This window comes from Equus przewalskii, chromosome 1, assembly GCF_037783145.1.
Source record: "Equus przewalskii isolate Varuska chromosome 1, EquPr2, whole genome shotgun sequence".
Classification (NCBI taxonomy): Eukaryota; Metazoa; Chordata; class Mammalia; order Perissodactyla; family Equidae; genus Equus; species Equus przewalskii.
The window spans coordinates 155,394,551-155,466,639 of NC_091831.1; the positions used below are offsets into that span (position 1 = coordinate 155,394,551).

A 72,089-nucleotide genomic window follows, 5' to 3' on the forward strand; every position below is an offset into this window, starting at 1 on the left:
GTCTAGATGATCTTAAGATGGCAATGACTTTTTAGATACAACTCCAAAGGCACAATCCATGAAAGAAATTATTGATAAGCTAGAATTCATGAAAATTAAAAACCTTTGCTCTGTGAAAGACAAAGGCAAGAGAATAAGAAGACTAGCCACACTTGGAGAAAATATTTGCAAAAGACGTATCCAATAAAGGACTGCTATCCAATAAACACAAAGAACTCTTAAAATTCAACACAAAGAAAACAAACAACCTGATTAAAAAACAGGCAAAAGACCAGAACAAAAACCTCACTAAAAATATGTACAGATGAGGGGGCTGGCCCCGTGGCCGAGTGGTTAAGTTCGCGCGCTCCGCTGCAGGCGGCCCAGTGTTTCGTCGGTTCGAATCCTGGGCGCGGACATGGCACTGCTCGTCAGACCACGCTGAGGCAGCGTCCCACATGCCACAACTAGAGGAACCCACAACGAAGAATACACAACTATGTACCGGGGAGCTTTGGGGAGAAAAAGGAAAAAATAAAATCTTTAAAAAAAAAAAAAAAAAAAAAAAAAAAAAAATATGTACAGATGACAAATAAGCTTATGAAAGATGTTTAACATCATACATCAATAGGGAATTAAAATTAAAATAATGAGATATCATTATATGCCTATTAGAGTGACTAAATCTAGAACATTGATAACATCAAATGCTGACAAAGATGTGGAGCAATGGGAACTCTGGTTCATTGCTGACGGGAATGCAAAATGGTACAGACAATTTGGAAGACAGTTTGGCATTTTCTTACAAAACTAAACAAACTCTTACCATATAATCCAGTAACTATGTTCCTTGATATTTACTCAAATGCATTGAAAACCTACGTTCACACAAAAACCTGCACACAGATGTTTTACAGTAACTTTATTCATAACTGCCAAAACTTGGAAGCAGCTAAGATGACCTTCAGTAGAGGATAAATAAACTGTGGTACATCCGTAAAATGAAATATCATTCAGTGTTAGAAAGGAATAAGCTGTCAAGCCATGAAAAGGCATGGAGAAAACAAATGCATATTAATAAGTGAAAGAGGCCAATCTGATAAGGCTGCAAACTGTATGATTCCAAGTATCCGACATTCTGGAAAAGGCAAAACTATGGAGACAGCAAAAAGATCAGTGATTGCTAGGGGCTAGGGACATGGGAGGGATGCACATGTGGAGCAGAGAGGGTATTAGGGCAGTGTCTCTATCTGTATGATACTATAATGTTATCATATATTTATCTAAAGGCATAGAATGTACAACACCAACAGAGAACCCTAATGTAAACTATGGACTTTGAATTATAATGATGTGCCAATGCAGGTTCACTGATGGTAACAAATCTTCCACTGCTGTGTGAGATGTGGATTGTGGAGGAAGTTGTGTGTAGTGGGCAGCAGGAGGTAAATGGGAACTCTCCGCACATTCCAATCAGTTTTACTGTGAACCTAAAACTACTCTAAAAATAAAGTCTATTCTTTTAATTAAACAAATAGAAGAATGGAAAAATATATACCATACTAACACAAATCAGAAGAAATCTTCAGTGGCTATTTTAATATCAGATGAAATATATTTCAGAGCAAAGAATCTTACCAGGGATAAAGAATGCCATTTCAGGGGCCAGCCTCAAGGCCGAGTGGTTAAGTTTGCGGGCTCCGCTTCAGTGGCCCAGGGTTTCACCAGTCTGCGATCCTGGGCGCGAACATGGCACTGCTCATCAGGCCATGCTGAGGCTCACATTGCACAACAGAAGGATCTACAACTAGAATATACAACTATGTACCGGGTGGCTTCGAGGAGAAGAAGAAGCAGAAAAAAAGAAGATTGGCAACAGATGCTAGTTCAGGTGCCAATATTTAAAAAAAAAAATAGAATACCGTTTCATGTTGAGAACGACGTCAATTATCAGAACATAGAAATTTAAGTACTTACGTCCCTAATAACAGAGGTTTAAAATATATGAAGCAAAAATTGATAGAGCTGCTAGAAGAAATAAACAAAAATTATAATTAGAGACTTAAATGCCTCTCTTTCGATAATTGATAGAACACGTAGACAAAAATTCACCAGAGATGTACTGAAGAATGCGGTGGACCAATTTGCCATAACTGACATTTATAGACCATTTTGACCAAAAACATCAGAATACCCATTATTTTGAAATGCACACAGAACATTTACTAAGTTAGGCCATATTCTGAGCCATAAAATAAGTCCTAATAAATTTTAAAGGGTTCACGCCATACAGAGATTTCTACACAAATGGTCATAGCAGCTTTATTTATGATAGCCCAAAACTGGAAACAGCTCACATGCCCCTCAGCAGATGAATTGATTAATAAATCGTGGCATACACGTCAATGAAATACAATTCAGCAATAAGAAGGAATGCACTATTGATACAAAATTATAACTATCAAAGTAAGTATGCTGAGTGAAGGAAGTCAGACCAAAAAAGACCAGATACTACATGATTCAACTTATACAAAACTCTAAAAAATGCAAACTATTGTATAGAAACAGAAAGCAGATTAGCAGTCATCTGGGGAGGGAGGATGTGTGGAGGGAAGGGAAAGGAGGATTATCGAGGAACACAAGGGAGCTTTTGGGGACTAATGGATAATGGATATGTTCACTATTTTTATTGTGATGATGTTTTCATGGTTGAATACATATGTCAAAATTTATCAAATTCTACACTTTAAATATGTGCAGTTTGTTGTATGTTAATTACACCACAGGAAAATTATTTTAAAAATCTAAAAGGTCAAAATAAATGTATTTTAAACTAACATCGATATCTTTTTTAAAAAAAACTAAAGATATCTTAATAATTTGACAGCCAGTTCAGAACTGTCAGGAACTCAGAGTAATCATAGATAATACTGAAACAGATCAGTCAGGCGACCAAGATTACCTGGCTATTTAGATAGCGTTAGGCATACAGTAGGGCACTCCATCCATATCAGAGTTTTCTGTTGGTCGTCCTGTATCACATGGGTCAGGATATGATTTCTCATGCAACTGAAAATAAAATCTAATTGAATTTGAGGATACATATCTAGTTAGAGATTAAGATTGCATAAGACAGGGCTGGCCAGGTGGTGCAGTGGTTAAGTTCACGCGTTCCACTTCTTGGCGGCCCGGGTTTGCCGGTTCGGATCCCGGGTGTGGACATGGCACCGCTTGGCAAAAGCCATGTTGTGGAAGGTGTCCCATGTATAAAGTAGAGGAAGATGGGCATGGATGTTAGCTCAGGGCCAGGCTTCCTTAGCAAAAAGAGGTGGACTGCCAGTAGTTAGCTCAGGGCGAATCTTCCTCAAAACCAACAAACAAAAAGATTGCGTAAGACATCTACTTACTACTTACAGATTAAATGAAAAGTAATTTAAAACTTCACTAATGTGTATCCATAGCTGCTGTATATGTGATTTTTCTTGTCTCCCTGTTCTGATTTCCGAAATATGCAAAAGTTATCACCCTTGACAAAAAAGTCCCCAAGAGATGTCCAGTGTAAACAATTTTCATGATTCTTGTTCTGCCCAGAACATAGAATAAAAAAATTTCACCCAAGGGGATCTTTCCAGTGCTGAATATATATCAGTCTGAAAGAAAGATTTTCCACAGAGACTGTCTCCACCCAACAATGGATGTTATCTCATACCTCAGAGAGAAGAGGGAAAAATAATCTGGTCTTAGAGAAAATTTGTGTTTAGTAAGTTATATCATGCTTTCTGTGACTCTCCAAATAATTTTAAAAATATTTCTATGTATCTGTTTCCTGCATGCCCACTTGCTTGAAGTAGAGTATGGTTTGTTTAGCTTCTGATCTTTAAAAAGGATAATTCATGGGTTTTCTCCTCCTATCCTATTCCTACTGGGATTTCTATGTTCTCTTTATCAGTGGTGTACATGCCACCATAATGCAGTACCTCAGAGGTGCTCTCAGGTTTGCTTTGGGAGATCACAGTTCTTTGACAGCTACTTGGTATTAGTAACTTCCACCTATCTGGCTCAAATTGTCCTTGTCATTTAAGAAGATAAAGATTTTCATATCAGATAGAGTATTACAGGCTAAGATAAATTTTAACATAAAATTAGAAGTAAAAAGTGTTATAGATCCAATGAGAAGTGATATAGAACTCAATTACTACAGAAATAGGATTAAAATCATAACCAGAGAAAACAGGAAGGCAACTCGAGCTAGTGGAAGGAACTAGGACTACCTCCCTGAGCGCCTCGCCCAGTGTGTATCTCAGGCAATTGGTGAAATTCTCTGAGCCCAAGTTTCTCCTTGTAGAAATAAAAGTCACAGATTTAGGGTTATTATTATTAAAAAATCTTAATGGAAGGGCATTTCATCTAAAAGGGGATGAAAAACGTGTTGCTATATTTTAATACTTCTAAAAGAGTAGCACAATGTGTCTCCTTTCCCTAGTTTTTCACATTCGCTAATCTCAAAGTTATCATTACCCACTTTTGTGAAAATTCTCTTTGAATTCCAAAGGTAAGAATCCCAAAGGTGCTTTAATAGAATGCCCTATTGCCTCTTGTAGCTCTTCTTAAAATATTAATACGCCTCTTGGACAAAAGTAGAAGTGAAAGATGAAAAAATTGTTAAGCTACTGGAAAGCTAGCAGCATGTCTGGTACTTTTTTTGCATCTGTACATCCTATAGGATTGCTAAACTTATGCTCGTTAATTTAGAGAAAATGTAAGGTTAGTAATTTAAAGAAAAACAATTCTATATATTTTGCTTACAGATGCTAAATTCACTAAGATTATGGCTAGTAAGCTTTGGAAATTGTACTGCTTTAAGTTGCATTTTAGTGAATAAAGAAGGGAAACTACTAATATTTATGAAACATGCGCTGAATACCAGAAAAATTTGTGTACTTTCTGCATATTTTCTTTTTTTTCTTCTTTCTTTTTTGGTGAGGAAGATTGCCCTGACCTAACATCTGTGCCAAACGTCCTCTATTTTGTATGTGGGATGCCGCAACAGCACGGCTTGATGAGCCGTGTGAAGGTTTGTGCTGGGATCCAAACCGGTGAACCTCGGGCCGCCAAAGCAGGGTGCGCAAACTTAACCGCTAAGCTACCAGGCCAGCCCCTCTGTATATTTTCTGATCTATCTTCACAAAAAGTCTATTAGACCAAATGCTGTCTTTTTACAGAGGAGGAAATGAAAACAGAATAGATTTAAAGGTCAAAAGGTCAACAAGTAATAGAGTTAGATTTCAGACCAGATCTGACTAGTTAAAAAGTTCATGGTTATTCTACTAATTGTCCTAAATATGGGATTAATATTAAGTAATATAATTAATCCACCAATATTATAAAATATTAACAATTTCAAAACTGATGAAAAACATTATGATTTTTTATTGGTAAATTGTTTCCTAGAAATATACATATTCATCTTTTAGCAGATTCCTGTCTCAAACACAGTTGAAATCCTGCTTTTGCTATTAGCTATTGTCTATGTCATTTATCCCAACAGATACAGAACTAGTTATTGAAAACTAGTCCTGGAAAGGTTTGTTTTGACAAAAATTAACTTTCAAGGTAAGGTCAAATTGTTCAAGTTTCTCAGGGGACATAAGTCTATTGGGTATAATATCAGGATATTCTCTTCAGAAATTAAACAAATCTGTATTATGGAGGGTATGTTTATTTGTAAGTTGTGAGACTATTGTCACATGTCTCTTTTTCCACAGCAAATGTGTGCTTTACCTAATTTCTTTAGGAAGACCTTTCTTTCCATCTTTAATCTATGCTGCTGAGTTCTCAGCATAAGGGAAGGAGAAACTAGTGCTCATGATGAGGTGATTGTTTTCGTTGTTCACCTGCTTTCCTTGGCACCACCCTTGGGATTTCAAAGAGGAAAAGAGGATGAGACACAGAAAAAATAAAACAAAGCTAAGAGAAAGAAATAAAAAAGAGGGAAGTAAAACAGGCAACTATCTTTCTGCCGTCTGGCTTTAGAGAAATTCTCAGTTTACTTGAGGATGAATATAAACAATATCATTAGTATATTTAGAGGTAAATAATTGGCAATCTCTACAGTTTTAACTTCATGTTCACTCAGCACTAATAGTCAAAGGTGTGCTTCGCTTATACATGTCTGTAAAAATATATATTTATACTTTTATGGCAATATTTCAAAAGCTAGGGATTTCCTAGCATCAACTGATATAATTGAAGGTAAACATCTTGTATTGATAAGCTTGACTCATAAGGAGTTTCTGTTCAGAGTTCAAGTCAGAATCTGAGTTCAAGTTATCTTCCACTTTGGTTAATCCTTTTGTCACATAACTCTCCACTGACATTTTTTCCTAATACATTTAGTTTACTTAATAAATTCCATTTAATTGCGATCTTAATCAGTGGCAAATTATGTGGTTGATTTTATATCAAATTATCATGCCCAGGTATTTATTATATGGCTTTCTATATAGCTTCTTTCCTAAAGGTTGTCTCAACATATATTTTGGAGTAATAAGCTGAAAATTTAGTTTTATGATGTCTTATAAAAGATGTTCAGATGAGGCTTCAAGGAATCATTATGTATAATACAGAGAAACTATAATTTTATGCTTTATCATTTGCTCTGGATTTCAATATCTATTCTCCATTATTTTCCTAAGTAGATGACTTAAATTTTAGTGATTTAGTGTAACGGTTGTTGGTGGTGTCTCACCCAGATTCTTTTTATTGAAGTGGTAGACCAATCCTAGTTTCCAGGTGACACTATAATCTTTTCTCAGGCTTTCCTTTTGCTGTCCTGCTTTCCTCACTCCCTTCTTGAGAAAATACTGTCTCAACTAAGTATTTGCATAAGAATCCCATCCCAGACTCTGCTTCTTGGGAAATTAATCTTAGGCATTTAGCTTCTCTTTGGGGCATAATACCATGAATATTTTTACCAAGATTTGTCTTCCCAGTTATACTTTTCTCTTTCGGATATAGATGCTAATTTTCAATGAAATGCAAATTTCAATGAAATAGAATTTCAACCAAATTCTAAAAATTAAATACCCTTTCCCATCCCACTAACTGGTAATCTATCCTTCTCTCTAGATTATTTTTGAGGACATACTGAATAAAATGGATAAAGGAAATCTGTCTGTGGTGTCGGAATTTATGCTTCTGGGACTTTGCCACTCGTGGAATATGCAGGTCTTATTCTTAATGATATTTTTTATGCTTTACCTGATCATCATATCTGGAAATATTTTCATCACGATCTTAATCATCACTGACCCTCAACTCCATTCCCCCATGTACTTCTTGTTGGCTAACCTGTCCTTTATCGATATGTGGCTTTCTTCAGTCACTACGCCTAAGATGCTCACAGACTTTCTCAGGGAAAACAAGACTATTTCCTTTGGAGGCTGCATGTGTCAGATCTTCTTTGTGCATATTTTTGGAGGGAGTGAGATGGGGCTATTGGTGGTAATGGCCTACGACCGCTATGTGGCCATCTGCAAGCCACTCCACTATTCAACCATTATGAGCCTGGAAAAATGCATTGGGCTGGTGGCGACTTCCTGGACCATTGGCTTTGTGCATGCCATGAGTCAAATGATTGTGATTATGCAGTTGCCTTTCTGTGGCCCCAGGGAACTTGACAGCTTCTTCTGTGATATACCACTGGTAATCAAGCTTGCCTGCATGGATTCCTATAACTTGGGAATATTAATGAATGCTGATAGTGGGGTTCTGGCTATGACCTGCTTTGTGTTGTTGCTGATATCGTACACATACATTCTTCTCATTGTCCACCAAAGCTCTAAAACAGGTGCGTCTAAGGCCCTCTCCACCTGTGCTGCCCACATAACAGTGGTGGTGCTCTTCTTTGGGCCCTGCATCTTCATCTATGTGTGGCCACTCAGTATCACATGGGTAGACAAGTTTCTTGCTGTATTTTACTCTGTTATTACACCTCTCCTAAATCCAGCCATTTATACTTTGAGAAATAAAGACATAAAAAGTGCTATGAAGAGATTCAGAAGCTACTACATGCACTCCAAGGGAAATAGTTAATGCCCAGAAACCTCACTGTAAGCACTTCAAATTGAGAATACATTGACCTTGTAAAATAGGTTGAAAATTCTACATATTCAGTTTATATCTAGATGTTATGCCTGTCTCCAAGTGCAGGAATAGGGTTAATATAATTCAAGGAATTTCAGCATTTATTAATCAACCAGTAGAACATTATGAAATATTTCTCTAAACTTAATGTCCCTCTTTTATGAGAGAATTATCTAATCAGTCTCCCTATGCCTTTAACTATGTTAAATGAGAACCTGAAGTTCATTCAACAGAGTTACACATCCATCCTGATGGATAGCATCTTAATAAACTTTTCTTGAATTTCCTTTTATGTCCATTTAGAAAGTATTTCTATAACATTGCCTCTTTCCCTCAAACCTTTCACTTAACCTCTTTTCAAGAGGCAACTGAATTATTATTTTTTCTTTAACTTAGCTTCCTACCCAAATACTTAAGGGAAGTAGCAGGGGAACAAGAGAGAGAAGGAAATAACAGTGGTAAGGTACACAGGGAGCAAGTGTGAAGGTTACTCTGTGTTTGGTTTCCATTAACTTAGTAAAAGTAAAAATAAAAGGTAAAGCCTAATGATATTTCTCTTGGTTATCTCTATCTCAAGGACTAATATTTATGCTTTAAGTTATTATTAACAGTTTGTGTAAGTCCTGACATGTCAAGGGCTATGCCTTACTTCGTTAATTCTTGAAACTGCGGTACCTAGTACAGTGGTTAATATACAACAAACACTCAACAAATATATTTTAATGAATACATAGAGGCCAATTTTTCCATTCAAATACTCATAACATCATATATGAAGGATAGTTTAGCTAGATAGAGTATTCTTGCCTGGTAGTTTTTGTCTTTCAGTATTTTGAATATGTTATTCCATTCTCTCCTATCCTATAATGATTCTGCTGAGAAATACACTGAGAGCCTGATAGGGGTTCCTTTGTAGGTTATTTTCTTCTGCCTTGCTGTCCTTAATATTTTTTCTTTGCCACTTTTTGTCAATTTTAATATTATATGCTTTGGAGAAAGTCTTTTTGCACTCATGCAATTAGGAGTTCTGTTGGTTTCATATACTTGTAAGTCCAGTTGCTTCCCCAGTTTTGGGGACTTCTCAGCTATTATTTCTTTGAACAAGCTCTGTGCTCCTTTCGGAATACCTATAATCCTCATATTATTTTTCCTAATTGAGTTGGATATTTCTTGAAAAATTTCTTTATTTTTTAAAGTCTTAGTTCTCTCTCCTCCTCTACCTGAAGCATTTATATATTTCTCTTCTCTAAGTCACTAATTCCCTCTTACATAACATCAGTTGTATTGTTTATGCTTTCTAGATTATTTTTTATCTCATTAATTGTGTTCTTCATATCCAGAATTTCTGGGTTTTTTAAAGAGCTTCAATATCTTTGGTGAGGTATTCAGTCTGTTCATTCATTTTATTCCTGAGCTCACTGAATTGTCTTTCTGAGTTTTCTTGTAACTCACTGAGTTTCTTCATGATAATTATTTTGAATTCTCTGTCACTTAGATGGTAAGTTCCTGTGACTTCAGGATTTGTTTCTGGAGACTTGTCATTTTCCTTCTGCTCTGAAGTGTTACTGTAGTTCCTCATGGTTGATGAATTGATCCTTTGCTGGCACACTTGTGGTAGTATTAGGTCACAGATTCCATCTGCCACTGTTGGGGGTGGGGGAGTAGGAACTGTGCTTTTTGAACCCAACCCGCCTGCTGGATGCTGTGCAGGTAAGGTTGCTCTGTGTTTGCGCAGGTTGGCTGCAGTTGCTCTGCAGGTTGTGCTCACATGGGCAGGGTCTCTGCACTGGGCAGTGGGTTGTGCACTGTAAGAGGGACCTCTGTTCTCTGCAGGTGGGTCACTCTCCCATAGGTAGGGCCCATTGCGCTCTTCAGGGGACCGGCTGAGCTGCTGTGCTAGGTGGAAGGGGCACTTATGCAGGGGCTGAGCTACCACTCAGTGGACCCTTGGGTTGCTGTGCACTGCAGGCAGAGTGCCTTCTGAACAGCCAGGGCACCTTCTTACCTGCACCGTGCTCACTGGGCAAGAGCCTTCGCACATGCTAAGCTGCCACCACTTGGTGTAGAGCATTCCCTTCGGTGGGGCCGCTGCAGCACAGTGTGCTCTCCCACAGGCAGGGCGATCACTTCAAAAGCAGTCATGTGGGCTGGCCTGCACCTGCCTCCTCTACGGTTGTGCCAACCACTGTGTGAGGATCCACGACTTGGCTCACTGCCACTGGTGAGGGGGAGTGATAACCTCATCTATTTCCATTGCCTCCCAGGGCTCCAGTCCACCCACCTTCAGATGCATGGCTGTGTGGATCTCTCAGACATCCTGTTGCTTTGTGCAGGAAATTCTCTGCTGGTTAATGAATGTCTATTTAGTTATACTTAGAGGGGAGAGACAAATGGAATAACTCACTCCTCCGTGATGCTGACATCACCAAGATGATCCAGATTTCTGCAGAATATATCATGAAAAATGGATGAATTTTGTGGTTTATGAATTGTATCTCTATAATAAAGATTATAAAGATATAACTATAAATATATTTATATGTAGCCTTTTAAATACTTTCAAGTTTGTTAACTCTACAGGTGGATGTATACCTTCAAGTTAATAAATACTAGTATAAGGATGCCTCCATGAGACAATCACAGATAGTTTGCTTATTATATTAACATCAAAACTGCTCTCAATGTAATACTGAAAAGAAATATTTGCAAAGTAAAGATATCCATGGTCCTCCTACTTGATTCCACATAGTAATGCAGAGCTAGATTGTTTGATTATTTTCTAAATCATGACTGCTGTGATTATTCAGAGGAAAAAAGTCCCCTTCACTCAGATTCCTTATACTCCTTTCTTTTCCTTCCTTCTCTTCTCATCTTTTATGACTCTGTGCTGGTCATGTTATATTTGGAATATCAAACTTAGGGCATAGAATCTGAAGTTCACTCAAGGACAGTAAGGAAACTTAGAATCGTATTATGTGAGGAACCCTTGAAAGAGTTCAGAATTTGTTTAGCCTAAAGTAAAAAAGGAATGTGGAATATATTGATGGAAATGGAAAGTATTATAACCAAGATCTTCTCCTCTAACTCCTATGCAGTGGTGCAAAGTTTCTGATCAGGGAGAGAGACAGGCTTTAAAGACAGAAGGTCATGCAGCTCTGTCTGAGGTGGTTGATTTCATTTGGAACACAGCATGGAGAATTCCATAACTAAGGACATTGTCAAAAAACATGGATTTCTCAGTACAGAGCAGTTAATAGAGTGTTGGAATTTCCATCATAATGGTAGCTACAAGCAAAACAGCAGAGAAGCCAGAAATTTGTCAGAGAGAACTAGCCAAGAAGAACACTCCTGAGATTACAGTCAACCTTGAAAGCATCTCCCAAGCCACACATAGTTCCAATGAAGAGTGAAGGTTGATGAGAACAGAGATATAAGCACAGCCTTTGAACAAACACTGCCTGAAAATTAGGCTGCTCTTATCTAGGAGAAATTCCTAGGAATTCAGCATTTTAAAAAAATTACACTCATCTTTAGAAGTGTGAAAGATTGTGTGCACGTTTAATTCCAACCATGCCCCCATTCCTTATTAAACAATGTCCTTAATTTCACAAATTAAATTGTAATTCTCCAACCTACAAAATTAAATTTTGTGTCTAATTTCAGAAAGATTACATCTTAACTACAATAAGCAAGATATTATATAAGAGCTGCCATAGGATTATTCCAGTTCTCAGACTATAGCTTGAAATAAACATTTAAAGATCTGAACTTGTTATTCCTTTCTGTAAGCATTCAGACAAATCCATCACACATCACACTCCTTATAAGCATCATTAGTAACAAAATGGTCAAGTACAATAGTTGCTTGCTTCAGTTGCTAGTTTAGTATAACCAACACAATTAATTATTCATGATGCCACTGCTTGCTGGTAATGGAATTCCTCGCATCCCATTTCATATCGGCAAGGAGTTCAGCACTGTGTTCATTCCCAAGCACAAGACAAAGCCAGTTCCAAAACCTCATATTTAAGGATCTGTTTCCTGGGAGAAATTGTGTTACAAATTTCTGAATTAGGAGACAGAAACTGTACTTTTTATTTTAATAAAATAATATTATTTAGAGATGGTTAACTCTAACAACTGGAATCTGAAGAACTAAAGAACTGTGAAGAACTGAAAATGATAAACTTTTAAAAACATTAACGGATCATTAAAAAAGCAACTGAAAAAACAAAGTACCAGGTCTGGGGCTGGAGGTATAAGGGGAAGAGTTTGACATTATTAAAACTAATAGAAGCTTAGAGAAGGAGCCCATGGGCTTGAAATTCAGACCTTTGAAAAGAAGGCAGTCATTGATGCTAGTATTTTTGAGAAGAAGCATAACTTCTCTAAATCAGTTTATGTAAAATACTACCTCATTCTCATAATATGTTAAGGATAAAATGCATAATTTTTGCAAAATGCTTAGCAGTGTCTTACACATAATCAACACATACTATAAAAGCTTGCAAAGGCTATCCATTATCATCAGGATAAAATTCAAAATGTGATGTTTTCCAAGATCTAAGACCTTGCATAATATGGTTTCTGTCTGCCAGCCACATCTCATACCACCATCCTTCTCATTTTCTGTTTCCCCAGGCCATGAATGAAAAAAAAAATCCAAATGATATCATTCTAGAAATATATATTATATTCCCAGGGAACAGATTTATTTATTATTTACTGTTCTTTTATTTATTTATTGTAGGCAATGGTTTCTTTAAATGACACCAAAACCACAATCAAAAAAAGAAAAAATAGATAAATTGTATTTCATCAAAACCAAAATCTTTTGTATGTCAAAGGAAACAAGCAAGAAAGTGAAAATAAAACCTACGGAAAAGAGAAAATATCTGTAAATCATATATCTAATAAAGGTCTTATAGTGGGTTGACCGGTGGCCTCAAACAGATATATCTACATCATAACTCCTGAAACTGTTAATGTGACCTTGTTTGGAAAATGGGTCTTTGTAAATGTAATAAGAATCTTGAGATGACATCATCCTGGAGAATTGGGGTGGACCCTAAATCCAATAACAAGTGTCCTAATGAGAGACAGAAGAAAAGATAAGATTACAGAGGAGAAGTTCACATAAAGATGGAAGTAGGCATTGCAGCTATGCAATTACAAGCCAAGTAACACCTGGAGCCATCAGAAGCTGGAAGTGGCAAGGAGGGATTCTTCCCTAAAGCTTAGGAAGGAACACAGCCCTGCCAACACATAGAATTCAGATTTCTAGCCTCCAAAACTGTGAGAGAATAAATCTCTGTTATTTTAAACCATCAAATGTGTGGTAATTTGTTATGGCAACTCTGGAAAACTAATACAGGTCTAGTATGCAAAATATATAAAGAAATCTTAACTCTCAACAATAAAAAGACAACCAACTTAACTTAAGAATGAACAACTGATTTTAATAGACATTTTTCTCAAGAAAATATACAAGTTGACAACAAAGAAGCACGTGAAAAGATTTTCAACATTAACAGTCATTAGGGGGATGCAAATCAAAACCACAATGAGATATCACTTAATGCCCACCTAGACCAACCATAATAAAGAATAATAAAAGGAGACACAATGACAAGTGTTGGTGAGGAGGTGGAGAAATTGAATTGCTCATACACTTCTGGTAGGAACACAAATGGTGCAACCACTTTGGAAAACAGTTTGACAGTTACTCAAAATGTTAAACATAAAGTTACCATGTGACCCAGTAGTTCTACTCAAAAGAATTGAAAACAGGTGTTCAAATAAAAACTTATGCACAAATTTTTTGGAGATGTGCTATTCACAGTAGCCAACAGGCAGAGACAACCCAAATGTCCATCGACCCATGAATGGATAAACAAAATGTGGTATATCCATATGACAGAAATTATTCAGCCACAGGAAAGGAATGAAATTTTGACACATGCTACAATATGAATAAAGTTTGAAAACATGCTAAGTGAAAGAAGCCAGACACATAAAAGGCCACATATTATCAAATCCATAGAGACAGAAAGTGAATGTGCCAGGGTGCCAGGGGATGAGAGGAGAAAGAAATTGGGATCAACTGCTAACAGGCATGAGATTTCTTTTTTTTTTTAAGATTTTATTTTTTTCCTTTTTCTCCCCAAAGCCCCCCAGTACATAGTTGTATATTCTTAGTTGTGGGTCCTTCTAGTTGTGGCATGTGAGATGCTGCCTCAGCATGACTGGATGAGCAGTGCCATGTCCGTGCCCAGGATTCGAACCGATGAAACACTGGGCCACCTGGAGCAGAGTGAGCGAACTTAACCACTCGGCCACGGGGCCGGCCCCTGAGATTTCTTTTGAGTGATGGAAATGTTATGAAAAATAGAAAAGGCAAATAAGAAGTCCTGCATGACCAAAAGTTAAAAAGGTCCAGCAATACAAATTTACATACCACAGACTAATTTTCTCTATTTATTCATTTTGTTGTTACATAAAAGGAAAAGTTAAAATTAAGTGGGTTAGAAATGTTAAAAGAAGATTTCAGTTGATTTCCAGTGGTACAATTTTTAAAAATTTTCACTATCAGGCACAAGGTGCTTTTAAACATTCATTTATTCAATAAGCTCTCGCTGAATCCCTGCTGAAATTACCCAATTACACACCAGACACTGAGTCAAGTTCAGGCTTAAAACTCTCACCTACCTTCAGGAAGTGTTCTCCTTCATGAAGGAACTAGATACTAAACAACCAATTGCTGGTGTGTGAAGTTACATGTACACCTGAAAAAGTGAATTCTATTACTGAGGTACAAAATCCGATATATATCCGTATAACCAGAATATCTAGCTCACTATGATTATATTATTTAATTTTTTTTTTTTTTTCTGAAGAAGATTTGCCTTGAGCTAACATCTGTGCCAATCTTCCTCTATTTTGTTTTTGGGTCACTGCCCCAGCATGGTCACCAACAAATGGTGTAGGTCTTTGCCTGGGAACCAAACTCAGGCTGCTGAAGCAGACCATGCTGTACTTAAACACTGGGCCAAGGGCTGGCCCATAAAAATTTTTATTTTCACTTATTGTATTTTCCACTTGACCTGTCAGATTGAATACGGTCTGTCAATGCCTGTTAACAGATCTGTCCTATTTTAGTTATTGTTTTGCTTTGTTTTGTGTTATTATTAACACATCTATCACAATATTGTTTTTTAATTTTTTAAAATTTATTTTTGTATTGCTTTGTCATAAAATTTTATCACTTGTTTCAGTGTCTATCTTTCTGTAATGTGCTTAGTTTTTTCACTTAAAAAAATTGGACTTCCATGTTTTGAGTTTATTAATTTTTTTGACTCCTACCTGTTGCTGATGGGAAAATAACACATTTTTCTACTCTTTTGTTTTTCTATCCTTTCTCCATTAAAATTGTTAAATTTATCAGAGTTAACAGTTACTATTATTTCATGAGTATCCTCACTTTTGTTTAAGTTCTAAATCTATAATACAATATATTAAATTCTAAGTAACAGGATTGTTGAAGGGTCCCCACATAGACCTTAATTGCATGAGGTCATCTAGATTTCTTCAGGAAGTGCGTATACACACATTTCACAAAAGTTTGCATACTTAAAACTATTTTTCTTTAATCCTGATATACTTGAAGGATAGATTGGCAGTATAAGACATTTTTATCTCACATTGTATTTCCTTGAGCCTTTTAAAAATGTGATTCCATTGTTGTCTTTATTTGTATGCTATCATGAAGAAGATGCCAACCTGATTTTCTTTCTTATTTAGGTTACTGGGGTTTTTTGATATGAGACTCAGAAGATACTATATTTTAGCTATCTAATAATTTTACTGAGATATGTCTTAGAATTAACCATTTGGGGCCAGTTTTCCCAAGTTCACTACAAGGTGTTTCATTTATGTAGATTCCAGTCTTTTATTTCTGAAACACTAATAAAAGCTTGAAATATTAATTTTACCATAATGCCTCATTTTCAAATTATACAAATGTTGAATATCATTTGCCTGGTTCTATATAACCTTCTCTCCAAAACTCTTTCACTTATGCCTCTAATTAGGTTTCATTTCCTGGTTCTTTTCTTCTGTATTCTTTGTATCCTTCACTGTAATTTTGTCCATTCTATTCTCCTTTGCATACTTAGTAATTTATTTTTCATTTCTGAAATGACATTGTTCAAATTTTGTGCTGGGTTTAAGTTGGCTCTTATTTTTTATTTCCATATTTTTTATCATTTTCATCAGAGATTTTGAATTTATGACTCAGATGTTCTGTCATATCTTGAATTGCAAGTCTAATGAAATTTCATTTATGATGGAATATTATTATATGATTTTCACTGCCTCAGGGCTGGAATCAGTATCAACTTAGGTTCACATTCCTAAGGGTTAGGGTTGGGGTTTATGGCTGCAATCAGTGTCAACTTATGTCCAGGTTCCTTAGGGTTAGGGAACAGAACAGAAACAGATTTTAATAAAAAGTTAAACTGATATTCCAGGTTGTCCCACAGAAAAATTTTTTTGTAAAATTTTCAAAATGGGGAATTTTGCCTAAAATGATTTAAGATTAATACATTTAGCTTCAGAAAAAAATATTTAACCTTAAAACCAGAAGATACATAGCATTATTTTTATTTTCAAATATGAAATGAGGAGGCACCATGGAAGATATTTTATTCTGCATAACTCAGATTACAAATGAGGAATACTATATGAAATATATAGGGAAGAAAATTCCAGATTCCATCTCAGTTTAAAAATACAATTTAAAAATACAATTTCAACAAAGCATTCCAAAAGATATTGTGTTCCTTTGTGTGGTTTGAGCTCCCTGTAAGTCTAAAAGCACAGGCTTGATGCTTGAACAGAGAGTGGTGTCCAGTGCTGCATTGGATCCATTGCAAGATTACATCTGAATTTTCTCTCTTTAATTCAACATTTTTTCAATCCTAGCCCAGGTCTCTTTGACTGAATGTTACTAACCAATTAATATCGTTTTACTGTCAGCACACATTTGAAGGGAATAGTTAAAAGTAAAGCTGAAGGAAAAAGACATAATCTTGCCCTCTTAATGACCACATCCTAAAACAGTAACAAAAATACTAATAATTGTTTAGCTATTTATTTGTTCTTTTTATTGTTTTATGCATATGTGAATATCAGACAATATTTAATCTTAAAAATAAATTAAATTTCTTTTAAAAATATATTTATATAGCTAAGCACATGCTTTAACATAAGTAACAGAGTAAAGGAAGGAAAAGAAGATACAGCAAACTTGAATCAACATGGAAAGTGATCTAGCATTGCCTGGCCAAAAATACTTGTGACAAAACCAATCATTCTCTTTACACGAGAATTTTTCAAACCAGTTATAGAGGAAAATATCAATATACACTGGTAGATCTGGAAATATAGGACTCTTGTCTTTAAATCATAAAAAAAATTAAGAGGTTCTATGGACTATTCAAAATATAGGTCACACAATGTGTATTTCCTATATTTTAAAAACTTAAAACTATATAAAATATCCTATAGATAAATAATTAAATCTAGGATCTAATTATTGGTCATTAACATAGAATAAACTAAGGTTTTCTGAGCTGTTGAACTAATAACAATAAATTGTCTCAAGATAGTATAATATTTTAAACATTTATGTTTACAGTAGTGCTTACAGAAGGCATCACAGTTTCCTCATTGCCATCTTCATAGCCTTGTCCCTCAGTGTATAGATGTCAGGATTGAGGATGGGTAAAATCATAAGGTCCAAAATGGCAAGAAATTTATCCACTGACACTGTGGGATATGGCCACATGTAAACAACGATGTATGGTCCAAAGACAAAACCACCACAGTGATGTGAGTTGACAGAGTATAGAGGACCTTGGACAAACCACCTGAGGAGCATGTCCACACCGTGACCAGGAGGAAAATATAGAAGATAATCATCAAGAAAAAGGTGCCTGTGGAAATGAACCTGTCGTTGGCAGTAACCATGAATCTCATACTATAGGTGTCTATGCAGGCAAATTTAATAGATTGTGGAAGACGACAGCTATCTATTTCATTATGACCACAAAAATGCAAATGGACAACAAAAGCTAACTGGACCACACAATGAATGAGGCCAATACTTCAGACACCAGATAGAAGTAAAATGCACATCTGTGGGCTCATGACAGTCAGATAGTGGAGAGGCTTACAAATAGCTACATATTGGTCCAACGCCATGGTGATGACCAGCACCATCTGAGATCCACTCAGGACATGAAGGATAAATATCTGGATGACACATCCCTGGAAGGATATGCTTTTGTGCCCAGAGTACAGGTCAGAAGCCATCTTAGGAACTGTTAAGGTAGGTAGATACTGATCAATAAATAGAGATTGGCTAAAAAAAAGTACATGGGGGAATGTAAATGAGGATCAGAGGTCACTGCAAACACAGCAAGGTTTCAAACACTGTAGACAAGGCAAGGAGGAAATGCTGCACTGGTCTAGAGGTTGAAAGTCCCAGGAACACAAATTCAGACACTTCAAGTTAATTTGCTTCATACATTGGCTTTGTGTAGTGATAACTAAAACCAAAGCCAAAATAATAACTAAGGATTTTTCTAAAAATTAATATTTAAAGACATAGACTTAAACTTTTACTAAAACTGATTTTAAGAAGACATGTTTATTAACAACCATAAAAGCCATTTTAAAAAATTGAAAAATTCATGCATTTATCCATTCAGCTAATATGCCTAATGAGCATAACTAATATTCTTAATGAGCATCTACCATATGCCTGGACCTATGTCAAGTTCTGATGTAAAACACTGATCCTGACTTCAGGAGGTTATAGGCTAATGGTGGATTTAGACAGTAAACACCTTTAAATATACATACAACTCTGATTATTGTTTTGAAGGAAAAGAACAGAGTGCTTGGAGAACAATGTCACTCATCACAGTGGTTATGCTTGTTCTGATTCTGCTAAATAGAGAGTTACTACTGAAGAGTAAATGGAGTAGTCCAGACTTTGAAAATGCCACATATATTTAATGAATTCTGATTGCCCAAAACATATAGCGTAATTATTCTGCTTATTAATTTCACAGATACTGATTACACATTACCCATCTTCTTTTGCTGTTTAGATTATAAGAGGTAAATTAGACAGCATAATAAAGACACATGTCTTTGAGCATCTAGCTGGGGGAAACCAAAAATCTCGTTATGTATTAATATAATAAATAAGTACATTCTTATATTAGAGCTAATCAGTGCAGTGGAAAAAAGTTAAAAATAGGGTAGAATAAGATGATGGTGAGAGTGTAGTTTCAGGATGGCTGCAGTATTAAATTGAATGGCCAGCATAAGGAGGATACCATTGAGAAGGTAATAGTTACACAAAGACTTGAAGGAAGTGAAGGAATTACACATAAGGAAAAGTAGGAGAATCGTGTCCCAGATAGAAAGACAACTATTGCAAAGGCCATCAGGTGGAAGTATGACTGTCATGCTCTAAAATAGCAAGAAATTTAAGGTGGACAGAGTAATAGAGCAGTAGTCATCAATGTGCTCCTTAAAGATATTACCATCTGGACCATCTCAGGGGGAAAAAAAAAAATATATATATATATATATTAGTATAAAATATATACTATTGCCTCACAATAACAAATACATAGTGAAATTTTCAAAATGAGGAATTTTTCCTAAAAGGATTTAAGATTCAATATGTTTATCCTCAGAAGGAATATCTTTCCACATTTTCTTTCCAAACACTAAGCGCCATTCCTAAAGTGTGAAGAGAACACTTTAAAATTGTGTCATTACTTTTGAACAAGAAAGGAGGTATGTTTTAAATAAAATTTCTCTTAATTTCTCTAAAAGCAACCATTACCATTGAATGAAAGATATTTAACCATAAGCTGATTTTGAATAAATTAGAATTTAAAGTACTCTTCTTTATTGTATGTATTCAAAAGCAAACAAGACTCCTCCAAATATACATAAAACTGTGCACATATAATTATGTAATTGCATGTAAAGGAAACTGAAGCAATAACCACTAAAATGTGCACAGGTTTTTTTTCTGGTGGAGAAAATAATAAGAAAGGGCTGATAGTGACAGACTATCATATTTCCCTCTCAAACCTATAAAGTGTTGAAATCTTAATCAATAATACTGAATTTACATAATACTTTGTAAATGAAAGTAAAAGTATGCTTCCTTTATTGTATTATTTAGAAGAATATTAATAATGCTAATTTTTACTCAATGAGCATTGCTCAAGTAACAACAGAAAATTTTGAAACTTTCAAATGTTTCCCTATTCTCCATTAAAGCTCCACAAAACTAGCAGTTGAAGGCTGCCTGATCTGTCACAGGCACACTTGGCACACGTCGGTGACTAGCTCATCTTCCTCTGTTGATCATCCTCTTCCCATTTACCCAAGTCATTTGCTTCTGCTGGGACTAGAAATGGCAACTTAGTTCTGAAATAATGTTCTTTTTTCTTTTTTAAAAAAAGTGAACCAAAGAAATGTTTTAAAACTGTGCTTAGGTGCCAGCCTGGTGGCATAGTTGTTAAGTTTGTGGGCTCTGCTTTGGTGGCCCAGGATTCATGGGCTTGGATCCTGGGTGTGGACCTAACACCACTCGTCAAACCATGCTGTGGCAGCGTCCCACATAAAATAGAGGAAGATTGGCACAGATATTAGCTCAGGGCCAATCTTTCCCCCTGCCACACACACACACACACACAAAACAAATAAAACTGTGCTTAACTTCCATCATTGGAACTTTTATAACTGTACTCACCAGGTCTGTCTTTGACTTTGACAAAAGGCACACTTTCATATATTCTCAATTCAGAGAAACTCAGAAATTAAGGAGTCCGAAAGGAACATTGCATAGCTAGCTTGAAAGTTTCCTACTCCAGAGGCTACCCTCTGCAGTGAACATATGCCTCATACTCTCCCTTAAACACTAGTCACAAAGAAACAGATTATTTGTTTTGCTGCATTATGATTTTATTTCAGATTCTAGCTAGAATATGGACAATGCTTTATCCATGGAAAAAAATATGATCAAATATGGTGTCTCTCCAGTAAGAAGATATAGCCTATACTGTGTACATTCTTAGCTTCTCTCTTAATTCCTTTCCACTATCACATTTAAGAGAATTTCACAATGTTTTAATACCATATTTCCATACATACTAATCGGGGTCGTTTGGAATTGCTGCATAGCTTCGAGAAATATCAAGGGATTCTTCTCACAGCCACATCTTGGGACTTCTGGATTCCCTACCCTTCAAAAAGAATGCCTTCCATTCTGTCTCACAGCTCCCTAATGCCCTGGTTGAGGAAGTATTCACGTTCTCACAGTGCCACAACCATCAGGGTCTATAGTTTTCCTGGGTTAAGAGACTTTTCCAGGCAGAGATGTGTAACTGTAATTAACAGAAACACCCAAACATGGAGAAAATTGATTGTCAATGATTTAGCTCAGGAAGAAACAAAATATGGAGGCAAATCTCTCAAAAGCTCTAACAGTCGACAGTTACCAAGTAAATATAATTAGGCTCTTGGAACTGAACAGAAAGAGATGCAGAATGATGTATGACAGAAGGACTGGAGTCAGAGACATTGTGTGTGCATCCCAGTCATGCTATTTCTCAGCACTGAGACTTCTAACAGGTTAAACTGAGAGTTGACCTGAGAATAATAAGACCTATTTCATGGGGTTATTGTGAAGATTAAGTTAGACAAGGTGAGCGAAATTTTCTAACACACGAAGGTTTTCAGAGAGAGAGAGTTAGGGAGGCAGAGAGAGAGACGGAGGGAATTAGTTTTCACATGACCCTGAAATTAACAGCTTAAAAAAAAGGAGAATTGTCTTATTTCCTGTTTTTTTTTGTTTTTTCCCCTAAGTTTTGATTCTCTTTGGTGAGGTCTACTTTAAGTCATTCGATTTTACAGTTATACTCTTGGAATCTGGAGATTTACCTCTCTTGCCTAGGACATGCTTGAAAATTAACTATAACAGTATTATTAATATGGCTATTATATAATTATTTAAGTAGTAGTATTCTATCTTTCACAACTCAGCTAAAATAATATTAACAACTTCTGTATAACCTACAGGATCTGGAGTCTATTTCATTTTCATCTCAGTGCCCAGAAGTGATCAGAATATGCAGCAAGAACATATTCAATAAATTCTTGTTGACTATATGAGAAAAAATTAAAAGCTCCTCCTACATCTAGTATTTTCTAATTCTATTCTTATTTTCATCCACGATATCTGATAACTCTAGTGGATTTAAAACAACATCAACAACAACTTTAATTATAGACAACAGTGAGGGTAAACCCAGACTAAATTAGAGGAAAACCTGAAGTGATTAGTGCCAAGAGCAATAATAGAATTACTGAAGATACAGAGAATATTTTTCATACAACTCTTGGCCATTTATATTTCTTTTTATGTTTATTACCTTTTAATAGGACATGTATTCTTCGAGTTTTATTACTTTTTCTTGATTCATAGAAATCCCATTTATTCTCAACCAGACTAAATCCTTCTCTAAACTAACATTCTTTCCAGAAGCTAACGCTAATAGATCCTTTATTAACTGTGTTGCTTCAGCAGTAAAATGTATATGATTGTTATTATGGTTATGAAACAGTGATTAAAAGAGTTTAGCATAGCTCTGAGTTATATAGAAAATGAAAAAAAGCTATATAGCTGGTTCTCAAACTTAACAGAGGGCTACGAACACTAGTTATCAGGAATTGGTAATGGCTGTTGGAGACAACTGACCCATTGCGGCAAAGCCCTTGAGATCGAGAAATTTATAAGAAGAAGGTGGAGGAGGAGGAAGTGAAGGGGAAAAAAAAAGAAACAGAAGGAAAGAGAAGGAGAAGGGAAACTGGGAGAAGAGAGGGAAAAAACAAAAAGGGAGAGAAAGAGAGTATAAATGTATTTCGCAGCTTAGTAGGATTGTTAGATTTTTTAAGTAATTAAATTCAATAGCAAAAATGACTGGTTTAAAGGCAAAGTTTCTCTAACTTGTTGATAAGAAATCTGATTAGTTTGTATGTGCCATTTACTCTGCTCTCACAAAAGAATGTCTTCTCCAAAGATTCTCAGGGAGAACATACCATATTTAAAAAATCATGTCTTCTCAGGCTAAGGCATACGAGTCTAATTGGAAATGGTTTCCTATGGACATGTTGGAGACGGAGGGATTTACGTAACTAAAAATGTATAGCCAGAGTCTCAGGTCCCAAGGACCTTCTCATTTGTAACACAAAAAATCTTTTTCTCATGTAACTTGATGCATAGTCTCTCTACCAGAATTAAACACAGACTTTGGATCATTTTAATCCATGCAGAGATTCCCATATTTTAGTTTCTCAGAAGCCATCTTGTTTTGAATCAGAAACAACACAGATTGTGGGTTCTATGTTCCTAGATCATGTCTGGCAAAGAGCTTTCAAACACATTTTAGAGTTAAATATTCATGACTAAACCTCAGGATTCACTGTGGCTGAGGTAGACCTCAGGCTTTGAGCACTTTCTTACAGGTTTCGTAAGCTTTGAGAATCATGAACAAAAAATATTTCTTCCTGATGCTGACAATTTATTTTTTCTTTATTCCTGGAACATTTATTCTTTCACTGATTGTCAACCACCTTCTCCTTGATCAGTTTATCAACTCTTGTACTTAGTTAACTATGTTTGTGGGTGAAAAAGCTTTGTCATTTTGTCAAGATTAGTGTTAATATCTCTTTTTAACTGATTATTGATTCATTAATTTATTCATTAACAAAATAATATTAATCTTCAATAATATACTAAATATTGTTTCAGTCTTTCAAATTTACATATAGAAACTATTTTTCTACCATACTGCCCCTAAATAATAAAATGTCACATAAAAAACATGCTATTTTACCTCAGGTCCACAGAATTGAATTACTCATGGTTTCTGATTCATAGCATACTCTCACCATTTTTCCATGCCCATTTTGTGTTTTTGTTTGTTTATTTAATAATAAAATTATACCCATGCAAACATGACCTAATGCAGGGTCTAAGCAATTGATAATAACATACAACTGCTTATGTGCTCATCCTCATGCTGACCCCTGGCCTCCCACCACTTGAGCTTACTCACATCTTACATCTTCTCTTTCTGGACATAGTTTTATCATTTATACAAGTTCCTGCAATGTATACTGTCATTTTTCTATCGCTTTTCATCTTATTAAAATTATGCCGAGTGGATCCATTTTGGACTTTTCTCCCCCCTTCATTTTTATATCTTACTAAGATGACTTTATATCATATAGTTGTACTTTATTTGTTATGGTTCTGAATAATATTCCATTGTCCCGTTTATGGGTAATATTGTAAATTTCTCCTCATATATATATATATATATATACATATATATATATATACACAAGAGTTTATCTTGGGTATGTAAATGAAAGTGAAATTACTGGGCTATAGAATGCTTGAATATTGAACTTTACAAGATAAAGGAAAACTTTTCCCCAAGGTGATTACATCAGTGTAGATTTCTATCAGCAATGTATAAGAAATCCTCTTGGTTCACATATTATTTATTCAGAAAATCTAATTTTTCATGTCTTTTCTTCAGATGAATTTAGAACAAATTGGACTAAATAGAAGTAAACCAGTCTGCACTGTCTGAATTTATTATTCTTGGGCATTGTAATTCATGGGTGCTCCAGGCCTTCCTCCTACTGATATTTTTTTCTCTTTATTGGATCACTTTTTTAGGCAATATCTTCATTGAGCTAATCATTGCTGGCCTTCATCTCTACTCTCCTATGTGCATCCTGTTAGGGAAACTTTCCTTCATTGACTTCTGCTTTTCCTCAGCCACTACACCTAAAATGATCATAGACTTCCTCAAGGAAAACAAGACCATCTCCTTTGGAGGCTGCATGTGTCAGATTTTCCTTGGACATTTCTTTGGAGCAGGTGAGATGGTGCTGCTTGTATCAATGGCCTACAACCGATATGTGGCCAAGTCACTCCATGACTCCAGTATCATGAACAGATAAATCTGCATTGAGTTAGTGATGACATCATGGATCACTGGCTTTGTGCATTCAATAAGGCAATGAGCTGTGATTATAAAGCTGCCCTTTTGTGGATCCAGGGAACTGGATAGCTTTTTCTGTGATATAACATTGGTCATCAAGCTAGCCTGCATGGACAGCTATATTCTAGAAATGTTGATAAATGCTAATAGTGGAGTACTGGCAACCATCTGCTTCATTCTGTTGCTGATCTCTTCCTCTTATATTCTGTTTACAGTCTGCTTTCACTCTAAGGATGGGGCATCCAAGGCTCTCTCCCTCTGCACAGCCCACATTGCAGTGGTGGTGTTATTCTTTGCGGCTTGCATTTTCACTCATCTGTGGCCACTCAGCATCACCTGGGTGGACAATTTTCTTGCTGTATTTTATGCAGTCATTACACCTCTCCAAAATCCAGCCATTTACACTCTAAGAAACAAAGAGATTAGAAATGCTGTGAAGAGACTACAATGTTAGCATATGGATTTCTGTGGGTATTTTAAGATCTCACATTATCAGAATGTCCAGTTGACACTGCCTAAATTAGCCACACCTGTCTGGTTACTTGGGACTGGAAAATGTTCTCCAATTCACATATGGAAATCATTTGTATCTTCAGATATAAATTTTGTGTCAATTCTATTATATTACACAATCATTTATTGATCATTGAATTCAAAATGATTTCCTGTCTGGGAAATTTGGCCAGTCTTTATGATTATGATTTTGGTTGTGCTCAAGGATGGCTTGAAATTAATAACAATGTTCTTACTATTTATATTCATGCTGCTACTTCAACAACCAGCACCACATTCTGAAATTTTCTATTATGCTAAGCATTTCTTTGAGCAAAGCATTTCATATAGATCTTCTCTAAGTTTTTGCCAATAAGTCAGTCCTTTGAATATTGCTATCTTTATTTTTACAAATGGACAAATTAGTCTATCAATTAGTTAAGGTTCTAGCTATCTTATCTGGATAAACAGCATAAAGATAATCATTAAGTATTCCCCATCACACTCAGAAAAAAACCTGATTACGGTTATAATCTGGAGAGAGTGTTGTTCCTTTAACATTATGTTTGAGCTATTTGTGAAACAGTGTAATTGTCTTTAGAAGATATATGTTAAATACAAAGAAAATGTACTAACAAATTTTGGAGATTTTGCTTCTTCTCTTTCTATTTATAAACGGGTTGGGGATTCATTATCTATACCAGACAAAAATAGGGGAAAAGTGGTATGAAGGTAGGTCAAAAAGTCAAGTTTTAGAATAAGTTACCATTTACTTCACCACAGTGTGCAGATGGCCCGCAAGCAATTAGATTATGTACAACGTTTGTGAATTGTTCATGACTATATATAACAAAATTTACTTAAAAATTCTTCCTACTCCATGCCTCAAAAATGTATACAAGGTTACATCCCCTTGTCTGAAATCCGTGGAGCCAGATGTACTTCAAATTTCATATTACTTTTTAGAGATAACATGGTCCTGTGTACTTTGTAACATTCTCAATAGAAAGTCTGAGGCATAAACCCTTAAATAAAATAATTACTATTTTTCTCTGTGTGTCTCTCTCTCTATATATATGTAGACCTATATATACACATAGATATATAAATCAGAGATATACATATATACATATGTTCTAATTCTTTATTCTTTTATATCTCTGTACATCAGTTAGGCTAATGTATATTGACTTGTCTTTGAACTCACTGATATTTTCTTCTGCTGTGTCCAGTCTGTTTTTAAGCCTGCTTAAATTCATAATTTCGTATATTTGTTTTTTAGTTCTAAAATATCATTTGGTTCTTTATTAGATATTCCATTTCTCTGATGAAATTCTTCATTTTTTTCCATTTTTTCAACTTTTTAATGTCTTTTTTAAATATATGAGTTATTTTATATTCTTTAGTAATTTCAACAACTGAGCCATCTGTGGTCTGCTTCTTTTAACTATTTTCCTCTTAATTATGAATCACATATCCCTGTTTCTCTGCATATTCCGTAATTATTTTATGTATGTTAGACATTGTGTGTAAAAGATCATATAGCTCTGACTTGATATGTTCCTCCAGAAACTATTTACCTTCTCCTTCATGCAGCATAAAGATTCAAGTGTTATCACCTCAATCCAATCAAGTGCTGAGGCTATTTGAATTTAGACTGTAGTTTCTATAAGACTCAATACACTTCTGGTTTGTGCCCATTCTTTAGATATATCCCTTCCAGTTTTGTTTATGATTATAGCTCTTCTCTTTCTCCTCAGCCTGAGCGATTTCAGGTGATTCAGTTTTGCCCTTCAGAATTTTTGAGATTAGAACTTTAGTCGTCTTCTCTCTTCTCCTGCTAGCTTCATAAATGTGGCAAATTCCTCAAGCAGAAATCTGGCTTCATATTTGTCCCTTTTAATTTAATGTACCTAAGAAGAATTCACTATGAATACAAATATTAAGCAACAAAATAATCATAAGCAGGAAAAATATAAAATATTACTTATTGTATAATCTAGAGAGAATTTTGTATTACGTATACTCAGGACATAGAGTCCTTTCACAATTTAGCAATGAATTTGGCTCAATCCCCTAGTTATCAAAGCAAAATATAAGTAAATTAGCTTCACAATTTCTACAGATTATTCACACACACACACACACACACACACAAACACATCCTTGGGCCCCATGCCTCAAGCAAGGAAAGAGTTATACAAGACAAGTTACTAGAGCAAAATTGTCAGCAAACAATTTGGACAGAGTTGTTGTTGGATAATAATAATACCAGCCATGAAATGACGAGACCAACATCTATTTAATACTTAAAGAAAATTCATTGAGTGATTAAGTCATAGACATTAAGTCATAATTTCAAAAATTCGGCAAAAAGTGACATATGTATATATAAATTTCCCTGCCATGGCCATCTGGTTATGTCTTGAGTCCAATGGAATTGAGACAAGCAAAGGTGAGACTAGTAGCCACAGGCCAAATACAAGAAACATGCTATCTTTGAGGTTCTTTTTCTTGTTCTCCCTCCCACCATATGGCAATCTTCCCTTATGAAACTATCTTATCTATTTTCTGTCTACTCCAGTTCTCCCATTCTGTTCTTTTTTTTTTCCCAGGTTTTAAATCCTCTCTCATACATTTTTTGTCTTTCAAAAAATATAAAAATATAGTTCCATCAAAAGTTTGAGTATATTAGCTCTAAGATATTTAATAAGTTGAATAAATTGAATTCAATGGATTAATTGAATTTAGACAGTCTGATGTCTGAGGTCAGATTTTCAGTTTGAAATCTATGCTCTTCAACAACTCCCCATAAACATTTCCTGGAACTTTGTATTATTTGTCAAACAAACTTGTTAAATAGAGAATTATCTTGATAATTCAATGTAACCTTGTAATCAGTGATCTATTCTGAATATTATAAAATGATGATTTCATAAAAAACAGCCCAAAATTTTGCATAATTATTTAAGCATTAGTGTCGCTTGAAGCAGTTTGAAAATAAATGCACAAAGTAACTTGTACTCTTGTGAGTTATTTAGGAGATCTTCCTCAAACTCAAGAGTTGAATACTCAGTCTCCTCATTGCCATCTTCATGTCCTTGTTCCTCAGTGTATAGATGATAGGATTGAGGATGGGTGTAATCATAAAGTCCAAAATGGCAAGAAATTTATCCACTGGCACTGTGGGAAATGGCCACATGTAAGCAAAGATGCATGGTCCAAAGAACAAAACCACCACAGTGATATGAGCCAAAAGAGTAGAAAGGGCCTTGGATAAACCCCCCGAAGAGTGTTTCCCTACAGTGACCAGCATAAAGATATAGGAGATAATCAATAAGAAGAAGGTGCCCATGGAAATGAACCCACTGTTGGCAGTAACCATGAATTCCATTCTGTGAATGTCTGTGCAGGCAAGTTTGATAAACCGTGGAAGGTCACAGTAAAAGCTATCTATCTCATTAGGACCACAAAAAGGCAAATGAACAGCAAAAGCTGACTGGGCAACTGAGTGAGTGAGGCCAATAGCCCAGGCACCAGACAGAAGCAAAATGCACATCTGTGGACTCATTATCGTCAGGTAGTGGAGGGGCTTACATATGGCCACATATCGGTCCACGGCCATGGTGATGAGCAGTACCATCTCAGATCCACCCAGGACATGAAGGACAAATATCTGGATTACACACCCCTGGAAGGATATGGTTTTGTGCCCAGAATACAGGTCACAAATCATCTTAGGAACCGTTACGGTAGAAAAACACAAATCAATAAATGAGAGATTGGCTAAAAGGAAATACATGGGGGAATGTAAACGAGGATCAAAGACCACTGTAAACACAACAGAGAGGTTTCTCAGAACATTTGTGACATAAAACACCGTAGAGAAGGCGAGGAGGAGATGCTGCACTGGTCTAGAGGCAGAAAGTCCCAGGAACACAAATTCAGTCACCGGAGAGTAATTTGTTTTATTCATTGACTTTGTGTTACCTGAAAGGAACAAATTAAGATAGTTATAATGTGATATACCAGAGGTATTGAAAAAAGCAGATATCATTGGGTTTCAAGTTCCGATGTTAAAGAAAAATCTTCACCCACGGTCACAAAATTCCCTTGAAAAAGTCATACAATAGTTTACTTCTTTAACAAATGTTCATTGAGTAGTTACCACAAAGACCTCTGTGTACTTGGCATCGTGCCACATTCTGGGATAAAACACACACTCTGTGTTTATGTAGTTTGTAGTCTAGTTTGAAGCTAAGTACTAAATAACTAATCACATAGCTGGACAATTATAATGGTGTTAAGTTATTTGAAGAAAAGAACAAAGTGTTATGAGAACTATAAGAGCTCATTGCAGCGTTGTCTACCCTGGTCTGGAAGAAGATGTTCGTGCTAAGACCTAAATGATTAATAGGAGTTAAATAAGTGAGTAAGAATAGGAAGAGTGATCTACCCAAATGAATGGCATAGGAAATCTCTGAAGCATGAAGAAACAGAACAGGTTGTAATAAATCAAAGAAGACCAGGAAGGGTCTGACCAAGGCAGAATTCTAAAGAGTGTGTAAAGAATTTGGCCTATATCTTAGAAGTGATAGAAAGCTATTGAGGCAGAACAGTGAAATATCACGTTAGTGCTTTAAAAAGTTTACAATAGATGTGAAGTGAAGAATGCAGTAGCAGGATCTGGAGGGGAGAAAGAGAGACAAATTATGAATCTGTCTCTGGACCATATCAAATCAGCATAGAAAAGATGAATTTGTGAATAAATGGTGTTGACACAGCTTACCAAACTCGGCAAAGGTAATTGAATTCCTTACCTTACAACAGTAACTAAAATGAGCTTTTAATGCCTATTTAAATAAAAAGAAAAGAAACAAAAACATAGAAGAAAATATAGGCTTACTTTTAGATAATTTTTTGTGTGAGAAAAAAGTCTTCCTAAGCATGTCCCCACATGAGCAAATCATGCAGAAAAAAATGACACCTTCAGATTCAAAAATTTAAATATTCCATATAATTTTTTAAAAATAAAAAACAAGTGTGGCAAAATAGATGTTAAATATAATGATAAACCAAATTTAAAATGAAAAACGCATAAACTCTTGGATAAAATAAGAAATATAAATAGCCAACATATGAAGAACAGCGAACTCACTAGCAATTAAGGAAATGTAAATAAATCAATACGGAGTTGCTCTTATGTTTGTAGAAAAGTGTTAGGGTTAAAAATAAGTGAATAATATGAGTGACGCTGTGAGAAAACAGACTCTCTCATACTCTGTAATTCGGAGTACAAATTCATACACCTTCTCCAGAACACAATTTCAAAATATATTTCAAATATTTAAAAATTGCCTTATTACTAAGACTTTCATTGTGGGAATTTTTTAAAAGTAATAAGAGCAGATAAGCTAAAATATTTAGATATTGCAGCAAGTGCTGCACAATTATTTATAAGAAGAAAAAAATTTGGAAATAACCTAGACCCAAACAATGAGGAATTTAATTACAGTACAATAGTACATCCAACTGGGAAAAGCACTCAACCTTATATATAGAAAAATATCATGAAAATGTTTATACTGAGCTTTTAATAAAAAGAGCAGCTTACAAGAGAAAAAGTATAGAAAACAAGTTTAAAAAAATTAAGTCTAGAAAATGGAAATAGCCACAACTGGAAGGACCCACAACTAAGAATATACAACTATGTACCGGGGGGCTCTGGGGAGAAAAAGGAAAAAATAAAATCTTAAAAAAAAAAGAAAATAGAAGTAAAGGATAAGCAACAGATTGTTGATCTCTGGACGTATATGTATTTATTAATTTGAGCCATAGGAAAGTGGTATTACAATAGATCAAAAATAGTCAAATATCAGTTTCACGGGGTTCCAACTAAATATTAATTTATTTTTTTCTTATGATATTTTCTAAACTATTTTCCCTTTTCATAACCAAACATAATTAATATTTATTCCACACCTGAATTGAATGCCATGGATTCCTGCTTTTACTGCCACCATCAAGCTTTCCTTCAGTTTGCCCCATACCATTGACTACCATTTTTTCTCATGTCATCACTTCTCCCTATGCTACTCTACATCATGCCCAGGCTCCAGCTTGGGCACAACCCTGCACAATATAAGCAAGTGGGAGCACTATAGATACTCTATAGCCAAGAATATACCTGAGGGCAGCCAGGCTAGGAGTAATGGGCATCCTGAGGTTATGGATGTGGAGTGAGTACTGTTTCCAAAAGAAAACATTATAGGGGGGATACTAGGAAATCCTGACAGAAGGGCACTGGATGGAGAATTTTATAGCCAATAACTGGCAAAAATAGAGCAGAACTGAACCAGAGAAAATGGGACAGTTATTGAGGTGAATGACAATGGATGTGAGTTGCAAGGAGTAACCAGCTGTTTTTACATTTTGACCAAGTAATGTGTGGATTTTTAAAAGATGCATATTCTGAAATGTAGAACGTATATTCAATATGATCACAATTATAGAAGATGAAGAAACAATTGCTTTAAAGATTCAGAGATAATACAGTAAAAGGAAATTACTAATCATTTTCTCTGAGTAGTGAAAATAAATGGGTGATTTTGTTGCTTTTTCTTACTTTATTTTCTAAAATTAAGTATTTTTTATTTAAATATCAGTAGACTTCATTTGTTAGTGCAATGGGAAAAAAAGAAGCAATATTGTCATCAGGCAAGAATACAGACAATTTATGCTAAAATATGTTAGCGCACTAACTCCATAATGGGGAGTTCCAATTAAAAAGGAAAAGAAAAATACACAAACAAATAACCCACAATTGAAACAATACAGATGACAGTTAAACTAATTTAAAGATATTTCAACCTCAGCAATCACTAAGAAAATGCAATTTTAAAAGAAGAGCTTTGTTTTGTTTTGTTGTCTTCTCCTTTGTCTTTTGGCCAAGACCAAAAAAGAGAGAGAAAGAGAAAAGTAGAAATTAATCCCAGTGTGTTCAAAGGAGTCCTTATAATAGGAATTCTTATGCATGATTGGTGAGAGTGGGAATTAGTATTGTTTATTAGAATTTAAAATGTTCAAATCTAGGCAATAACAAAGGTCCCTGAGGCCCCTTACCCTGAACAGAGGGTTAAATTCATGGAGAAAATATCATAACCAAAAGGAAATCCCACAGCTTACCTGCACAGTGCTGGTATATATACTTATATGTTTAGTACACTGTTACCCAGTAGCAATAGCAAAGAATAACCCAAATAGAAATTAATACAGAATCTTTTAATCAAATTATAGTGCAGCTATACAATGAAATACTATGTAGCTATTAAAAATAATGGTACAGCTCTACGTAAATTGAGACCTAAAGTAAAAAATCTTACAGAATAGAATCAGTAGTATGATTCTGTGTGTTTGCACATAAAACATCTTAAAGAATGAATGTTTCACTTTTAAGAATTATTAATGTAGTAAAATGTGATTGATTATACATGACGTTAACTCCTAAAATCCTTGTTTCTGCATTTTGGATGCCTTTTACAAATAATCAACATTTATTAATAAAAACCATGGAATTTTCAAAACACAAAAGTGAAAATTCAAGATGCACAGCATGTTAAATTAAGAAATACAACACAAATATTGGAAAAAATGAAATAAAATTTTACTAGTAAGTGATCAACTCTTTTCTCATCAAAAATGAAAATTATCAGTGTAACAAAAATTCTCAGCAAGGGCTCCATCTTGAGGTGTAATTTTTATTGCTTTAGATTTTAAACAGTATCTTCTTCTGGAGAGGTTGTGTGGTATTTGTATTAGTTGATACATTTCTGGATTGTTTAAGCATGGAGATATTCAAAAAAAAAGAAGAAAAGGGAGGGAAGTGACAGAGGTAGAATAAAAAAACAGGAGAGAAGAAAACTAGAAGTAAGCAATTGAGGGAGTTAAAGAAAGGGGAGAAGGCAGTCTCTGTGAGAGTCATCTGATTACAGCCCTGCCTAAACTTCAGGAATTTTCACTCCTTCACAAAAGTTTACAGACTCCTTTGAATATATCCTCTGTCTGTCCCCAGCCTCATATCTTCATTCTCCCCTACCCCCACCAAGTACTCTCCAATTTTATTAAACTACTTTGATAACCCCATTTTTGTTTGTTAATATTAGTTTGCCCGCCTGCTTGCTTGCTTCTCACGACTGAACTGATATGTGCATGCTCTGAGTTCTGCTGACTGTTTCTTACTTGTGAGTACAATTCGTACAACACTTCCTCAAAGACAGCTTCCTCTTTCTTCCTGCTACAATTGAACTTTTTCCTTTATGCTCTCATGTTATGTTGTGCAATCAAATTCACAATTTTATGATGTTATGAATTGACATTTGACTATCCTGTATGTCACTCCTACCATACCTTTGAGTTCTCTAAGGACAGATAGTATCTTATTAACAAATTCTGGCCCATTGTAAGTGTTCAATAAATGTTTATGAATGCATGGATAGATGGATGAATGGTCTGATGATAACAGTTTCTTGGTATGTAATATTTTATCATACGTTTTTGATCCTGCCCATAGAAAGGCTAATTACATTGTTGATCAAAAAATGTTTTAAGCATCTGACAGGGTGATTTAGTCCCTCACAACCTGCCTGTCACTTTATCATAAGCCAAGAAAGTGAATTGAACAAGTTTAAGGGAGGTTCACTCAAAGGATAATGTGAATCCAAATTGACTTTTGAAGCACACAGGTGTATCTTACGTTAATTAATTTTAATAAAAAAGAATTGATAGGAGAGGGTTTAACTGGCACCATATCTCATAGAATAACACGCAACGGCAAGCTAGAAAAGATAGAGTCCAACAAGTGTACAGCCCTGTTGAAACACTACCTGTGCTAAGGAGGCTGCCCTCAGGGTCCACTGTCTAAATCCATGTCTTTGAGAGCTTGGGATGCACAGGCAGTGGGGCTGGTTCTTCATCGTGGGTGTTGACATTCCCTCTAGGCACCCCAGAGTCCAGATGAGTTCTACTTTATTATTTATTGACTAAATATTTATATAACTAAATATTTTGTCCTAATTTTTCTCTTAGGACACGTACTACATTATGTTTCAGATTCCTCCACAACAACTTTAATTCCTATTTGCCCATTCATCTCTGAATCCTCAGTTCAGGAAACTTCCCAGCCCTCACATCCTAAAGCACTTCTCACTGTCACTCAGAGCTACATTACTTGCTTCTAATGAACCCTTTGATTCTCATTAAATGAAGCAGGAGCTAGAAACAGCAGCAACAGAAGCTATGAGTGTTGTTGGCAGTGTACAAGCAGTGACGTGGTGATATCCCTCACTCATCAATATGCTATGTGCTTTCCTTCATCTTTTAAATCATCTCTAACCTGAACTGTGATTCACCTTCCATGTCCTTCTATTGATACCTACAATTATCTCAATGCATGGTTCTCTTGTAAATTATTTCTATTGGCTATTTCTACATGTGAAAATTGTCTCTCCCCAATAAAAAATGAAATAGTCAAAAAGTAAATAGAAAATTGTCACTATCAAGCTGTTTTACACTATTTGTCACTTTCTTTCTACTGATCTTGATTAGTTCAAAATAATCAAAATATTTACGAAGGTATACACAACATTTTTGTCTTTCTCTAATTCCTCAGATGAGTCTTTCCTTGATTATTATTCCTTTATCTTTTTAACATAGGTTATAGATAATTGAAACAAATATAATATTTTTCAACTCTGCACTCCTGCCAAAATTTCTGAAACTAACTTTGGTGTGCTTATATTAACTGGTATTCATGACATTTGACCAACTGAAGCAGTCTCTTGGAAAATTATTCTTTTAAATGTTGTTTTACTTATTTATTTTATATCCCCCTTCCAAAAACTGGTAGTCATTGTAGAATATATTCTTAGAATTTTTATCTGATGACTTTATTTGTATCTTTGTAGAAGTCTTTGTAAAGAAATTCCTTTTGAATACCTTCCTTACCACTAAAAAGTCTATGATCTATCGAGTAATATCCAAATATATTGTTCATTCACCTGAAGAAATGGTACAAGTATGACCTATTTATCAACATCTATAACATCTGTCCAATGCAAAAAATCAAACTCTGAAAAGTCTGTAGTAAATTTACACGTTGAATTTATGTTTTTGACAAGAGGAACCAAAGTTCCTGTTCATTCCTCCAACTAATTATGTGAGAACAAGAAGGAATAAAGCACAATGTTACAAAGGAGCACGGTGTGATCCTGGCAGTGAGGAATCAGAATCACTGAAAGCCTCTCTCATTTCTGCTTTCTCCACCTTCACTGGTTAACTCCACTCTCCCTGGCCCTGACTTGTGTCCAGCAAGATTCTGTGACCCACCAGACAAGTTTTGATGCCTTCTACAAGCCAACCCTTCTGTTAAAGCATAGATATTTCTCTAACAATTTTTAATCCACTAATTTGTGAACTTCGAAGGACTTTCTCTACATCTGAATAATGAAGCTTCTAAGCCACTGAAGTATAATTAACACATCTAAAAGGTATACTTCCGTTATGTGAGACTCATGCCCACGACACATTTTTATTTCCAGAGGAATGTTCACTAAACCTGACATGACTGGTGGAATATTACCCCGCTTCCCAACTCCTACACCTGGTCATCCACAAGCATGAAACCCAGAATACCTCTAGGGTCACATAGATTTTCCCATAGTTTCAAGGACAATATAGTATCAAATCTGAAGTAGAAAATTCAGTGCACTGTGAAATATGCTTGAATAAATATGAACAACCAGCAGGAGTCAGCTGACTCAAAAGTAAGGGAAGTGGAAGGAAAAACAGCTTTAGTCTTAATGAGTTTTTCAAAAACCTTCAAGGCACAGTCCAAAGCAGTGCACCTAATAATCAACTGTCCAAGTTGTTCTACTTCCTTCTGGAAAATGCTATGATCCAGAAACAAAAAACTCTTCCCATAAATCAGGGTATAATCCAGACATATAGAACAACCTATGTAGCCTGAAACAAAAGTTTTAATTATTTTCCCCTGATAAACGTTAGCACCCAAGATGTAGTCAGCAAATGTTGAATTGAAAAAGAGAGAGAAAATCTTTGTAATTCGAAAATTTCAGCAGACTATCAACTTTAATTTTATCTTATATACTTACCTGAACAAAAAAATGGAGGAAAAAAACAGATCTCAGAAAGCAGTATCTTCAGATAATTCTGTATTGTTTTAAAATCTTTCCATTTTGATGCTCTGTGGTTATTATTGGGACATAGCTATGGTGAGTTACAGCTGCTCCTGCACAAACGTCAGCTCTCAGAGACCACTTTATGCTTTCATGACTTCACAGTGTTCAGTTCATTTATCTCGGGAATTCCACCTTGGAATCCCCACGGCCTGAAGAAAAATGGAATATTAGAAGTTTGGTCCACAATAAAATAAAATTAAAGGAAAACAAAGAAATATTTATGCAACCAAGTATACCTGAGGAATTCTTTAAAGGAGAATCAATATTTCCAGGCAGTAGAATGTCTATAAGTTATCTCTAAAACTAATATCAGTGAACCAGGCATAGCTATTAACACATTAAATAAGCATGGTTTAAAATTCTCCTGTGAAGCGTATTCACAATGAAAAAACTTAAGTGAGAAACCATGCACCTGCATTCCCATTTTAATGAAGTCTCGGGTAAAATAAGTGTCTTGACTAATGTCACCCTGCTGATTGTAGAGTCAAGACTCAAATCCAGATCTGTCTGATTTCAGAGACCATGTAATTCGACACTATACTGTGCTGTCTCCCTATTATGTCATTGTTGTCGCACATTAACGGGGGTTGGCAGGATTATGTACTTTTTAAATTTCATAATCAATGTGACAAATATCTCATGCCACATTTATAGCAAGACTGTGAGATAAAAGTGTGATATTCTTTTGTCTTAGATTAAAAATGAGAATTTATAGACGTGATTCACTTAAGGTTGGTAGCAGGGCAGAGGCAAGAATTCACATAATCCTAGGATTCTCTCTGAATGCCAGACATACTAAATGCCTGGAATGTTGCTCAGAAAAGAAAACTAAACAAATACAAAATTCAGTCTCATACACAATCATGGGCATTCAAAACTATAATAAAAAATTTTTTAAGACATGTTTTCAGCTGAAATAAATATGCAAACTTAGTTGTTGTTAATGAAATTGCCATTAATCATTTCCTGTTTACTAAATATTATGCCAAGTTCTTCATGAAGCCTAATCTGGGGATCTTAAAAGTAGCTGAGAAATTTTGTGAGTTAATTGTTTAAAAATCTCAGAGGCACAGAGAGGATACAAAGCTAAGTGTGATTTTTAAAATCATGCTTATTCAAAGTAAAGGACCAAATGAGTAATTGATAATAGAAATTAGTTCCTAAAAAATTATCGAAATCTGTCTAAAAATTTTAATTGTAATTAAATTGTGATGAATGAAAGAACAGAGTGCACATATACCAGCTTTCAAGAAACTGTTATTATGGCTAGGGAGAGATCTTTCTGTCTGGAAGAATTAAAGTGAAAACAAACAATCATATGACAGAATTGCCATAGGGTACATTTGTATTAGGTAATTTGTAAAGTATTTTCACAGAGATGGGTTTGTGAGTCATTAACATAACTTCTTTTAAAATCTAATTTGGAATGTACATTAAATGATAAAAAAGTAGTCGAAAAGTAAAATAATTATTCATTATCGGTTATTGTTGAGCTACAAAATACATCTCAACAATCACTGATTTAAATAATTACTTTAATTGTCAAATTAAGTTAATTGGCACAGTCTCATAATCCACCCATTCAATTCTACAAGAAACAAAGGAGAAGTGGAAAGCCTAGTCAATAAACTAATTATTTGATTTCCATGATATTAAACAGATATTTTGACTCAGTTGGTACTGGATTGTGGAAGCAGCCCTAAACATGGGGCTCCATGCAGGCCTGTGCCTTTCAGAGCGAGAAATGTCACAGGGATGATTACTACCAAGAGTGATCAATGTGGGACTGGGCAACATGCGTTCATTCTTTTAGTCATTAATGTTTATTGACTATTTTCTGGTTGTTTACAAGAACAAAATGCTTTTGAATGTTAAAATCTTATACCTGACCTTGGAAGAATATTCACTATGTAGGCCAAACCTCTACTTTCATGATTTGAGGTCTTGACAATTTTGCCTGCTCAAAATTCTATTGGCTATTGAACTGAAAAGATGTCTGAAATTTCTTCTTTACATTATAATGGGCAGAATTGCAAGTTAAGATGCAAATGTATTACTTTAAAATATTTTTGTATATCTACCTAGTTTATTCAATATGAACACATATATGGTAAAAGAATTTCAAGAAGTACGAATGAGTGTTAAATTGCTCTCTCTTTCCCCAGCTTCTGAAAAGTAATCACTGTTAAATATTTTGTTTCGAATCTTTTGAAAAAGTTTTCTATGCATATATAGTATATCCCTTTTGAAATACAAAAGGAATCACACTATATATACTGTGGAATGTATTTTAAGAAATTTTTGGGAAATTGGGGAAACCAGAGAAGTGAAACATCAGTCTCTGAAATTCCTACAAAGCATGATGTGAAACACTGCGTGCTTGAATGGGCTTCCAAATCAGAGTGGACCCATGGTAAAGGCATAAACAAATTTTAAATGTAAAGTCTACAGAGGAAAGATTAAAGCCCAACCAAACTGTATTCCAAGTAGCTATGCAGAAATAGACATAGAGGCTTAAGTGAAAGATTGCCCATAATGCAGCTGTAAACTTTGAAAGACAGGAACACCAATTATCAAGAAAGACAGAAATAAAGTTACACCATATCTTCCTACAAGGCCTGCAGACATTTCTCCTTCTCCAGATCAAAGAACCGTTGTTTCACTTGGATGGATGGTTCACACACTTCAGGAACCTCTTTGTGGATGTGCTGTGCTTACCTGATACTTGGTTTGTTAATATTTTTTTCCTAGGGTAATTGGTCTGTTTAATTAAAAAAAATAATTTCTAAAGTTAGCTTTGGAAATAAATATTTTCCTTGAAATGAATCGATTTTATTTTGTACTTCAAGTTCATTTTTGAAAAAATACATATAAAATTCTTTTAAATTTCTTGTGTGCCTGTGGTGATTTTTTCATCCCCAATTGCCATACTGTGAAATTTGTTTTCTTTATTTAAAAATATGAGCAACATTTTAAAAAATATTGGCTAAATATTTCAATTGCCATATTTGCTTCAAAGAAATTATCTTAGAGTTATTCGATTCTACTATAAATTTGGTTTTTAATTCATGAATATTTACTTTTCTATATATTATTTTCTGCCACTTTGATTAGGTTTTATGTATTATTCATCACATAAATTCTAAAGTTGAAAAAATAATTATAATATTAGGTTGATTCTTATTTGGTTATGTTAAAAGTATAAGAGTTACAAAATTTTCTCTGAGCAATATTTTAGCTATAATCTAAACCTTCTAATGACTACTTTTATCATTATTATTATAATCTAGATTACTTAAAACTTTAAATTACATTTCACTTGACTTAAATTTGTAACAGAATATTTTCTTATTATTGATTCCATTTTATCTCCTCTCTTACCACATCAATCATACTTTTTAAAAGATTTTTAGTAGTTGCCCTAGAGTTAGCAATATACATTTTAACTAATCTATTTCTTTAATATAAGCTAAAATTACAATCATAAAAACCATTTATTAACATGAGAAAAGAAATAATGTTTCAAGGGGTTGCAAATTCCTCGATTATTTGCCTCTGAAACTTTTATTTCTCTTTCACTTTTGAAGGATAATTTCACTGGATATAGAATTCTAGGTCAATGGGGTTTCTTCTTTCAATCAATTGAATATTTCACTCCACTCTTCTTACTTTCAGGGTCTCTAACAAGAGGCCTGCTAAAATTTTTATCCTGTTCCTCTATAGGTAAGATATCCCCCACAACTTTGGTTTCTTTTAAGATTTTTTCTTTGTTTTTTGATCTGCAGTTTGTATTTGATATGCCTATATGTTGGGGGTTTGTTATGTATTTATCATTCTGGGTCTTCTCTGGGCTCCCTGGATCTAGGTTCTTTTATTATTCTTTGACAATTCTCAGCCATTATTACTTCAAATATTTCTTCCTCTCTGTTCTCTTTTTCTCCTCCTTCTGTTATCACACATACACATATACAATATACAATGGGAAAAAGACAATCTCTTCAATAAATGCTGTTGTAAAAACTGTACAGACACCTGGAAAAGAATAAAAGTGGACCATTATCTTACATCATACAAGAAAATTAACTAAAATAAATTAAAGACTTGAATGTAATATCTGAAACCATAAAACTCCTAGAAGAAAACGTAGGTGGTTAAGCTTCTAGATATTGGTCTTGGTGATGACTTTTTGGATCTGACTCTAAAGGCTGGACAACAAAAGGAAAAATAAGCAAATGGGACTACATCAAACTAAAAGGCTTCTGCACAATGAAGGAAACCAGCAACAAAATTAAAAGGCAGTCTATTGAATGGGCAAGATATTTTCAAATCATATATCTGATAAAGGGTTAATATCCAAAATATATAAAGAACTTATACAACTCAATACAAAAAATAACAAACAATCTGATTAAAAAATGAGAAGAGAGGGGCTGGCCCCATGGCCGAGTGGTTAGGTTCATGTGCTTCACTTTGGTGGCCCAGGGTTTCACCAGTTCGGATCCTGGGCGCAGATATGGCACCACTCGTCGAGCCATGCTGAGGTGGCATCCCACATGCCAAAACTAGAAGGACCCACAACTAAAAATATACAACTGTGTACCAGAGGGCTTTGGGGAGAAAAAGGAAAGATAAAATCTTTAAATAAAAAATGAGAAGAGGATCTGAACAGACATTTTTCCAAAGGAGACATATAGATGGCAAAAGATGCTCAGCATCACTAAGCATAAGGGAAATGTAATAGAAATCACAATGAGATATCACCTCACACCTTCAGAATGGCTATTATCAAAAAGACAATAAATAACAGTTGTTTACAGGGATGTGGAGAAAAGAGAACCCTTGTGTACTATTGGTGGGAATGGAAATAGGTGCAGACACTATGGAAAACAGTATGAAGTTTCATCAAAAAATTAAAAATAGAACTACCATATGATCTGGCAACTCCACTTCTGGATATTTGTTCAAAGAAAATAAAACACTAATTCAAAAAGATATAGGCACCCCATGTTCACTGCAGCATTATGTACAATAGCCAAGATATGGAAAAAACCTAAGTGTTCATTGAGAGATGAATGGATAAAGAAGATGTGGTATATATACACAATACAACCATAAAAAAATAATGAAGTCTTGCCATTTGCAACAACATGGATAGACCTTTAGGGTATTATGCTAAGTGATAAGTCAGACAGAGAAAGACAAGTACTGCATGATTTTACCTATATGTGGAATCTAAAACACACAAAAAAATGAAGAAACAAAACAAAAACAAAAGAACAAACAAAATAAAACAAAACTCATAGATACGTAGAAAAGATTAGCGGTTTCCACAGGGGAGAGGGCTTGGGTATTGGATGAAATGGATGAAAGAGATCAAGAGGTACAAACTTCCAGTTACAAAATAAATGTCATGAGGATATAATGTGCAGCATAGCGACTATAATCAATAATATTGTATTGCATATTTGGAAGTTGCCAAGAGAGTAAATCTTAAAAGTTTTCATTACAAGAAAAAAATTTCGGCAACTTTCTATGGCAACTTTCTAGACCTATTGTGATCATTTCGCAGTGTATACAAATATCAACTAATTATCCCATACATCTGAAAGTAACATAATATTATATGTCAATTATAGTTCAATAAAATAAATAAATACAAAAAATTTTAAAAATAAAGTTAAAGAAAGAAAGAAAATATTCTCCAATGACATATGTTGACACATACACTTGCCACTATCATTAAGAACAGTAAGAGAAGGATGTTCTACAAGATTGATCATTGTTACCTCCAAGAATAGATGAGATTGGGAGAGCACAGATGAAGGGGGCCTTCAATATTTGCTCCAAATACATCTAATGAATTGCTTGAACCTTATTAAATTAGACTGTATCCAAATGGTATTTGTTTAATAAAGCAGGGAATTAAAAAGTATCTTTCCATTCTCTTTTTATCACTTAGAGAAATGCCTGTAATATTGTTTATACTTAAACTATTAATTTTCAGGGTTCTTCTCAAGGAAGCACTGAAAATGTTGAGACCTACTGTTCCTCTGAAATCCCGGGAAGCAGAAGTTGAAGTAGACCTTTAAGTGATGAGCCCAGTTGCAACATGCCAATGATGAGCTGGTTGTCACCTGCCCATCTACATAACTCATCCAACTTCTGCTGGGACTAGAACTGACTTCTTAGTTCACTTTATGACATGATAGATAAGACAAAAAGGAAGAAATTTATATCCTCCTAACAAACAGAATATACACGTTTTACACCTCCTTTTCTTACATTTAATAATCTTTTCAGTTGTACTTAACTCATGTAAGCAAGAAAAGTGCGCACTATTACACGATGCATTCAATTCAGGGAAAGTAGGAAGCTAAGGATCCCTGAGGAGCATGACAGGGAAAGTCATTCCAAACACAGAAAGTTTCCAAGCCCAGAGACGACTCTTCTCAGCGTATATTTACCACACTGAGGAGAATGTCCTCCCTCCAACACTGGTCATGGCAGGAAATTAATTGGACATCCTTTCAGACTTTGAGTAGAATCTAGAGTAAGCTCTCTCAGTCAGTGAAGAAGGACATGGTTTCAGAGATTATCTCTATAGAATAGGTATATCCCAAATGGTGTGCTTTTGAACTTTCACTTTTAATGCCTCCCTTCTACTTTAAGACTAAATTGTTTGTTTTTTCCGTAGCATTCTTTTATACCACATTTGGAGCTTACAGTTCTGAATAGCTTATTTATTTAGTGTGCTTATAGGAAGTTTATGGGTTTTCTCACCCAACTAATGCTTGGGACTTCTGGGCTCCAAACAGCAGTTTCACACTCTCACAAAAAACACTGCCTTTCTACAATCTTAGAAGTTCCTTCTGATGCCCAATTTGGGGAAGATTGGTTTTCATAGGCTGTCCAACTTATCCTGATGTTTTCTAATTATTTGTGGATTTTATGTGTTCTACCATTTGATCAAAGTAGTAAATGCATAAAACCTCAGTCATTAACCTTAATAGGCCTAAGTGCAGTCCAATAAAGACAAGCAATGAAGTTAAAATGATTTTAATATAAACAGGAACAGCTTTTCCTATTGTTATTAGCCTTCTACATTTGTTTGTGTATGGGATACCTCTTCATAGGATAAAATGTCTTATTTTAGAAATCTTTTTTATTTTCTTAGTCATATGAAAACCAGAAGCCATCTCTAGTAGGGAACTATACTGGAGGCGTGGGAGTCAGACAGACCTTAGTTTATATGGTAGTTCTTTTACTATCTAGCTTATGACTTGGAAAAATCGAGCTTTCTCACTCACAAAATGGCAATACTCATTGTGATTATTGAAATAATGTTTGTAAAGTGTTTAGCACAGCAACTGTCATATAATAAGTACTAGTCAACTTTTTAATCATCCAGTTTCTAGCCTGAAAAAGGTAAAGGAGAAATAGATGGAGAGATTAAGAGAGAGAAAGAAAGAAAGGAGGAAGGAAGGATTTAACTTTCCAGCTTAGTGAAAAAAAATGTTTTTCCACAGAAATAAATATAAATAATGTAGATGAATAGTTTGAGAACAAGTAAACTTAGAGTTTACATTTTCTCTCATGAAGGACACTCGGGAGTAAAAGGAGTTTCATATGTCTGTCATATAAGATAGTCTCAAAAAGGAAATCCCTTTTGCCTACAAGGGGCAATGGCCAGTGAATGTATGGAGCACATATTGGTCGTTAATTACCAGCCCTAATAATAGGCTTCATTCCTAAAGGTAAGAGCTATTTATAACTATTTGTCTTGAGCAACAATGATGAATCTAAAAATGAGTTAATCTCTCTGTGTTTCTCAATCGCTTGAAGCTGCTAAGGGTGAAACCTGAGCCTGTGCAGGTACATGGACCCACTCCTCAAACCTCCAGCATCTAGTTCAATAATTATCTCCCTTATCGTTGCTCCCCATAATCTATTTCTTTTTCTGTGTCTCTTTTTCCTTTGTTGTCATTTTATCCAAGTGCTTTTCATTCATGTTGTTTATATCCTTCCAGTCTTATTCTCATAGTTAAAAGTGTATTACAAGATACATAAAATATTCTTCAAAATGTTAGTATCTTTGTTAAAATGTTATGCGAAATGTCTTGAATTTTTCACACCCTTTCTCTCTGAAAATTAGGATGACACAAATAAAAAGTAATGTCTATGTCTTGGTTATTCTATTCCTACTGACACAATATGAAAAAGCATGCTAGCTTTATTTTTGTCAGAAGAATTCACTGTTCCCACGGTTTCCTGAAAACCATCAAAATTATTTAGCACTTTCTATATACATAATGGATAACATTTATTTAGCACTTACTACATGTCCCAGAATTTTCTGATGTTTTCTTGTTTCAACTCATTTAGTCCTCAAAACAATCATGATTCTTAATATCTGTCTTTAAAAGCTGAAGAAACTGATGCGGTGGACATTTCAGTAACTCACCTGGAACACACCGCTGGTAAGTGGAAGGTCTGGGGATGCAAACAGTTTGGCTACTGTGTCTGTGCTCTTAAACACAGGATTACCCTGTGTATTGGAAATGGCTCTTATATAATGTTCTTATTCCCTCAATTAATTTTGATATATTTGTTTTTAAATTAGATAAACAATGAATATTACCTCTACAAATACAGTAAATCAAGTTGAAGATAAAGAAACAAGCATAGAATTATTTAAAATCTCACTTCCTATAGAAATTTGGGGCAAAATCCAAACATTACTCATGCCAAATGCCATTTGAAAACACCCAAATAGAAAAGATTTTTCTCTATAAATGTTTCCTTGACTTATTGATATCTTTACATACTAGTTAATATAGACTTAATAATCTTTTTAAAATTCGTCTTATGAATGTTATGAATGCTTCTACTTACTTAATCAGTCCCTTATTCTTAAACAGTTTGTATTACAAGGAATATTGATAAGTGAAGTAAACGAACATTACGTATTTCGTCTATTTGTCTGTTTGTTCCTTTCAATTAATTCCAAGACATAGGATTACTGAGTCACGTTTAAAATATTTTTTGCTTCTGTTACTCAACTGCCCTCTGGAATGACTGTGCCACTCACATTCCCATCAGCTGAGAGTGAGAAGTCCTGCTTCCCGAATCCCACAGCAACAACAGGTTTGTTCACTCTACTGAGGAAAAAAACTACAAAAGCGGAATCTGTGCTTTCTGAATTTGGAGTAACTGTAGAAAGCTCTCTTCAACATCAAGTTTTAAAAATTAATTCATACATATTTTATCACAATGTTATAATTTCACATTTACATTTAAGCCTTCTAATCATCCAGAACTTACTCTGCTGTAAGATGTATGGTAAGATACAATTTTCTGTTTCCAGTGTTGAGCTGCATGTTTAACAGCTGTTGAACTCTTGAATTTACTAAATAACTCTCACTATTGTACATAATTGTGATGCCTTCTTTATCATTACTAAAATCCCTAGTTTTTATCTCATTCTCAATTGGGTTTTTGTTACATTTATCTGTTCAACTTTACTCAGATTAATTGTTGTTTAATTAGTATACATTTACTATATATTCCTTTATAGAAAGAAATATTTTTTATAGAAAGCATTCTCTTCTCTCCCCCAGTTCCCATTTTGTTTCCTTTTCAAAATTTCCCTGGTCTTTGAAATGGACTTTTGGATCACTTTGTAATGTTCCAAAAGATTTCCACTGGACTTTTAATGAGCACTGCAGTTATTCCTCAGAATTAGTTCAGTGTGAATTGATATTTTTATAACTTTAGTCTTCTTTTTTTCAGTCGTCATGCTTTCATCTCCCACTTCAATCAGGGTTTCAAGTATTTCAGAAAAGTTTGTTTTCAATAGAATGCATACATTGCAGATTTGTTTCATTCATAAATGAGGACTCTTTTTATCATTTTAACAGGGTATTACTAATTTTACTATATTTATTTAAATAATATTACTAGCTTGAGTATTTTCCATTTAATTGTTTTAAGTTTTTGAGATGGAAAGTTTATGATTTATGAATGATTGTAGTCTTGACACCTTCCTTTCAATAGTATTACTTAATTTAATCCTCTTGCCTATAGTACATGATTGAAACATAGTCCTGCAGGCTTCCTTCTTTATGTTCTTGATTTTGATGTTTCATCTATAATCAGATGTTGACTTTTGGCTTATAAATTCTATTAAATTATAATATTAAAATATTTCTTATTCCTTGCTATTTTACTAAGAGTTTTTATCAGGAATCAATTTTGAAATTTATTCAGTGACTGTTTACTATATGTAGTTCCCTAAAATTTTTGTGGAAATGCTCTCTAAAATCAAATGTTGCTCTTCTTTTCTCAGGTTTTTATGTAATATGCTATGGGATCAAGAATTTTCTCTTGATAGACCCATTCAAAGGCTTTAAGTAAGAAAGCCATGTCATCATGTTTGATCTCTAGATAGACAGATCTGAAAACAGATTATAGAACAGACTAGACTTGGAGAAGAATGGTGCAGAGAGCTCATTAAGTTTCTTCTTCTATTTTCAAGATGGGAAAATATGTAGACTAAGAGTTAAAGACAAAATGATAATGGAAATTAGGAAGGACCTGAATTGAGAAATATTTGAGTAAAAATTGTGAAACTGGAGATAGAAATTAAAGGACAGAGAAGAAAGTCACACAGGTGTCTGTACTGGGCACTTGGGAGAATGGTAATGATATTTATTAGGGCATTGGAGTAGATTAAAATATTATGAATTCTGTTTTGACTTGAAGGTGGAGGTGGCATTTACATTTGTGTGTATCCTATACAGCTTTGGCTATATTACTCTGGAATCCAGGGATAAAGCTACCTATTCAGAATTCAATATGTAGGCACTAGTTAAAATGAGTAAACTGATACTGAATAAAAAAATAAATACCTAGCACAGAACTCTGAGTCACACCAAAAATTGAGGATGAGCAGAGGAAGAATGATCACTGTGTTAGTGAAAGGTATAGAGAAATCAGAAAGGTAGAATAATTAGGGGAGGGCTGTCATAGAAACGGTCTGAATGCATTCAACCAATTAACAATTGAGTTATAGTGGATCAAACAAGTTAGAGTTTAATTTTCTCACATTACAACAATAAATCTAAAGGAAGATTGTTATTGGCTTTGCTTAAGTAACTCAACTGCATTGTCTTATTATATGGGCTTTAGAACTTCATGGTTGCTGCACTTTTAGTCATATACTTAGCATTAAATGCAGGAAAAAATGGACCATGAAAAGAACCTTCCCTACATGAAGCTTTGTCTTTTCATTTGGGAAAGTCCTCCAGACATGACATGAGTTTATATCTCATTGAACATTTCTCGGTCACATGCCCCATCTTAGACTAATTCACGGCCAAAGAAAATGGGATTATAGTAACTGGTTTAGAAATATCATATACCATGCTCTAGACTTGGGATAGAGCTATTCTCTTCTAAAATTTAGAGCTTTCATCCTACTACCTGAACAAATGAAATTTCTGTTGTCAAGAAGAAGGGAGATTAGCTTTCTAAAAGCCAAGAAGCCAAGGGCAGAGGGAGTTACAGAAATAAGGACATGACAAAGAGTATCATGCACTGCAGAGAGACCAAGGAAAATGGTGATTGAAAGTGAATTATTGCATGATGTATTCAGAATCCAGGGTTTCTTTCTATGAATAAAGTATCTTGGAAACTGAATTGTTGGGCTTATTGAGGAACAAAAAGTGAGGATTGCCAATGAAGAGTTAGAGAGAGAAAGGAAAATTAGAATGTGACCCAAGCTTCTGAGATTTGATTTTTTTAAAAAGAAGTCAACTATGTTAATAAGTAAAGGGAATCAAAAAAATTGAAGAAAGTTTAATTGATGGATCCTTGGGGGAAGATCCAGTGTATACTTGAAGGTGCTGGCCTTGAAGAGCATAGTGCCATGGTTAGGAGCATGGATTACGGTCGTCCTACAGCTCTGGATAAAAGTCCTGGCTCTGACACTTGATCCCCCTAGGACTCAGTTTCTTCATTAGTAAAATGAGTCTAATAAAACAGTATTTCTATATGGAATTCTGTGTGGCTTAAATGAGATAATACAAAGTTTTGCATGGAGGATGCATCAATAAATATCATCTATTAATATTATGCATTTGTTAGATTAGATTAATATAAAAATTGTTTAATATTTTTTACTTATTAACAGTCTTTGTATCCAAAATTTTTATTGAATACAGAGGTCTATGTATCCATAATGATAACGTGTCATGAGTCAAACATAAAAAATCACAATCTGCGCAGTTGACTTCCATGGTAAATTGTACAAACAAAAACAAAAACAAAACACACATACGGGTGATGCACAGTGAAACGCGTTAAACAATTTTGGCCTGGAGATCTCTGTTTGATTAGTGAAATAAGAAGTTCAGTTAAGGAGAATTTGCAAATTAGTGTCAGAATATTAATATGAAAGTGACAGAAATGGTTGAGATTATTCAGATGGGAGACCACCTAGGTAAGTGGTCAGGAAAAACATCTAAAATCCTTTACAGGCAAGGCAAAATAAAACAAAACAAAACAAAACAGGAAGTTCTAAAAGTGGAATAAGAAGAAAAGTAATCCCCTTTCCCTCCATCTAAAATATTCATAATTGCTTTTTCTTTTTAGGTAATCATTCCCCTGATGACCATAATGTTTCCATATTATTTATTTTTTTGCTTATCCAATTAAATGATTTCCAACTCTGAGATATGTAACCCAAAGAGCAAACTAGCAGGATAAATAGGAAATCTATTTTCATACCACTGATCTGACTTTTCATTATTTTCTATCCTCAGGTGACTTGAAAATCAGCTCTCCTGCCTAAGTCAATGGATGGACTAAATGATTCTGTGATTTCTGAGTTTGTGTTGCTGGGACTCTCTAGTTCTTGGGAAACTAAAGTTTTTCTTATGTTGATATTCTCCTTGATCTATTTAAGGATCATCCTGGGGAATATCTTCATTTTGTTTTTGGTAATTTTTTATTCTCACTTACAATCTCCTATGTACTTCCTGCTTGCCAACCTGTCCTTCACTGATGTGGAGAGTTGCTTCCTGCACAACCCTCAAGATTATCACAGACCACTTAAATGAATACAAGACCATTTATTTCCAAGGTTGTTATGACACAGCTATGCTTCATCCACATCATGGGAGAAGTGGAGATGGTGTTACTCAGAGGCATAGCATTTGACAGGTACACGGCAGTCTGTAAGCCTCTTCACTACTTGAACATCATGAATCCTAAAATATGTGCTTCATTTGTAATCACTAGCTGCGTAACTGGAGTGATCCATGCTATGTCTCAGTTTGCTTTTGTTGTAAACTTGCCTTTTTGTGGTCCTAATAAAGTAGACAGCTTTTATTGTGACTTTTCCAGGATCACTAAACTTGTGTGCACAGATGGAGCCAAGTTTGAGTTTATTGTTGCTGTTAACAGTGGCTTTATGAGCACAGGCACCTTCTTCATGGTAATCCTTTCCTATATCTTCATTTTTGTCACCGTCTGGAAATGTTCTTCAGGAGACTTATCCAAAGAATTTGTCACTTTGTCAGCTCATATCACTGTTGTGGTTCTTTTTTTCACTCCATGCATGTTTCTCTATATGATGTTTCCCCATATCATCAATTGATCAATACCTGTTCATTGCTGACTTTGCTATGCACCCCGTCTCGAATCCTGCTATTTATACATTAAAGAACAAAGACATAAAGATAGTTATAAAAAGATTGAGCAAAGGGGGACATTATGGCAGATTCTGCTGACTTGATCTGACTTTGGAGCTCTAAAACTATACATCTATCTGCCTTTTGCACATCTGCACTTAGGCATCTGATATTTAAAATAGACAGAACTGGATGCATCATCTACCTCACTGAAAAAAATTCTACCACTTCTTTAGAACATTTACTCATTACCTTCGCTACCATTGGAAATGTGACTATACTATGTAAGGATATTATTTTATTTATGATTTTAGCAGACAGAAGCAATATATACTAAATACTATTATTTTATGATAGAAATTGTGATCATTTTCACAATCAGAAAGGATATAACAAATCCTTTTGCTTCTCATAAGGCTTGCAAATAAACTGCAAACTTGCTTTAGTTCATGTGAGGAATCATCGCATCAAATGGCATATATGTAGGACTAATATCTTTACTTAGTTACTCAAGTGGGTTCCCTCAGAAGACTCAAAGACAAAATTTGATTGCAGGTAGTTTATTTGGAAGCTGTTTTCTGAAGCATCAGTAAGGGATGGGAAGTGATACTGAGAAGGGAAAGATGCTTATGTTTGTAAACATAGCCAGAGTGCAAGCCTCCTGTGGTCCTCCAGAAGACTATAGATTCTGTGACTTAGAATAGTCCCAACTGAAGGGGAAGTTATTTGGAGAACTTCTTCAGTTTTAGAGGGTGCATTAACTCCTTGGCATGTCCAGCCTTTCCCACAGCAAATATGGTGTATGCATGGTGGGAAGTCAGAGATAAGCAGTGAGATAGACTTTCTGGTACTGACAGTAAAGAACCATCTCCAAGAAAGGTAAAATTTAAAGCAGTCTCACAACATTGCTTTGTTACTTAGAGAAGTGCTAACTAATTTTTAACGGACACAATAATTGTAAGTGAGCACAGAGAATTCTGTGATATAAAATATTTCTCTGCTTTCCACAAATCCCATAAAACTAGCCTTTCAAGGTGTGCCATTCAGCAATGGTCATGGCTGACTAGCCTATGAATCAGTTACCGCAGCAGAACATCATTTGCCACTCACACAAATCATCTGATTTCTGCTGGGACAGAAGTGCCATCTTAATTCTGTTAGAAAAACTATAGCTAGAGACCAAAATAAAGTAAGATTTTTCTCATCCTGACGAAAAAATCAAATGAGCCAAAGGACATTCTAAGATTCTACTTTACTTACAACTCTAGAAGTGTCATAATTGAATTCACTTTGTATCTTTGGCTCTGATTTTGAAGATAGGCATATTCTTAGAGGATGTTCTCAATTTAGGGAAACTCAGAAACTAAGAGTTCTCAAGGAACACAGCATGGATAGTCTGTCTTTGAGCCTTGCTCTTTCCCAAACACAGAGCTCTAAAGTTTCCCACCCCAGAAGCTAATCTCTGCAGTAAGGATATTCCACACTGAGGACAATACTATCCCGTAAATACTTGTCTAAATTGAAAGTATATTGTTTGTCTCATTGTGTTCTGACTGTATTTCAGGCCCAAGTTAGAACTGGAGTCAGCTTTATCTATGAAGAAGAGTCTGGTCACAGATAATGATGTTTCTAAAATAAGAAATATCATACTCTATAATAAATTCTTACTTCTCCCTTACTTCTCATCCTCTTTCACATTTAAACCAAGTTTCTCAGTATTTCAATATCAACTTCCCATATAACCAATTGGAATTTTCTGGAAGTTTATGAAATTTGCAGAAACATCAAGGGTTCCTTCTCAGTGAGTCCTGGAATTTCTGGACTCTCTAGAGCATAGGACCTCCCTACAACAGAAGGGACACCTTCTCTACAGTCTTATAATTCCATAGATATTGAGATTCAGGAACGACTGTTCTCACTTCATGATCCAAAATTCACCTATAGTAAGAGATGGCCCTTGGCAATGATTTATAATTTTGATTAATTGAGATATCCAAACAGGAAATTCGTTGCTAATGATATTGATTGCTAACAGTTTATGTCAGGAAGAAATTGAATAAACCATATGGACAGATCCTCCAGAATGGTCTGAAAATCAGTTATTTTCCATGGAAATGGAATTAAGATTCTACAACTTAATGGAATCAGAATGGCACCATAGAAGTTGGAGTCAGAGGGCCTTAGTTGTCCACCCTAGTCATGCTGCTTCCCAGTTCTATGGCTTCCTTTAAGACAAGCTAAGATACCACTTCTCAACATAAGATCCATTTCATGTGGTTGTTTATGAAGATTAGGTGAGACAATGTGAATGGAAGCTGGCATATGAAGTATATTTAGTTCTCTTTCCCTGATTTTTCTTTTCGATAGCCACATACTTTTACTCTCTCCCTAAGGAGAATTTTGTCTCGAATATTTGAAGATATAAATATAAACTCTTGGAATCTAAAGATTCACTTCTTCAGTCTTAAATATCTCGTGCTTTTTAAAATTAATTACAATAGTACTCTTTATCTGATTATGAATATAAATTAATTTCATAGTATTGTTAATACCCTGTCAACATAAAATATTAGCAACACCTTTCAAGGAATGTAGTAAGGGGAGTAGCAGGCACGGGCTTTGGTGTAATACATAGCACTTAGGCTCTCCTTCATCTGAAGAGTCCAGGAATGAATAGGTTATACCCTAGGAATATGTTCAATAAATTCTTTTGATGTCACTAAAGAAAATTGGCTCCTTTTGTCATCTGATATTTTCTAATTCCAATCTCATTTTCCAAACGTTGCCATCTACAAGCACTGTTGAAGGCAGAAAACTTTTACACACTATGAGGGTGAGAGCAGACTAAGTTAGGGAAAACTTTTAATCAACTTCTACACTCACTAATGATAAGTACGTTTATGGAATGGATATTGGCCATCCATTCACCTTTTTGAAAGGATTATTAAGAAGACGTATGTTATTAAGTGTACAATTAGGGGCTGGCCCAGTGGCACAGTGGTTAAGGCACACATTCTGTTTCGGCGGCCCAGGGTTTGCCAGTTCGGATCCCTGGTGCGGACATGGCACCGCTTGGCACACCATGCTGTGGTAGGTGTCCCACATATAAAGTAGAGGAAGATGGGCATGGATGTTAGCTCAGGGCCAGTCTTCCTCAGCAAAAAAGAGGATTGGCAGTAGTTAGCTCAGGGCTAATCTTCCACAAAAAAAAAAAATCACATTAAAATGTACAATTAATCTTATGACCCCAAATTCTTACTTTTAGTTATTTACTGAAGTGAAATGAAAAAGTTGACACATTAACCTATACAAGAATGTTCATATAGCTTTACTCTTAATTACTAAAAATCTGAAACACCCTTAACATGTAAACTGTGGAGTACATAAATGATATGGTGCATCCACACTAACTAATAAAAGGAAAAAACTTAATACATGCAAGAAAATGGATGAATCTCAAATGCAGAGTGAAAAAAGCCAGACGCAATAGGTAACATAATATATGATTCCATTTTTTTTTTAAAGATTTTATTTTTTCCTTTTTCTCCCCAAAGCCCCCCCCCCCGGTACATAGTTGTGTATTCTTCGTTGTTCTTCGTTGTGGGTTCTTCTAGTTGTGGCATGTGGGACGCTGCCTCAGCGTGGTCTGATGAGCAGTGCCATGTCCGCGCCCAGGATTCGAACTAACGAAACACTGGGCCGCCTGCAGCGGAGCGCGCGAACTTAACCACTCGGCCACGGGGCCAGCCCCTATATGATTCCATTTTTATGGCCTCTTGGAAAAAGGAAAAGTACGGGGACGAAAAAGAGATCAATAGTTCCTAAAACAGGGGTATGGTGTGTGACAAACTATAAGTACCACAGGAGAATTTGATACGAAATAGGACTGTAGTGTATCTTGGTGTGATGGTCACCCAAATGTATATGTGTAACTACAGAACTGAGCACATAAAAGCTTTAATTTTACTACATGTAAGTTATATAAATAAAAATGAGCAAATAATAAATTACAAAAGCATTAGTAAAGTGAAAGACTTTATTGCATTACAAACATTTTTATTGAGCCTCCTGGAAATCATATACTCTCTTATAAATGTATCTAAATCATTTTGTCCTCTGTAAATGGATCTGTCATCATGATTATAAGAGATGGAGCCTGAAAAGCGAGCATTAGCACCAAGCAAGTGAAGGAGAATTAAAAATTTACATTTCCCAACTGAGATGGTTACGAGCTTTAGACTTCTGGGGACAAAATGGCTGGTAGAGCAATAAATTCATTTAAATATTTGAGATCTAGAAGTTAAAGATATAAAACTTTGAGAGGGAGAAAATGACACAGTAAAGAGAGAGAAGAGGGGCAGGGGAGGAAAGGGACAAGAGAAAATAAAGAAATAGGGATTTAATAACAGCCTTTCACATCAAATTTAATTAAAATTAAAACTGCAACAAAAATAGAAAGAAAAAATGTTCTAATTACATATGTTGATATATACACATTACTATGAATAGTAAGAGAAAGATGCACTAGAAGCTTGACGGTTGTTACCTCCAAGAACGGATGAGATTGGGAGAAGGCAGATGAACGGGGCCATCGATATTTCTCCCAATACATCTAATGAATTGCTTTAATCTTATAAATTAGACTCAATTAAATATTAAATACAAATATTATTTCTTTAATAAAATAGTGAATTAAACAGTATCCTTCCATTATCTTTTCATTACTTAGGGAAATGCCTATAATATGGCTAACACTCAAAATGTTAGTTTTCAGGACTCTGCTCAAGGAAGCACAGAGAGTGTTGAGACCTAATGTTCCTCTGAAATCCTCAGAAGCAGAGGTTGATGTAGATCCTTAAGTTATGAGCACAGTTGCAACATACCAATGATGAACCGGCTGTCACCTATCCATCTATATAACTCATTAAACTTTTGCTGGGACATGAACTAACATTTTAGTTCACTTTAGGATATGATAGATACAGAGCAAAAGGAAGCAAGTTATATCCTAACAAATAGAATTATTATTTAATTAAAACACCTTTCTCTTATATTTGTAGTTGTCTTTCACTGGACTAAGTTGATTCTAGCTTTGCAAACGGTGGATTATTCCATGACACATTCAATGCCCAACTTTCCCTCAGGGAAATGTGGAAGCTAAAGATCCCCAAGGAGCATGATAGGGAAAGTCTTTTCAAATACTTGGGTTGATTTAGAACACACAGATAGAAAGTTTCCAAGCCCAGAGACTACTCCTTACTGTGTATATATGCCACACTGAGGAGGACACACTCCCACAACACTGGTCATGGCATAAAATTAATTGAACTTCATTTCAGACTTAGGGTAAAATCTAGAGTAAGCCCTCTCAGTCACTGAAAAAAGATCTGGTTTCAGAGGTCATCTGTGTGGGGTAAGTATAGCCTTACACATGATTTTTGAACTTTCATTTTTAATGCCTTCCCCCCATTCTAAGACTAAATTGTGTTTTATTTCCCTTCTCTGTAGTATTTTTTTCCATAACTACCTATGGTGCTTAGAGTTCTGAATGTATTATTTATTTAATGGGTTTACAGAAAAGATTGTGGGTTTCCTCCCCAAATAATCCCTGGGATTTCTGGATTCCTAACAGTAGTTTTATATACTCACAAAAAGTACTGCTTTTCTACAATCTTAGAAGCTCCCAGATTCTCAGGCTGGGGAGAATTGGTTCTCACAGACCCTCTAACTTGTCCTGATAATTTCTAATTCCTTTTGGCTTTTACTTGTGCTAACATTTGATCAAAAGAGTAAATGGAGAAAAGCCTCGGCCAAAAATTAATATGGCAGGGGTGCGCCAAGTGGCATAGCGGTTAAGTTCACCCTCTGCTTTAGCAGCTTGGGGTTTGCGGGTTTGGATCCCAGGTGCAAGGCAACACACTGCTCATCAAGCCATGCTGTTGTGGCATCCCACATACAAAAAAGAGGAAGATTGGCACAGACGTAAGCTCAGGAACAATCTTCCTCACCAACCCCCCCCCCCCCCCAAAAAACATTAACTGGGCAAAGTACATACAATTTGAAGACAAACAGTGAAACTGAATTGATTTTAATGTAAACCTAAACATTTTTTTCCTGTTGTTTTTGGCCATTTACATTTGTTTATGTCTGGGTTACCTCCTTCTACAGTAAAATGTCTTATTTCAGAAATCTTATTTATTTACTTAGTCTTGTCAAAATCAAGATTCCTACCAGAAGTCATTTCTAGGAAGGAAAGTTATACTGGATGCTTTGGAGTCACACAGAACTCAATTTATATTCCAGTTCTCTTACTTTTTAGCTATGACTTGGGAAATTCAAGCTGTCTCATCTGCAAAATAATAATAAATGTGATCATTAGAATAGATTATGTGTATATATGTGTACATAATTTATTAGGTCTATATTGTGTTCTTATAAAAATAATAAAATAAAATTATACAATTCTCTTGAGACAATTGTCATGAGAACATAATTAATAGATTGATTTTCATTAAAAACATAATAAAATCTTACTTTTTCTGAGAAAAATACTGAGAAGGAAAAAGAGGTAAACCCAATAGAAAAATGTGCAGAAAAGGAGAGAGCATGCAGTTTAAAGAGAAAGAAAGGCAAATAGTCCTTAAATACAGGGAAAAATTCTTAATCTCACAATAAGAAATTAAAATTACATTCAGATGCCATTTCTCATCCCATATTAACAAAACATTGTGTTGACAAGACTGTGGAAAAGCAGGCAATTTTTTACATTGCTGGTGGAAATGCAAAATATTTTAAGCTACATGGAAGAAATATCTAACTATATAGATAAACGTTTTTAAAGTGTATAACATAGACTTGGTATGTAGTAAGTGCCAGTTAGTCAACTTTATAATCTCTCAGTTTCCATCCTGAAAAGAGTAATAAGATAATGGAGAGAGAGAGATGAAGAGAGACAAAAGAACTAAAAATGGAAGTAAAGAAAGAAATGAAAGAACCAAGGAGGAAAGAAGCACACAAGCAAGGAAGGAAGGAATGTAGCTTAATATTTGACATTGGTCAGGCCAAGGAATACATGATTTTGTGGAAATATCCTCTCCTGAGGACATTCAAAATGTGGGGAAATATATAATACTAGAAATGTATAGTCAGCATCTGAGGTCTCTTTTGGAACATAAACATCTTGTATCAAGTCATTTGGTGAACAGATTTCCTAGAGTTTGTAAAGACTTTGGTTCAAATCAGTCTGCTCATATATATCCACTTAGCAATATATTTATTTCTAAGAAGCATGTTTTGTATCAGAAATGTAGCTTTAGATTCTTGCATGGATAGAGCCTGGTAAATTAAAGAACTTTCAGGTACATTTTAGAGCTATGCTTTTTTCCCTACAGATGAGGTAGACTCAAGTCTTGGAGAAATTGTATGTGGAATATATTACTACTGACGTTTTTAATCAGAATATTCATTTTTGAAACCCATAAGATTATACTTATGATGAGTAAAGTTCTTGACCTGCCCTTCTATACTTAGCCTCCTTTCTTAGCCACAATGCTATGCCCACCTGTAAATTCAAGAAAATTTTATTTTCAACTTTGAGTTTAGTACAAAGCCAAGATTTCAATTTTGCGCATAAGTAGCACTTATCTGCTCTCTGGCATCTGAACATTAAGTTATTCTTTCCTTTCTAGAAGTTCTCAGTTCATCTCTTTCTTTGGATCTCATTAGAACATATTGTACCAAATGGAAGAAGCAAACCAATCTGTGGTGTCTGAGTTTATTTTTCGTGGGCTTTGTAATTCAAGGGAGCTCCAGACCTTCCTTTTAATGCCATTTTCTATACTCTACATGATGACTGTTGTGGGGAACCTCCTTGTCGTGTCCTTAATCATCACTGACCCTCATCTCCACTCCCCAATGTACTTCCTCTTAGCCAATCTCTCATTTGTTGACTTCTGCCTTTCCTCAGTAACCACCCCTAAACTGACCACAGACTTCCTCAAGGAAAATAAGACCATCTCTTTTGGGGGCTGCATGAGCCAGATCCTCTGTGTGCATATCTTTGCAGGGGGTGAGATGGTGCTGCTTGTGTCAATGGCTTATGACCGCTATGTGGCCATTTGCAAGCCACTCCGTTACTTCAGCATCATGAACAGACAAAAGTGCATCCTGCTGGTTTTGATATCTTGGATCATTGGCTTTGTGCATGCCATGAGTCAACTGGCTATGATTTTAGAGCTGCCCTTCTGTGGACCCAGAATAGTGGACAGCTTTTTCTGTGATATCCCTTTGGTGATCAAACTGGCCTGCATGGATACTCATACTCTGGGGATATTGATAAATGCCGACAGTGGGGTCTTGGCAACAAGTTGCTTCATTCTCTTGCTGATCTCCTACACTTATATCCTGGTAACTGTCCGCCTTCACTCTAAGGATGGGGCTTCTAAGGCTCTCTCCACCTGTACTTCCCACATCACAGTGGTGGTGCTCTTCTTTGGGCCCTGCATCTTCATCTATTTGTGGCCACTCAGTGTCACTTCGGTGGACAAGTTTCTTGCTGTGTTTTACACAGTGATCACGCCTCTCCTGAATCCAGCTATTTATACACTGAGAAATAAAGAGATTAAGAATGCCATAAAGAGACTGGTAAATCAAAATGTGGAGTCAAGGGATAATTTTTAGAGGTCTTATGTAATCAGAAAATTCACGGTATGTGCCCCAATTTGGCCACATTTGACCTGTAAACTGAACTGGAAATATGACCTGTTCATATCTATAAGCTGTAAGTGTTCCCAGATGTTGATTTGTATTTAATTCACTACGAAAATTTGTTCAAAACCCCAACACTTATATTCTTACCACCTGGATAAAATAATAATTTGCATAAATATACTTTGTAGATGTTCAAAGATTATCAGATAATAACAATAACGATAATTATAAAAATAATGATAATTGCTACCACTTGTTAAACACTACCTGTGTTCCCAACACCATACTCAGCATTTTAGCTAGTTTACGTATTACTTACAAAATCACTTTGAGTTAATTATCATTATTCTCACTTCCAAAAATACATGATTTATCAACTGTAACTCTAACATAGCTAGAAAAGATACTAAAGATATCTGAGTGGTCTGGATCCACTTAGAAAACAAAAAGATAAATTAAAACTATCACAATACTATCACCCTTGTACTTCACTGCATAATCCCTATTGTTCAAGTTTTCAAGTTAACTAACCATTGATCTAAGGGTAATTTAATTCAACGGGTTAAAGGTAATGATTCAAGGGTTTCCCTTGAAATTTTTTTCCTAAATTCACAGGGAGAAGTGTGTACAATCCCTTGAAACATTATTTATTTTCTCTTATTAATAAATGATCTTAATGGTTTTAATTTTAGCTGATATGAAATAAATAAGAAAGGAGAGCTGTAAGAATGGGGAAGGAGAAGGATGCGTTGTTTCAAAGCAACAGAAATACAGAGTGATGAGAAGGGAGCCAACAGAAACCATCAGTAAAAACAATACAATAATTTTATAGAAAATCTCTCAAAATCTTCTCCAAATTAAATTAAAACAGATAAACAAGCCAACCTGGGGAAAAATTGACAAAAGCTTTGAAGAGGTATTTATTTTACTGAAGAGAAAGTACTAACAGACACTCCACCTCATTAGTAATCAGGGAAATGAAACTTAAGATCATAAAGAAATATCATTTTACACCTGCTAAAATGGTTAAAAAATGACATACGACAATAACAATTACAGTTGAGAATGTGTATTAATAAAAATTTATGCCCTGCTGGTTGGTGTACATTGATTTAACCATTCTGAAAAACGATTTATCATTGTATTGTAAAGCCGAACAAGTGAATATGTCAGCAACCGGCTGCTAACTGTTCCCTAGCGTCCACATGCCTCTTCTTCCTTTTGCTAACAGAATACCCCCAAGTTTTAGTTGGACCTACGGCCACCCAGCTACAGAGGAGATTTCCTAGTCTCTGCAGATAGGTGTGGCTAAATGAATAAGCTCTGGCTACAGACTGCGAGAAGTGATTTCTGCAACTTGCAAGCCATCTTTTCAAAAACATCAGCTCCAGATTCTTTTCCCCCTGTCCCAGTGGCTGGGGCAGAGGACAACTGAAGCAGCTGCTTTTGACTCAGTAATGGAAGCCACATGTTGAGAGGAAGGGAGACGCTGCTCCAGCCAGGAGATGGATAGACTCTAAGAGGAGCCTACATAACAAAAAATAGTATTGATAGTGTCCTATTTACCATTGTACCATTCGTCATTTGTGCTTTTTTCTTCATAATTTACTTATATTGTTTTGTACACTTCAAATATTGTATAATGCAAAATTAAGGAAAAATAAAGGAAAGATACTGTGTTTTGCCTTCTGCAAATTAAAAAAATAAAAACTAAATTTAGAAAACACTATACAATTGCCTATTCATTCACTGCAGGTTTCAGTTAGGCAGTGTGGTTCTGGGCTATTTACCAAATCAATTTCTGCTTTCTAAAGAAGTTGTCACCTGAAACCCTCCCCCCGATATATATGTATATCACATATATCTCATACTTAGATAGCAAAATATATACAGAAGGAAAATGCATACGGTTTGTTTTCATTGTTAGTAGAGTTACATCAGGGAAGATCAGTGATGTCAGCATCATGTGATCTTTTTAAATGAAATTGCCTGTGAAATACTGCATATTTTAAACCTCTGGATGATGTATATAATTTTATGAATAAATTTTATGAATAAAATTATATTGACACACTTTTACAGTATCTTAATTTCTAGTTTATTTCTGTGTACAAAAGAAGAAATTCATGATTTCTTGGTCTTAACCCTATACAAATATATAAAAAGTTAAAAATGGCATATCAATCTTTCTCTTTATACCAATAAATTAAAGCGCCCATGATAACATAACTGATCTAAAAATATATATATAAACAATTATAGTTACAGTTTTTAATTTCTTAAAATATGAAAAAACAAGAAGTGTAAATTATATTGAGTCATTTCCCCAAATCAGATGATCACGGCAGCATCACTCAGATCTGTCTGCAAACATATATGGAGACATATCACGGCTTTGTGGAATATTTTAATGTGAAATTATCTCAGCTATGTTAATTGATATAAATCTTTACTTTTAGAAGCCACCATTTATTCATAAGTGATTTGAAGACTGTGTGTAACCTCCTTTTACACCTCTCCATGGAAGAATGTAACAAGAATACAGCATCCTCATTCAGTCCTTGCCAGACCATTTAATTAGTTCTAGTAAACTACAAAATGAGGTCCCACTGTCCATCTGGTTTCTTAGGATATGAATTTCATTTAACTCACCATCAAATCACACAATTCACTTCTAAGTGATCTATGTTTCAAAAAGAATCACAATGGAAAATTTAAAAAAAAAAACATCTTGAACTGAAAAATAAAAACACAATACATACATCAATAGAATGCAGCTACAACCTGTTCATAGGGACTTTATTATATATGCACAGAGTTTTAAAAAAGAAAAGATGACTATCAATGATCCAAGTATCCATATCAAGAAAATTAACCTAAAGAAAGTAGAAGGAAGAACATAATAAGAGCAAAAAGTAATGAAATAAAAAAGTTAAAGTCAAAAGAATCACAAAACCAAAGTTAGTTATTTCAAGACACTAACAAAATTGTTAATACATGAGCAAACTGATCAAGAAGAAGGGAAAAGGCACAAATAACCAATGAAAAATCATCTCTACAGAAGGCACAATCTTAAAAATATTAAAATATGATATTATGTACATTATACCAATAAATTAAAAAACTCACATGAAATGGGAAAATTCCTATAAAAAACAAGATACTAAAGCAAGAACATCTGAATCATCCTGTGTATCTATTAAACAAGTTGAACCTGCAACTAAACCCTTTTCTGTCCTAGTTATTACTGTCTCTCAGCTCAAAACTCACCCTTCTATACTCTGCTTTTTCATGCTAGAACTCTGCAAACCACATTTGTGTTTTCCCATCTGTCTCCATTTCATGCTCTATCAGTAGAGCATGCTACAGGAAGACTACAAGGTTAGAGAAAGAGCAAGGGACTCCTTTCTGATTGCTTCTTAAGGGCCTTTCCACTCATTGCTGTGCCTCTGTGAGTATTATCACAGCCACTACAGTAATAGTTCCTACCTATGGCAGGAGGTGAATCCAGGTTGCAGTTTTTCCAACAGTTGCAGAGCTAGGCTCATCATGCTTCTTCAGAGATAACATCACCAGCATAGTGGCATCCTATGTTCAAAAATCTGGGTCTCAGACCTTCATGCCTCTCTTCTGAGTTCAGAGGAATAAGCGGTAGCTAACACACACTCCTCCAAAAAAGGGAGTCTTAGCTCTGTAGGACTCCTTTTCTAAATCATTAAAATTCAATAATTCCAAATTCTGACCTTTGTTCCCTGCATACCCAAGGGTGGTAGCTTCTTCCTACAGTTGTTACCTCCATGGTAATATAAAATTTTCTTTATATACTTTCAAATATCTAGTTAACAGCTTTATACCTGGTTAATTTTTATATTAAACTCTGTACAAATGATGTATTTCCTCTTTTCTGACTGATCCCTCACTGATACAGCTTTCCACAGAGAGAAATGCAGGTCTAAGTGGCTTTCCTGGGGAATACTGCAAAATATTTAAGAGAAAAAGAAACATCTTTTATGTACACTCCTCTTCAGAAGAGAAAAAGAAGGAACACCTTTCTCTTTTTAGCTAATTAGAGTTGGATTATCAAAAATATTGCGTAGTGTCAAAATTTATTAATAATTCAAAGGATACAGGCAGCTTCAAGACAGAGGTCAAGCATGGAGAATTCTGAGAGCGCCAACGTGGGTCAAAAGATTTTTCACGCTATTGTAGGGTGCACTCTGAACCACACAGGACAAACGAAGACTCAACGCTAACAATGCACGTGTAGCATCGCTTACAGAAAGGGAGATTATTTTAGCCATCACACATCTTCAACTTTTACTCTGTTAATTATGTAGCTCATTGGCATTTTCCAGCTGACTCCATCCGATAAATCCATAACTTACAGGGTGATTTACTTTTAGCAACCTAGAAAGATTAAGTGTATCCTGCTAAAAGGGCACATCTCCCTTAGATGAAGACTCCTCATTGTCTTTCTAACACTAAATACCATCAAGAAGTCCAATAAGCGTGCTTGCAAGGGACTTGACCAGGTCATTTCCGTATTTCCTTCTATAGTTTCTCTTCCTCTAAAATGCCCAAAAGGTAGAGAGAATGGGTTTCAGAAGAGGTATTAACTTTTTTTTTTTCCAATTCGTTTATAAAGCCAGCATAAATTTGACATGAGAAACAGATAAACACATAGGGAAAAAAATTATAGGTCACTCACTCTCATGAATATGGATGCAAAAATCCAAAACAAAACAATAACAAAGACAAGGGAACAATATATAAGAAGAATAATATATTCCAAGAAATTAATTTTATATTTGAAGTGTAAGCCTGATTTAATAATTGGGAATCAATCACCAAGTTAAGAAAAAGGAGAAAAATTATACAAATATGTCAATAGATATAGCAAGAGCATTTGATAAAATCCAATACGTCTTCATGATAAAATTCTTAAAAATGCAAGTTTAGAATGAAAATTACTCAATCTGATAAAGATATCTACAAAATATCTCTAGAACAAGTTACATTAAATGATGAAATATGGGAAGCTCCCCCTCCCCACAAGATTGGGAATCAGAAAAACATGCTTCCTCTCAACACTAGTGTTTGGCATTTGTTGGAAGTCCTGGCCAGTTAAATAAGGCAAGACAACTAAATAAAATGAATAAAAAGATAGAAATAAACTGTTATTCTTCATAGATAATATTTTTCTTTAAAAGTTACATATCCTTTCTATGGACTCTTCAAGTCTAGGACATTCTATTTATTCATAATAATTCATAATTTTTTATTATTCATAATAATATTTAATATACAATATTGCCCTGGTTGCTCCCAGCCCATGATTGATAACAGTGAGTGGACCAGAGCCAGGATATTCCTGCCCAATGTGAATTTCCTCTAATGGACAGTCTTTGCTCTGGAGCTCCACATCAACCCAGCTGAGAATTTCTCAGAGCTTCACTGTGGTCTGAGGCTACTCCATCCAATCTTCCCTCCTTCCCACTCTTCTTTCACAGGAGCCACACTGGCACTTTGTTATGAAGGCTTTCCTACCTGCTACTGCTCCCACTCCCTTTCATAGATATTTCCCTCAAGAAATATCTTACAATTTTGTCATGGTCCCTGTTTCACAGAGTGCCAGAACTGATACTAACACGTGATTTTGAGCACTAAAGTATCTGTGATAAAAATAATAAGGAAAGTGCCAGAATTTAAGAGTTATCACCAAAAATTGTCTGATCAAGCAGCAAACAAGTTTACCTCAGACACCAAACCATCTCTGCGACCCTCATTATAATGATATGATGGTAGAACATATTCTGAGTTATTTATTGTCCTGGGAAAATTGATACTATAGAATTAGGAACAAAAGGTACATTAGGATTTTTATTTAGTAATAATATATGAATCAAAATGTTCATGTTTCTAAACCATTGACCACAGAAAACTGATCAATTCTCCTCAGGCTTTGGTCAGGTAAGTAAAGATAATAAATTATGTAGCTGAATCTTCACATTGCCTCACTTTTCTTTGTAGTCTATATTGCCAAGATGAGGAGGAGAACAGGTAGTCAATAGAGACTGGACCCTTAATTATTTAATACTGAATTTATTGCACTCTCACTCTACAATTAGACCTGGCCAGAAACAATACATGTATATGGGTTCAATTTTGCAAAGAAAAGAACCTCAGGCTCTTGTAAGTTGTTTCTGTACTGTTTTCTTGTCTTGATTTTTCCTCTTCTACACAGTTCATGGTTCATACACTGTACTGCATTCTCATCATTTTCAGACTCATTATATTGTAATTAACCCACTATTTGTCTAGCTTTATGTATAGGCACTTGGCCAATATATTTACCGTAAAACGTTTTGCCATTTTGGTCAAAAATGGCTAATACCATGGAGCTAATACTTCGAGAAAATAGATTCACCTTAATTACATAGCTTTTCTGTCCTTGAAACAGGATTTAAATCATTTCTTCACAAAAGGGATCCCAAGCAACAGCAGTACAGATGGAAATCAAAGCAATCCTGCAGTGAAGTCTTAGGTAGGATAGATACTCAGTTTCCTCATTAAATGGTTTGTGAAGTCTGTGAAAAATGCCTTCAGTATATTTAACTCATGAACAAATGCTACCTTTTTTCCAAAAAAACAAAATTCCTTTGTCTTTTGAATTCCCTATAGAATAATTTTAGCTAATAAAACTCCAAGTGAAGTTTTTAAATCTATATTTGCATTATTCTTGAAGTTCTCATATGTTTTTTAAAATACCAATTCATTATTTCACAAAATTCTAAGTGGGGTTAGCAATTAAGGGTGTGTTCCAGTATTTGGTCTATAACATGATATTAATGCCAAACAGATATAGTCAGTGACTCTGATAACTTCCAATAATTCTATAAACATCTACAATCTCAAAATTGAAAAAAATATTGTCAGAAACATACGATTACTGTTCATCATGCCAAATTGTTCAATTTCTCCATTACTCAATTCTGCATCTTGTAATACTTGACCCTTGGGAAAACTCCATGTTCATGATTGACCTAATTTTTATAGAAAACCAATAACGCAAATGATATTAGTCATTAATACTCACTTATACTGTTTGTTTTTATTCCTAATGTTAAACACTATTTATAACTATGCGTCTTAAACAATAATGATGAATCTAAAAAGGAGTTAATCTCTCTCTGTTTCTCAATCCCTTGAAGCTGCCATAAGTGAAATCTGAGCTTGTGCAGGTACTGGAAGCCCAGTCTTTAATTCTCCAGCATCTTGTTTCATAATTATCACCCTTTTTTTTGGCTTCCACAATTTATTTGTCACCCTTTTTCTTTGTTAACTCACTTTATTTGAATCACTTTTACTCATATTGTTTTATTTCCTTTGGGTGTATTCTCAGAGTTAAACTGTATTAGGAGACAAAATATTTGTTGAAGCTCTAGTATCTTTGTTAAAGTAGTACGTGAAATATATTGGATCTTCAATGCCCTTTTTCTCTGAACATTAGGATCATAAAAATAAAAAGCAATGTCTGTCTCCACTATTCCTTTCCTACTGACACAACATGAAAAAGCATGTTAGCCTTCTTTCTGCCATATTTATTCAATCACCATTACCAATATGAAAAACTCTATGTTTCCTGAAAATCGTCAAAATTATCATAACAGATAATGATTATTTAGCACTTACTATATGCCCCAGCAACTTCTTGTGTTTTCGTGATTCAACTCATTTAGTCCTCAAAACAATCATTTGAGGAAGTGACTCTTAGTATCTATCTTTGAAAGATGAAGAAACTGACTTACTGGGCAGTTCAGTAACTCATCCAGAACACAGATCTGGTAAATGGAGGGTCTGGGGATGCAAAGAGTTTGGCCCCTGTGTCTGTGCCCTTAAAAACATCGTTACACTGTATATAGTAAATGGCTCCTAGATAATATTCCTATTCATTCGATTAATTTTTATACATTTGTTTTTAAGTTAGAAAAACAAATATTACCTCTACAAATATAGTAAGTCAAGTTGAGAATGAGGAAACAAACACAAAATTATTTAAAATTCCACCGCCTGTTAAAATTTTGGTTAAATTCTAAACCTTACTCTTGCACAACACCATTTGACTCCCCTCAAAATGAAAAGATTTTTCCTGTATAAATGTCTCCTTAACTTGTTGATATCTTTCCATGCTAGATTTAGTGATCATTTTAAGCCTACTTTCTATGAACATATCCACTTAATTAATCAGTCCCTTATTCTTAAATAGTTAATACGTTTTCAGTTAGTTTGTATCATATAAAATGCTGATAAGTAAGGTAAAAGACATTATGAATAGATTTTGTGCATTTGCCTATTTATTTTCTTTCAGAGTAATTCCAATAGGATTACTGTGTACAGTTAAGAGATTTTTTATTTTTTTTAATCAATTGCTCTCTGAAATGACTGTACACTTTACATTCCCACAAGCTGGGAATGAGAAGCACTGCTCCCCCAATCCTACAGCAACAAGTTTAACGACTCTGTTGAGGAATAAATAGAAAAATAGAATGTAGTCTCTAAATTTGTAGTAATTTTAGAAAAATCTCCTCAATACCAAGTTTTAAAAATCAATTCATACATACTTTATTTAAATTTTATAATTCTACTTTTACATTTAAGCCTTTTAATTATCCAGAACTTATTTTGCTGTAAGATGTATGGTAAGATACAATTTTATGTTTCCAGTGTTGGACTACATGTTTAACAACTATCGAATACTCTGAATTTATTGAATAACTCTCCATTTTCCTACACATTTGCAATGTCTTTTCATCATATACTAAATTCTTTAATTTTTATCTAACTCATAACTATATTTTGTTACATTTATCTGTCCAACTTTAGTTAAGTTAATCAGTTTAATAGGTATAGGTTTATGATACATTCCAATAACTTTAATAGAAAACATTCTCTTTTCTCCTCAACCTGCCATTTTGTTTCCCTTCCAAAATTTCTCTCGACTTTGAAATGGACTTTTGGATCACATTGCAATGTTCCAAAAGATTTCTACTGGACTTTTAATCAGCAATTGCATAGATTATTTCAGTGAGAATTGATGTTTTTATAACCTTGAGTTTTCTTTTCTCTATTAGCATTGTTTCATCTCCATTTCTTTCACGGTTACAAATATATCAGAAAAGTTTATGTTCTTTTAATGGAATGTATACACTTGCACAGTTGTTTCATTTGTAAATGAGATCTCTCTTATCACATTTTAACAGGTTATTATTGACACTATATTTATTAAAATGAGATTGTTTAAGAGAGTTAATATTTGTCATAAGTTTTCAATTTGCAAATGAGTATAGTTCTTCTACCTTCACTTTAATGGTATTACTTGATTTAATCTTCTTGTCTATCACACATGATTGAAACGTAGTGCTATAGGCTTCCTTCTTTATGCTCTTGATTTTAATGTTTCATCTATAATCAGATATTGAGTGTTGCTTTAAAAATTCTATTAAAAGCATTATGTTTAAAATAATTCTTAATCATTCTTATTTTACTAAGAGTTTTTATCATGAATCAATTTTGAAATTTAGTTAGTAATTGTTTGGTATATGAATCCCCTAAAATTTTCATGGAAATACCCTCTGAAATCAAATATTGCTCATCTCCTCTCAGGGTATTATGTGACATGCTGTGGGATTTCAAAAATTTACTATTTATAGAATCACCAAAGGCTTTAAGTAGGAATGCCATTTGACTTTTATTAGACATATCTGGACTCAGAGTATAGAATGAGTTGTAGTTGTGGACCATTCAGGAGCATTTTCAGCTGTAAATATGGGAAAATATGTAGATAACAAGGAAAAAAAAGTGACAACAAAAATGAAGAGGAGGGAAGTGAATTGAGAAATATTTGAAAGTACAAATTGCTCAGCTAGAGACCCAAAGTGAGACAAGAGTGCCACGCAGGTATCTATATTGGGCATCTGGAGAATGGCAATAATATTTATTAAAGCATTGGAGTGGATTATAATATTATGAGTTCAGTTTTGACATGTTGACTTAAAGATGGAGGTGGGACTTCCATTTGTGTATACCACATACAGCTTTGGATATATTACTCTGGGAGTCTAGTGATAAGTCTACAGATAAAGATGTGAACATGTAGATACTACAAGGCACAAGAAGGGAGACCATTCTTGGCTTTGAGTAAGTGACACAGCATGCATTTTGGATCTTAAGTTCCTTCTAACTTTTCACTATTATTTTTAGTATATGGGCTTTAAAAATTCATGGTTGCTTCACTTTTAAGAATTATAGTAGCATCAAATGCAGGAAAAATGGACCTGGGAAATCCATCTCCACATGAAGATTTGTCCTTATATTTGGAAAAGAAAGGCCTCCACAGATAACATTGGTACATCTCATTGAACAATTCTGGGCTACGTGCCCCGTCTAACACCAATTCATGGTCATGGAAAGTGAGATTGTAGAAATTGGCTTAGAAAAATCATTTGACATGTTCTCAGGCTGAGACAGGGCTAGTCTCTCCAAAAATTAGAGATTTCAACCTACTACCTGAACAGTAGATTTTCTGTCAGCAAGAAGTGGAAAGGAAATGGCTTAATGGAAGGCAAGAAGCCAAGGACAGAGGCAGTCCAAAAACAAGGGCTTAATTAATAGTATCAAATCCTACAGGGAGATCAAGGTAAATGATGACTGAAAAGTGATTATTATAAGATGTATGCAGAATTCAGAGTTTCTTTCTATAAAGCAGGAATCTGCGGACACAAGTTTTAGCTTATGAATAAACAAAAAGTGAAGGTAAGCTTGCCAATGAAGAGTTGGAGACAGGAGTAATTCAAAGGGGATACAAGATTTAGAGATTTGACTTTTTTTTTTTTCTAAAGCTCACTCTGATAATAGGTCAGGGAAAATAAAAAGTTGAAGAAGGTTAATTGAATAATTCTTCGGGAAGATCCAAGGTATACTTGAAAGGAATGGCCTTGAAAAGCATAGCACCATGGTTTAGAGCTTGGATTATGGAGTCCTACAGCTGTGGATATAAGTTTTCGCTCTGACATTTGATCTCTCTGAGACTCAGTTACTCCATTGGTAACATAAATCTAATAAAAAACTATCTTAAAGAATTTTATAAAGTTAAACTGAGATTATATGGTTAGTACAGTGCCTTGCATAGAGGAATCACTTAGTAAATGTTATCTATTAATAGTACCTTTGTTTCATAAACATTTTCTAACTTACTAGCTGGTATTTATTCTCTTGTATCCAATATTTTATTTGATATAGGGGTCCATACATGCACCATGATAATAATGTTTCTTGAGCAAAACATATGGATAATCTCAACTTGAGCACCTGATTTGCAAGGAAAATTTTACAAACAAAAGCAAAACCAAAATACACTTACAAGGTGAAGCAAGGTAAAACATATTAAACAATTTTGGCCTACAGATCTCTATTTGACCAGTGAAATAAGAAATTCTACTAAGGAGAATTTCCAAGTTGGTATGAGAACATTACTGTGATGGTGACAGAAATGTCTGAGATGATTTGGTTGGGAGGACATCTAAGTACGTGGTCAGAAAAAATGACTAAAAATCCTTGAGAGGAAAAACAAAATTATCATCTGATAATGGAATAAGAATGGATGTAACCCCACTGGAGGAAAAGCACTCCCATCTAAAATATTCAAGTTTTATTTTTCTTTTTAGGTAATCACTTTGCTGATTGCTGTAATTCTATTTATTAATTTTTTAACCTAAGTAAATTATTTCTCACTCAAGGATATGAGCCCACAGAACAAATTAGTAAGAATAAAAGGAAGTCTACTTTTGTGCCACTGATTCTGACTTTCCAGAATCTTCTATCCTCAGGTGATTTAAAAAATCTGCTTTCCCCCCCAAATCAGTGGACGGAATAAATGAGTCTGCTGTTTCTGAGTTTGTGTTGCTAGACTCTCCAGTTCTTGGGAAACTAAAGTTTTTCTCTTGTTGGTAGTCTCCTTGATCTATTTAGGGATCATTCTGGGAATTGTCTTCATTTTGTTTTTGGTAATATTTCATTCTCACTTACATTCTCCTATGAACTCCCTGCTCACCAACCTGTCCCTCATTGATGTGGGCCTTTCATATACAATAGTCCACAAGATGATCACAGACCTTCTAAATGAATACAAGGCCATTTCTTCCCAAGGTTGTATGACACAGATATGCTTTATCCACATCACGGGAGGAGTAGAGATGGTGTCACTCATAGCCATTTGACAGGTGCACAGCATTTGTAAGCTTCTCCACTACTTGAACATTAGGAACTCTAAAATATGGGTTTCATTTGTAATCACTGGCTAGGTAACTGGGGTGATCCGTGCTATGTCTCAGTTTGCTTTTGTTGTAAACTTGCCTTTTTGTGGCCCTAATAAAGTAGACAGCTTTTATTGTGACTTTTGCAGGATAATAAAACTTGCATGCGCAGATGGACCCATGTTTGAATTTATTGTTGGTGCCAACAGTGGCTTTAAGACTATGGGTACCTTCTTCCTGCTAATCCTTTACTATATCTTTATTTTGCTCACCATCTGGAAACTTTCTTCAGGAGGCTTATTGAAGGCATTTGTCACTTTGTTGGCTCACATC

The 72,089-nt window shown here is 34.8% G+C and overlaps 3 protein-coding genes and 4 pseudogenes across 3 annotated transcripts; 5 read left to right on the forward strand and 2 right to left on the reverse strand.

The window, feature by feature from the left end:
* Window positions 1-7,131: 7,131 nt before the first annotated feature.
* Window positions 7,132-8,073, forward strand: LOC103548537 (olfactory receptor 4K14-like). Its single transcript, XM_008516354.2, has one exon. It carries the CDS (start codon window positions 7,135-7,137, stop codon window positions 8,071-8,073), a length of 939 nt encoding a protein of 312 aa, XP_008514576.2. The 5' UTR covers window positions 7,132-7,134.
* Window positions 8,074-17,839: 9,766 nt separating this feature from the next.
* Window positions 17,840-18,715, reverse strand: LOC103548507 (olfactory receptor 4F6-like; annotated as a pseudogene).
* A 6,137-nt stretch (window positions 18,716-24,852) lies between these two features.
* LOC103548536 (olfactory receptor 4K1-like) lies at window positions 24,853-25,752 on the forward strand (annotated as a pseudogene).
* A 3,075-nt stretch (window positions 25,753-28,827) lies between these two features.
* LOC103548506 (olfactory receptor 4F15-like) lies at window positions 28,828-37,161 on the reverse strand. Its single transcript, XM_070609235.1, has 2 exons — window positions 36,959-37,161; window positions 28,828-29,780 (listed from the first exon to the last, which is right to left on the reverse strand). Exon 2 carries the CDS (start codon window positions 29,764-29,766, stop codon window positions 28,828-28,830), a length of 939 nt encoding a protein of 312 aa, XP_070465336.1. The 5' UTR covers window positions 29,767-29,780; window positions 36,959-37,161.
* Window positions 37,162-49,899: 12,738 nt separating this feature from the next.
* On the forward strand, window positions 49,900-50,835 carry LOC103548535 (olfactory receptor 4F21-like; annotated as a pseudogene).
* A 7,638-nt stretch (window positions 50,836-58,473) lies between these two features.
* On the forward strand, window positions 58,474-59,415 carry LOC103548534 (olfactory receptor 4K3-like). The gene has a single exon (XM_008516352.2). The coding sequence runs from the start codon at window positions 58,477-58,479 to the stop codon at window positions 59,413-59,415; it is 939 nt and encodes a 312-aa protein (XP_008514574.1). The 5' UTR covers window positions 58,474-58,476.
* An 8,722-nt stretch (window positions 59,416-68,137) lies between these two features.
* Window positions 68,138-72,089, forward strand: part of LOC103548533 (olfactory receptor 4F21-like) — a 4,156-nt pseudogene continuing 204 nt past the window's right edge.

Bases quoted from the DNA above. Each gene is read 5' to 3' on its own strand.
- LOC103548537 (XM_008516354.2), top strand. From the start codon at position 7,135: ATGGATAAAGGAAATCTGTCTGTGGTGTCGGAATTTATGCTTCTGGGA.
- LOC103548506 (XM_070609235.1), bottom strand. From the start codon at position 29,766: ATGAATAAAACAAATTACTCTCCGGTGACTGAATTTGTGTTCCTGGGA.
- LOC103548534 (XM_008516352.2), top strand. From the start codon at position 58,477: ATGGAAGAAGCAAACCAATCTGTGGTGTCTGAGTTTATTTTTCGTGGG.